The sequence below is a fragment of the Arachis ipaensis genome, chromosome B10, assembly GCF_059453495.1.
Source record: "Arachis ipaensis isolate K30076 ecotype BB chromosome B10, ASM5945349v1, whole genome shotgun sequence".
Classification (NCBI taxonomy): domain Eukaryota; kingdom Viridiplantae; phylum Streptophyta; class Magnoliopsida; order Fabales; family Fabaceae; genus Arachis; species Arachis ipaensis.
Window position 1 is genome coordinate 145,390,425 of NC_142435.1, and position 61,547 is coordinate 145,451,971.

Here is a 61,547-nt window from a genome sequence, read left to right on the forward strand (position 1 = left end):
AAGTCAGATACCATTTTGTCAGCACTAAAATCTTTCGAGTACCAATTTGATATTTACCTCTTTATTTATTTATTATTTGGTGCGGAACTGCGTATATACAGATTGGATCCACATATATTGAATATATTGATGTGATAACTATGATCCGATCCAATATGAATGCGAATCGGATAGAGATAAATACCATGAATTTGCGGATATGATCCAATTCATGAATACCCCTAGTATGAAGTTGAATGTCATTATCCTCTATCCTCTATGTCTTCCTTCATTCCTTCACCCACTGCCCACTATGTCTGAATTTCTCTCAAAATTCAAATCAATGCCATTGTCCACTATAGTTTTTCACTTCCAAAGCTTTTGACTTTAACACTCCAAACTAATCATCTTCTACTAAACCTCATTGTAAGATATTCCATTATCATCAGTATAAAATCATTTTTATATTACTGATGAATAGCAAAGATGAGGATTAGTCTCACATTGGAGACCCCATAGCTTCTGTCTTACTGTTTTCAGTTGTATTTGGCGTATTTTCACCTTAATAAATGAACATATATAACATACTGAAAGTCTAAAAAAGACTAATGTTTTATATAGGATTAAAAATACAAATAATAAAGAGTAAATACCCTATCCGGTTCTTGAGTTTTTTCCTGTGAGTCATAGCGCACCTTAATCATTCTTAAACCTCAACCAGGCCCACACCAATTAAGAAAAATGGACAAATCGACCCTTGTTACCAGATGACAAAAGATCGCCGCTGATATGTCAGGTAACAGTGCTACGTGTCACCTCCAAATGGTTGCAGGGACTAAAAGTCCTCAAAATTCCAACCTTGCACCTTTGTTTCTCCTTGGATAATGCACCCCTTTGTTTCTTTTCTTCAAAGTCTTCCTTCATTCACTCACTCATTTCCAATTTCTTTCACACAAACACCACTAAGCTTCTATTTCTTCATCAATGGCGGACACCATTGAGCTTCTATTCCTTCATTAATGGCGGATTTCACTGCCACCCCTTTCACAACCACTAAACCTCATTCTCCATTCACTTCAAGGATTCACCATTCAAAACCTTCTACCACCATCACAAAAAAATATAAACCTAAAATACCTAATAATCCATAGGAGTTTTAAGCAGGTAAAAATTAGGAACCATTTATATAATATATCACGTCATACGCATAAAAATTCAAATTTTTATTTGTTCAATAACAAAAAATAAATCTAGAAATTGTAAATGAAGAAGAAGCTAATGACTTCGGATTTTCCGATGAGATTGGCGACGATGGAGGTGGCTTCGAAGATGATGGAGGAGGTGTCGACGCCGTTGAGAGAGACGTTGGTGGAGATGTTGAGGCACGACATCATTTCTCTCTTTGTTCTCAACTGCTTCCAGTGAACTGAACAAATGAAGAGATGAACAAGGAGGAAGAAGAAGGGGTAGGGAGGAGGGTTTTTAGTCCCTACAGCCATTTGGAGGTGACACATGACACTGTTACCTAACACGTCAGCAGCAACCTTTTGTCATTGTCATCCGATAACAGGGGTTGATTTGTCCATTTTCCTTAATGGGTGGGGGCTAGTTGAAATTTAAGAATAATTAAAATGCGCTATATCTCACAGAAAAAAGGCCTTTAATTAAAATGCGCTATATCTCACAGAAAAAAGGTCAAGGCCAGATAGGGTATTTACCCAATAATAAACATATATAACCACCGTACTCATTTTTTGCTCGTATCTCTCTCTTTACTTCTGTTCACAAACTAAGAATCACATTGCACCCTTTGCTGTTTTTTATGGTAAAGTTGCTTAGACACATGGAAAGCTCTAAGCCAAACAGAACAGAACAATGTATGATATTGGCTGATTAGATGAAAAGTGAACAAGGTTTACAACTACAAAATCAAACTTCAGTGTGTTTTCACAATGGCATACATAATAATTTTATAAAAGAATGATGTTTCAACTTTCTATTGATAAGTACCAAAAAGAATAAGCATAAATGTGGAGAAGAGAAGGCCTGTAATTATGCATTTCTGTTAAGGTTTAATCCCCAACCAAACAAACAATGGGGAAACAAAAAAGCCCATATATTACAATTCTCCAGCATCAACAACCAAAGAATATTATCACTAAGAATTGCTTCTAAGTACAGTTAATCTATTCCCACTACAAAAGCCAGTTGATTGTAATGTTGCCAAGCCATGTGAACAATGGAAACTGGACCAAAGCAATAAACAGCAAGAGATAGTGGTGTCTGCTTGAATCATAACTTCTCACCTCTGCGAAAAGGACTCTCTTCATTGTTTTCACCAAGAATACTCCCATGCATAAGCAGGTCCACGGCATCAAAAAGTAGTAAGAGTAACCCAATATTATTCTTCCAAGAACGGCCAAACATATACCGGTGAAAGTATAACCAGCATATGCTATAATGTCTAGCAGTGGCGCTTCCCCACTGCCCAATGAAAGTAATGTTACTTTTAGCAGTGAAGCTTGCATAAACCAACCAAGCAATCCCTTGATGAATAACAAGTTCAAAGCTTCTGGACTAAACCTGGACATAAATATTATACAGTACCATTAAGAAACTTTGAGAAAACATGGAGAGAAGCTAGAGAGTGAACAAAAATGAGTTATACAGACTAAACTAAATTCTCAGTGTAACAAATCATAGCACAATCGTGAAAAAATTCTAAATAAAAATCATGAAAATAGAATTCACAATCTCTGTAACATCTAAGAAGCTCAAGACTTCTAATGCTTCCAATTAAGTTCTTACGGAATGTTAGACTGAAACATATTAATAAATTTTCGACTTAGGAAAAACAATTTTAGTACTTCAAACATAACTGGAAGAAGGGAAAAAAAGTCATGACACCTAGAAACTACAACACATTATACACTGATATGCCGAAGTTATTTGCAATGAAGAAAATTTCTAATGTTAAGCACTTTCAATATAACTTAGAGCATCATCTGTTTCATTGCACCACCACATAAGAGGTATTGTACTTCCTTCCCTGCCACATTATACCACACAACACACAGATCCTTTTCACATAATCATTTACCAACACTTTAAAATAGAGCAATTAAATTCATAATACATGGTTGAGACATTAAAGCCTAAAGGAGGGAAGTAGATTGATCATTTAAAATTATCCCTATCTACAATAGCACATTAGGCATTAGCTGATATTTTGGTAAAATTGGTTCTGAAAATGCAACCTCCGGAACTGCTGTCATAGTATAACCACGAAAGTTTAATGTAAAAACAATGCATCTTAAGCTATGCTTGCACTTTTCTTCCCAGGAGTACTATTTATTATGCAACATAGAGAAAATAATTGCAATATAAAAGACATGATATTTTACACAATCAGGTAATATAGCATCATAGTTAACCCAAACTTGATACTAATAGAGCATGCCAATACTGAATACTCTAGCATGAAAATGAAAGCAAGGAAGAGAAGATTCACGTACTTTCCATGAAGACCCAATGAGAGGCCCGCAAGAACAACATAGGTACCGAATGCCATTAATGGAATGTATAGATCTGGCGCGTTTATGTCATAAATTGGTGGTTTATAGGACAGCCTGCCACCAACTGGTTCAGTAATTCTAGTCCAATGACCCTGAACAAGGAAAAGAAAACAACAATATAACCAACAAGTACATGAAATAGGATAATAAAATGGAAACCCAAGGAAAGATGCAGGAGGGAGTGACATTACTGCTTACCCGATGCAGGAATGGAAACAAAACCACCTTCAATTTGTTCTTGACATAATGGTCATTAACTTGAAAGTAGTATTGAGGGTCAGAAAAGTATCGACTTATCTGCCATTTAATAAAATACATAAACATTGAATCCACATCTTTAGAGAGTATCTATAGTTAAAGTAAGCAGAGATAGAAAATCAAGGTATATAATGCTAATTATTTATTTATTTTTGGTTTATCCTTCAAAACTGAAAGTGAGAACATAAGACACATATGAAATAGACTGTAAAAGCAAATAAAAAAGAATCTCAAACTTTCATGAAAGTATGAAACTAAACTGAGAACTCTACACATTAAAGTGCCAATTACACATCGACTCTGAAAATCAACAGATAAGCACTACATACATTAGATCAACCACTTAGAGATGATACATAATCAAATGAATAAGCTTCAACAACATCATGTTTAGCTAAATGTAGTCGACTATATAGATCAACCGCCGCTATTTCTTCCCATCATAATGTTGAAATCATGTCCACAAACATCTAGTAAAATAAATTCTTTGCAAAGAACAATGGTAGAAGAATGAAACTTACATTGCTCTGGACATACTCAGAACTTGACCCTAATATTTTCCCTCCATAAGCACCCAATCCACCTCGAATGAGTCCTGAGCCGGCAACATTGAATGCACTCCCAAAAGGGTTAGGTTGCGAACTCGCCGGAGGCTGCTGTATTCCGGGTTGCGGTCCAACATTATTGTACATTCTTGCTGCAATTATCACAACAAAACAATAAGCACCATAAATCATTTCCACATATTTCATATTGCATAGTAATAAACATTCTTACAAAAACCGATCACAAGGGTTCAAAAAAATAACATTACATGCAACTAATTGATTCGGTTATAGAGAACGATAAGTACGAAGGACTCAACAGAACCAAAGCTCATAAAACCCTAATTCACCAAAAATAAAGAGCGAAATGAACGTAGATTCGAGATCCATCAGAGAAGCAATAGAAATTTACGGATCGCATGTAAATTAGAAAACAACGTAATCTGTCATTCGAAGAGTTGTGAAGAAGGAGGAGGAGGAGGAGGAACCTGGTAGTAGATTGGTGAGAGGGAAAAAATGGCGCCGGAAACAACGAGAAGAAGAAGAAGAAGAAAGAGTGTGAGTTGGGCGAAGCAGATCTGATCTGAGATATGGGAACTGAGAGAGATGAGCCTTCTTTGTAACTGCTACTCACACCATACGCAAATTCAATGTTTTTTCTTTTTCTTTTTTTTTTTCAAATAATATCACAAATTGGTCGGTAACAGTTTTTTTTATTAAATAAATTAGTTTGTAATAAAAAATTCTGATAAATTAATCTTTAACTAGTATTTTTATCCATAATAACATTACAGAAATATAAATTTTTTCAAATTTTATCGATTTTGTTCTGATATTATAGATTATGACACAAAAAATTTATAAAATTAAATTACTTTTACAAAAACATTGTAGGAGACAAAAGTTTTTATCGACTAAAAAGGTCAGAGCCTTTGTAGATTAAAAAAATCAAATAATATGATTTTTAGTTATTATTTTTAGGTGAAAGAATTTAATTTTTTATTAATAATTAATTTTAATATTCATTTCTAGAATTTAAAAGAATTTAACGTATATACTTTTATATTTGATTAGATGTTAAGTCTGTTGCACAAATAGAAATAATTAAATTTTATGCTTGATATTTAAAAATAATTTTTTTCTCTATGTATATAAAAATATAATTAGATATTAGCACCAAAAGTTTATATTGATAGTTATAAAATTAACTTAAAATTATTTTTAAAAAATAATTGAATCTTGATTCTAACTTTTAATCACAATATTAGTATTCTCTCCAAATTATATGTAATAAATATTTGAAGAAAGAGAAATAAAAATATATATTAAAAAGATAAGCAGTAAAATTTTAAAACTAAATAAAAAATATGTATATAATAATAATGTTATTATTTTTATTTGAATTTTATTATTTTGTTAATTTTATTTTATTTTTTAGAATATAAAAATAGATAAAAATAGAGAATGAGAGAGAAAAAAAGAGAAAGAAGAAGAATGAGAGGAGTTTGTTAATTTTGGAAAGAAAAAATTTATTTTAATTGTAATAAAAATATCAAGTGATACATTTTAATTTTTTAAATTATTATTATAAAATATAAATTATAAATTATATATAGAGTGAAGAAAAAGGTAGAGAGAAATAAAAAGAGAGAGAGAGAAAGGTGGATAAGAGAACGTAGAAATGGAGTTTATTAATTTTGAAAAAAAATTTCTTTTAATTTTAATAAGAAAGTATCATGTGACATATTTTGGTTATTAAATTAGTTAGTAATATGTAATATAATATATATATATATAATATAGTTATATTTCAATTTCAATTTTAATATTTTAATTTAATTTGAATACTGTTCATACCCTGACCCAATGCTAAAGGTACAGCTCCCAACGAGAGGCCCAATCCAAAGGATTGACCCTCCCTCTACATCGACCTTCCCTCAAGAAGTCGGTTCTTATCACGACCTGCTCTAAGGAAGTCGGGAGTACAGATTAACTGGCAGATAACACCTATTCGAATAGGTAACTGCCCCTAGAATCTCTCAACCCACTTCCAGGAGTCATATCCCAACTTCCCTAAGAGAAAGAGACGGTTAATCCTCCTTAAAAGGAGGATCTAATCCAACGGTGGTTATTGATTCACCACTATAAATACACTGACATCCCTCAGGTATCTCTAAGTCCCAATACTCTCTAGACCTGCTTACACCCTTGCTAACTTAAGCATCGGAGTATCTTTGCAGGTACCACCCCCATTCTCTCGTGCACATAAGTCGGACGGAGGCCCCAAGGCGTAAACCTGCTCGGAGGTTCCCTTCCTCAGACGATTGGGCCAACCAGCGAGTCCAGCCCATTAATCTCTGGTTACCCAACGTAACATTGGTGCCGTTGTCAGGGAACCGAGAGATCAACCAGTAATGGCGGACAATTCACCAGAAGATGGTCATACGGCGTCCGATTCTGAGCAAGAGAATCTCGACGCTGGAAACAATGATGCGAATATGGCGACCCACCAGGGTGGCGCCGATCAGAACAGAGAAGGTACTTCAGGATTAAAGGACCCAAAGGCAAACTCTTCTAATGGGCGCGAGTCCAGAAAGGACGGACAACCCCATGCAACCAACTTCATGGGGCTATTCCACGGCCACCAAGGGCGTTTGGAACAACTGGAGCAGGAATTGGAACGACAGTGAGAGGCGGAGAGAAACTTAAGGAATGAGATAGCGCAATGAAAAGAGCTAGAAGAAAAGCTCTTAAGGCTGGAATCCGCTCTCAAAAGTCGGAACTCCCACAATGATTGAGAAGATTCCCCCCTGGAGGAGAAGATCCGTTCAGCGAGGACATAATGAGGCCAAAAGTTCCAAGAAACTTCAAAAGCCCTGATATGAACCTCTATGATGGAACCACTGATCCAAAGCATCATCTAAGTAACTTCAAAAGCCGGATGTACCTGGCTGACGCTTCTGATGCTACTCGTTGTAAAGCTTTCCCGACCACCTTGTCGAAAACAGCAATGAAGTGGTTCGACAGCCTCCCTCCAAGATCGGTCACTAGCTTCGAAGACCTCTCGCGGAAGTTCTTAATGCGATTCTCCATCCAGAAGGATAAAGTAAAGCATGCACCGAGCCTCCTAGGGGTAAAACAAGAGGTCAGGGAGTCTTTACGGGACTACATGGAGAGATTCAACAAAGCATGCCTGGAGATTCAAGACCTGCCTACAGAAGCAGTTATCATGGGGCTAGTAAACGGACTCCAAGAAGGCCCCTTCTCCCAGTCCATATCTAAAAGGCACCCCGCCTCCTTGAGCGATGTACAAGAACGAGCTAAAAAGTACATCAACATGGAGAAAAATGCCAGATTACGAGAACCGAGTTGGCAACTTGGGCACCCTAACTCAACAAAAGAGAAAGAAAGAGAGCCCAAGAAAAAAGAGGAAGTCGGTTCTGAAAGGCCTAGGAGATATCACTCTTATACTCCCTTGAGAGTTTCCCTAGTTGACGTCTACAGGGAAATCTGCCATACTGAAAGACTACCTCCCCCTAGACCCATCAAAAACAAAAAAGGAGGAAGTCGTGGCGACTACTGTGAGTACCATAAGCTATATGGTCACTCAAAAAATGATTGTTACGACCTTAAAAATGTGATAGAAAAGTTGGCCAGAGAAGGTCGGCTCGATAAATATCTCATGGAAAGGTCGGACTATCAGGGAAAAAGGAAGCGAGACGACGAGGACCGGAGAGATCCACCCCCACAAACCCCAGAAAGACACATACATACGATCTCCGGGGGGTTCGGGGGAGGTGGCCTCACAAAGTCGGCTCGCAAAAGACATTTGAAGGAAGTCTACCAGGTCGGGAGCCAGGTTCCCGACTTTCCCACTATCTCGTTTATCAAAGAAGATGGACAAGGAGTCATACCTGGACATGACGATCCGGTAGTAATAACCATGATCCTTGCCAATGCCCATCTTCATAGGACTCTGGTGGATCAGGGAAGCTCCGCCGACATCCTCTTCAAACCAGCATTTGACAAGTTGGGGTTGGATGAGAAGGAGTTGAGAGCCTACCCTGACACCCTGTATGAACTGGGGGACGCACCAATAAAACCACTGGGATACATACCCCTTCACACCACTTTTGAAAAAGGGGAAAAATCCAAAACTCTGAGTATCAACTTCATAGTCATCGACCTAGGGTCAGCTTGTAATGCCTTAATAGGCAGAACTACCCTAAACCGGCTCGGAGCAGTGGTATCCACCCCCTCACCTTTGCATGAAATTCCCAACACCAAAGGGAATAGCAACAATCAGGGGAGACCAGAAAATAGCAAGGAAATGCTACAATGAAAGCATAAACCTAAGAGAGAAAGGAAAGGAGGTACACACCATCGAGCTCGAAGGAGTCAGAGCTAAGGAAGAATTGCGACCACAACTAGGGGAAAAACTAAGGAGGTGCAGGTCGGAAAAGAGGAAGGAAAAAACACTAACATAGGAGCCGATTTGAAAGAAGAATTGAAAGAGAGGCTCATAAAACTCCTACGAGAAAATTCCGACCTCTTTGCCTGGAAAGCTTCCGACATGCCCGGGATAGACCCCGAACTCATGTCACACAAACTGTCAGTTTACCCCGGATCGCGACCTGTCCAACAAAGAAGACGGAAGCTCAGACCCAAAAGGGCTCAAGTGGTGGAAGAACAAGTGTAAGCACTCTTAGAAGCCGGATTCATCAAAGAGGTCAAATATTCGGCCTGGCTAGTAAACGTGGTGCTGGTAAAAAAATAAAACGGCAAGTGGAGGATGTGCGTCGATTACACCGACCTGAACAAGGCGTGTCCCAAAGACCCATATCCACTTCCAAGCATTAATACTCTAGTAGAATCCAGCTCAGTGTATCGGTACTTGTCGTTCATGGATGCATACTCGGGATACAATCAAATCCCGATGTACAAGTCAGATAAAGAAAAAACATCATTCATCACACCCAGAGCAAATTACTGCTATGTGGTTATGCCGTTTGGCTTAAAAAATGCGGGTGCCACATACCAAAGGTTGATGAATAAGGTGTTTGCATCTCACCTTGGAGGGCTGATGGAAGTCTATGTAGATGACATGCTAGTAAAAACCAAGGATGAGACCGACCTCTTGGCAGACCTCACACAAGTATTCAACACCATAAGGTTGCATGGGATGAGGTTAAATCCCGCAAAATGCACCTTCACAGTAGAGGCCGAAAAATTTCTAGGGTTTATGCTTACACAAAGAGGAATTGAAGCCAATCCCGACAAGTGTAAAGCAGTCCTAGAAATGAAAAGCCCAACTTACTTAAAAGAGGTCCAATAACTGAACGGACGACTTGCCAACCTCTCCAGGTTTTTGGCAGGATCTGCATTAAGATCCCTACCACTTTTTTCCTTACTAAGAAAAGGATGCAAATTTGAATGGACTCCTGAGTGCGAAGAAGCATTTCAGGAGTTAAAAAGATTTTTAAGCCGACCTCCCATTCTGACCCGACCTAAAGTCGGGGAAGAACTCGTCCTTTATTTGTCCGTAGCGGACAAGGCTGTAGCATCAGCCCTGATACGGGAAGACGAGGTCGGACAGCATCCTGTATACTTCACCAGCAAAGTTCTATAGGGCCCTGAATTAAGGTATCAAAAACTCGAGAAGTTTGCGTACGCCTTAATCGTAGCTTGTCGAAGGTTACGGCCTTACTTTCAAGCTCACACAATAAGGGTCAGAAGAACCAACCCATGAAGCAAATCCTCCAGAAGACGGATATTGCGGGTAGAATGGTTCAATGGGCAATAAAGTTATCCGAGTTCGACTTAAAATATGAGACTCGGACAGTAATAAAAACCCAGTGCCTCACCGACTTCATGGCCGAATATGTAGGAAACCAAGAGGAAGAATCCACCACGTGGGAGTTATACGTGGATGGATCCTCTAACAAAATGGGAAGTGGAGCAGGTATAATACTGGTCAACGAAGGGGAAACCCAAATAGAAGTCTCCCTCAAGTTTGAATTCCCAGCTTCCAACAACCAGGCAGAATATGAAGCCTTGATTGTAGGGCTAAAACTGGCAGAAGAAGTCGGTGCAACAAAAGTAGTAGTATACAGCGACTCTCAGGTGGTGACCTCTCAGATAAGTGGAGAGTACTAGGCTAAAGATCCCAACATGAAAATATACTTGGACAAAACCTTGGAGCACCTTAGGCACTTTACAGAAACCGAGATCAAGCATATAACTCGGGATCTCAACACCAGAGCAGACGCCCTCTCCAAGCTAGCAAGTACCAAACTAGGGGAAAATAATAGAAGCCTGATCCAAGAAACCCTCCAAAAGCCCTCTGTAGTAAAAACAGAGACCAAGCAAGATGTTCTTGAAGTTTTCGGATTAGGCCTCGGGTGGATGAACCCCTTGATTGAATATCTAAAGTTCGACATCCTACCCCAAGAGGAAAAAGAAGCTAAGAAAATCTGGAAGGAAGCACAAAACTACACTCTGGTGAGGAATATCCTTTACAAAAGAGGGATATCAACACCATTGTTGAAGTGCATCCCGACCTCAAGGACGATTGAAGTCTTGGAAGAGGTCCACAATGGTATCTGTGGAAATCATCTCGGAGCAAGGTCCCTGACTAGGAAAATCATCCGAGTCGGGTTCAACTGGCCGACTCTGCAGAAAGATGCCACCGAGTTCGTAAAGAGGTGTCAACCATGCCAAATGCATATGAACTTCCATGTCGCTCCCCCCGAGGAGCTCATAAGTATAATTTCTCTATAGCCTTTTGCTAAATAGGGATTGGACCTGTTAGGACCCTTTCCCCAAGCTCCAGGACAAGTAAAGTACTTAATTGTGGGAGTAGACTACTTCACAAAATGGATAGAAGCAGAGCCATTGGCCACCATTACTGCCCAGAGAAGTCGGAAGTTTCTCTACAAAAATATTATCACAAGGTATGGGGTACCACACTCCATCACCACGGATAATGGCACTCAGTTCACCGACTCAACCTTCAGAAACCTAGTAGCCAGTATGAAGATCAAACACCAGTTCACCTCGGTAGAACATCTACAAGCAAATGGACAAGCCGAGGCAGCCAACAAAGTTATACTGGCAGGACTAAAAAAAAGGTTGCAGGATGCAAAAGGAGCCTGGGCCGAAGAACTCCCCCAAGTACTATGGGCTTATCGGACGACACCTCAGTCTGCCACAGGGGAAACACCCTTCCGACTAGGGCTGGAAGTGAGTCAAGCCAGCTCATGAGCCAACTCGAGCTCGACTCGTTAATAGCTCGATAAGCTGAGCTCGTGAGCGGTGAGCCGAGCTTGAGCTTGGAATTGAGCTCATAAATTAAATGAGTCGAGCTTGAGTTTGGATAAGTTTAGCTCATTAGCTCGTGAGCTAGTTCGATTATATATATATATATATATATATATATATATCATCTATATTTTAATATTGTATATACACATTAAAGTAATAATATATAAATTTATATATATCTTTTGATTTATTCGTTTGTCAATACAAAAAAAATTGTGAGTTCCCAAAATGAATTTTTATCAAGTTCCTAGTTTCTATTTTTAGGAAATAGAAATTATAATTAATTATACGGTCTACTCATTTAGATTTTTATTAAATTAGAAACCAAAAGACAAAGAAACCTAAAGGGATAAAAATCATGAAATATAGTATAGCGGTACAGAATACCTTTATATTCACAATTCACAAATCACAAATCACAATGGTCATTGGTCAATGATAATGAACAGAGAGAACCAGAGAGGAATAGCAAGAGTTTTTTCCAAAAGAAAATCTCTTGACTTGCAGTGAATAGTTGATTTACTTCATTCTCTCAAATAGCAAATTGGTTTGTTCATCGATTTACTTTGAAAAACTCGATTACTTTGAAGTCTGATCTTTTTTTTCTGGGAATCAATTATCAAGTAAGTTATATTTTTTATGTTCTTTCAATTTTTGTTTTTCTCTTTTTGTTGATTTTTTTTAATCTTTGGAGTTCTTTTTCTATTGATTGTTCAACACATTTATTTTTCTACTGACAGTATCATGGAAATTTCTGAACTTGAAAATCAATTGTTAGTGTCTACTTCAAATGAAAACGCAAATAATATACAAAATGAAGAACTACTTTTTCCTATTGATGGAATATCATCACCAGAAATAGAAGTGGAACTTGAAGCAGAAGCATTAGACAACAATGAAGGAGAAAATCAAAGTGGAGAAGATGAAGAGGTAGAAGACAATGAAGATGAGGGTGTTATTCACAAAAATAAAAGGAAGAAAACCTCCTTTGTCTGGCAACATTTTAAAGAAGTAAAATTGTCTAATGGGGTTGTGAAGAATCAATGTGTTCATTGCAAAAGAAAATATGCTATAACTGACTCAAAAGCTACAAGTCAATTGAATAGGCATTTGAAGAACAATTGTCCTGGCTACAGAAAAATGGTGTTGGCAAAACAAAAAAAATTGAACTTCCCTCAAAGCGATTCAGCAGAGCATCCAAATGTCATTGGTCCTATGTTAGTAACTCCTGGTGGAAAGTATGATCATGCAAGACAAAGAGAAGTAACTGCACATTGGTTAATGATGCATGAGCATTCATTCAGCATTGTTGAAGAATTTGGTTTTTCATTGATGATGAAGTGCAATAATACAGCTTATGAGAAGATTGGTAGAAAAACGCTGAAAAGTGATTGTCTCAAAGTATATGAAGCTGAAAAGAAGAAGTTAAAGGCAAGTTTAAAAGATGTGAATAAAATTAGTTTAACTACTGATTTGTGGAAATCACAGAACCAGAAAATTGAGTATATGGTTATCACAGGTCATTACATTGATACAAATTGGATACTGCAAAAACGAGTTCTTAGTTTTGTTCATATTCCTCCACCTTGACGTGGTGTTGATATTGCAGATGCCATTTTCAAATGTCTTATTGAATGGGGTATCGAATCAAAGATTTATTCTATATCTGTAGATAATGCATCCTATAATGACTCATGCTTAAGGACATTGAAGGACATGATTTCAAGGCATAGAAAATTGCTTTGTGGAGAAAAGTTGTTTCATGTGCGATGTTGTGCACACATCTTAAACTTACTTGTTCAAGATGGATTGGGAAATAGCAGGAACAATTGAAAATATACGTGAGAATGTGAAGTTTATCAATCAGTCTGAGGCAAGGTTGCGTACATTCTCCGAGATTGTTCAACAATTGCAACTTCCTGGGAGAAAATTGATTCTTTACTGTCCTACACGATGGAATTCAACTTATCAAATGATATCTACAGCATTGCACTTTAAGGAAGTCTTCCCTCGATTCCAAGATCGTGAGCAAATTATAGATATCTTCCTGACCACGAAGAATGGGATAAAGTTGAAAAAATAGCTGAAGTTCTACAAGTGATCAATTGTGCAACCAATATCATATCTGGAAATGAATATCATACTGCCAACCTTTATCTTGCTGAGGTATTTCGCATTAAATTAATTTTGGATGAAGCTGTTAATAGTGGACCTTTTTTCATCAAGGAAATGGCTGCCAAAATGAAAGTGAAGTTTGATAAATATTGGAGTGAATGTAACCTTCTCATGGCTGTTGCTACTGTTTTAGATCCCATATGCAAATTGACAGGTCTTAAAATGTGCTTTCAGCAGATATATGGGCAAGAAGCTACAAGAAATATGACATTGGTGCATCAAATCTTGACAGAAATGTATCAAGAGTATGTCATTCTATCCAACGAGCAAGAAGGATCAACTTCACTGAGTGCAAGTGGCGAAAGTAGTATCAACTCTACAATGCAAAGTTCAAACTCCTCACAAACTGGGTGGTCAATAATGATAAATTTTGTAAAGGATGAAGAAGCAGTTCCAGCTTTAAAATCTGAGTTAGAGACTTACTTGGATGAACCAAAATATTTTCAAAGAGAACATGATGTAACTAGCTTCAGTGCTTTAGAATGGTGGAAGGTAAATCGTGGAAAATATAGGATATTATCTAGAATGGCAGCTGATGTTCTTGCTATTCCAATCTCAACTGTGGCTTCAGAGTCAACTTTTAGTGCTGGTGGAAGGGTAATTGATACATTTCGACCCTCACTAAGTCCGACTACAGTTGAAGCTTTAATTTGTGGAGGAGATTGGCTTCGAGTTTTTTATGGCCTAAGAAACAAGTCTAAGGTTGAAGATAGCTCTATGGAGATTACATTACCAATTTAAGTTGTCAAATAAATATTCAAAACTTGATAGCTGATAACTATAAGATGTAATGTTTTAAGTTTGTTAAATATATGGATGCATTGTTTTTTGTTTTGTTATATTAAAATTATAATTTTTTATATAGAACTATAGATTATGTTCCAGTTATTTGAGCCAGCTCGTGAGCTTTCCATGAGCTGAGCTTGAGCTTAAGAAATAGGCTCGATTGTTAATGAGCCGAGCCGTGAGCCAAGCTCAATTTTTGTGAGCTGAGCTTGAGCTTTGTCTGGCTCGGCTCAGCTCGGCTCACTTCCAGCCCTACTTTCGACTTGCCTATGGCGTGGAAGCCATGATACCAGTAGAAATCAACGTGCAAAGTCCAAGGGTGATCTTCTACGACGAGGTCAGGAACGTACAGGGGCACAAAGAGGAACTTAAACTGCTCCCTGAAATCCGAGAACAAGCCCAGATAAGAGAAGCGACACTAAAGCAAAGGATGACTACAAGGTACAACAAAAAAGTCATTCGAAGAAGCTTCAACCCAGACGACTTAGTTTTGATCAGAAATGACATTGGAGTCAATAAGTCGGGAGATGAAAAGCTAGCTGCCAATTGGAAAGGACCATACAAAATTAATGAGGTCTTAAGCAAAGGCTACTATAAGGTGACCGACTTAAACGGCACCGAGCTACCTAGATCATGGCATGCTTGTAATATGAAAAGGTACTATAGTTAAGAGCGAACTCTATTCCCTGATGTACTCTTTTTCCAACTTCATATTTTTTTCCCAAAGGGTTTTTCTGAAGGGGGGTTTTTAACGAGGCATCAAAATGGAGGCTAAGGGACTGCAAATTATCAACAAACCCTTAGTAGCAATAAAGTACCTTTGCGAATAAATAAATATCTTTTTCCAAATCTCTTTATAAATTCCTTTTATCTTTTTACCCTTTCTATGAAACGCGCCGACTTAAGCTCGACAAAGCGTGAAAATCCCATGAATCGACCTAGATGGTCGTCAGAATAAAACGGCGAGATACAAGTCGGTGTAAAGAGGTTATAAAAGTAGATCATCAAAAACTCAGAAACTAGTCGACTTACAAGTCGGAAAAATCGAGGACGAATGAAATGCATCGCAAAAATAACCTAAGTTACAGAAACTCCATAAATAAAAAATTGAGTATAAGGAACAACCAAAAGAGATAAGAAAATCCATCAAAAATCAAAGGCACAGACTGTCCCAGGTTCCTACGAGTTCAAAAATGACTTAGAACAAGAGACAGCTAAGCCAAGATAAAAAGATTTTCAAGAAAAAGATTTTCTCAAAGGGTTTTTTGCAAGAATAACACAAACAAAAAAGAATGCACGCAACAAAAAGTGTCCTAAACCCTTATCCAAAAAGGGTATTTTAAATATTTTGTTTACGGCCAAAAAAGGCCGAGAAATGTCAAGTCACCATCACCAAAGAGACAAAAATATAAATATTGTTTAAAAAACAGGGGGGCCACAGGCCGGGCCCCATATAGCCATCATAATTTAGTTGGAAGAAGGCAGACCACCACCAGAAGGAGAAGGGCCATCACCACCAGGACCAGGAAGAGGAGTCGGAACATCATCGGAAGGAGTCGGAGCAGGCTGGTCGGGACCTTCAGAAGGAACCTTCGAGGAACTCGGAGCATCACCCCGAGGAGGAGACTCAATTATCCTTTTCCCTCGAGTCTTCAACTCGAAATCCGTTTCAGGTCGGGGAGGGGAGACAATTACGCCATTCACCACGATCTTGTCAGGGTCCAAGGGAGAAAGATCTAAGTCGGGGGCGATAACTCCGACTTGTTCCTTAAAGATCCTCCATGCCTCCTCTGCCCCCTCAGCAATTGAATCCTCCAAATCCTGAAAAGAATCCCGACACCCAAAAAGCTCCTTCTTCAGGTCTAAGTTCTCCGTAAACAGCCTGATATAATTCTGCTCTACCTTCTCCTTAAGGCCCTCCGCCATGGCACACTGGCCCATCAACTTCTTCTCCCTCTCTCGAATCCGATCCTTCTCCTCTTTCAACTTGGTAACCTCCTCCTTCAACTTCTTTTCCTCATCCTAGTATAGAGAAATTCTCCCCTCAAGCTCCTCAACCTTTAGGACTGAACCCAAAGAACTAAGGAGAGTATGTTAAAAAATATCCAGGAGTCTCGTACACACCCCAGCCGCCCGGATGCTCCCTTGAACTATCACATTCAGATGGTTCCGAACCATAGCATCATCCATATTAATGGATGAATGAGGAAAAATATAGTTTCGGACAAATTGGAGACCATCGAATGTAGCCCCGGAAGAAGAGCCAGAAGTCTTTCGCTTCTTCTTTTCGGGTTCAAGAGAAGATCGGGGTGGAGGAGGAGAAGGAAGAGAAGAAGTAGAGGAAGAGGATACCACAAGGGGACGAGAGAAAGTCCCCAAATTATGAGGAGGATGAGGAGGAAGATTGCCAGTGGTCCTCACCCGAGATCTCTTTTTGGCATCTTGAACTTTTTTATAAGAGGAGGCAGAAGCTTTCTTCACCATTTCTGAAAAAGGAAAAGACAGGAAAACCAAGTTACAAGGAAGTCAGAGCAAAATCAAGCAAATCGGAACCAAATCAGAAGAAACCATATCTACCTAGTTGAGTCTGAATAAAGGTCGGAGACCCCTGGAGGAATTTTTTCGTATCAAGATAAGGGGCTCTCCCCCAAACTTCTCGGAGGAACCCCACAACAGCCTCTTCAACCTCATCTAAATCATCCAAACTATACTTCTCCACAGGAGAAGCCTCTGACCAGTATAAAGGGAAACGGGAAATAAAGTTTTCATCCAGAAAAAAGGGGTGGTGACCATCTACAACTTAAACTTTAAAAAAGAATTTTTTTAAGTCATGAAAGGATTCATCAAAAATATTGAAAACTCTCCGACCTTGAATAGCGCGGAAAGATACCCACTGTTGTTTATTATTTTGCCCACTAAAGGGCTTGGTCATATGAAAAAGATAAAAGAAAATCCTCAAAGAGGTCGAAAAATCTAAGGCCTGACTGATAAGTTGGTAAACCTTCAAAAAATTCCAAGAGTTGGGATGAAGTTGAATATGAGCAACACGGCAATGGTACAGAACAGAAATCTCGAAGACAGAAAAAGGCAAGAACACTCCCAGTCGAGTAAAAAGACTCTCATACATGAAAAAGAAATGAGGGTCCTCCTCAGAAGCCCTCCCAAAACAAATCTGGTCTTCCAGACCCGGGGCAATCAGCTCATATTTCGGCTCGTCCTCATCAAAAGCACAAATCCTATGATGCGTGCGAAGATCAGTGATATAGTCAGTATCTACCAAAGGTTCTTCTCCAAGAACCATAACATCCACCCACTAAGCGAGGAACTCTAGAGAAGACATTTCTCCCTATATAAAAGAGGATAACGAAACCTACAAAGGAAAAAGAAAAAAAAAGGATAAAAAACAAGGTCTCTAAGGGGCCTGGGGTCAGATCCTCAACGAAACAGAGTCACTAAGCCTATAGTCAACACTCCTCTCAAAGGAAAAGCATGCAAACAAAAGCATTTGTAAAACAGAGAGAACAGAGAAAAGAACTAACCTTTGCTTGAAAAAGGGGGGAAGCGGTAGTGGCTCGGAGAAAGGAGGAGTCCCTTCGAACATAGGTCTCTTTTGGATAGAGAATGCAAATACAACAGTTTTCAGAAACGAAACAAAGAAAGAGAGGAAAAATATTTATAAATACATTAGGGGCATAATAGTAAAAACGGAGCCAGTCATTAATGAGATGCGCCGTTACCAATGTAACCGCTCCCCATGTGTAAATACAAAAATCCCTAACAGACGCGACGTTTGATTAGACACGACTGTTGGGGAACTTTGAAACACATCGGTTCCGAAAAATCACGTCGGTTCCTCAACAGGTCGGTTATAAGCCCAAGTCAAAATACTCGAGCCCAACTCTTAAAAAGAAATTGTACTCGAGTAAGGGCACTGTTCATACCCTGGCCCAATGCTAAAGGCCCATGTCCCAACGAGAGGCCCAATCCAAATGATTGACCCTCCCTCTACACCGACCTTCCCTCAAGAAGTCGGTTCTTATCACGACCTACTATAAGGAAGTCGGGAGTACAGATTAACTGGCAGATAACACCTATTCGAATAGGTAACTGCCCCTAGAATCTCTCAACCCACTTCCAGGAGCCATATCCCAATTTTCCTAAGATAAAGGGACAGTTAATCCTCTTTAAAAGAAGGATCTACTCCAACAGTGGTTATTGGTTCACCACTATAAATACACTGACATCCCTCAGGTATCTCGAAGTCCCAATACTCTCTAGACATGCTTACACCTTGCTAACTTAAGCATCGGAGTGTCTTTGCAGGTACCATCCCCCATTCTCTCGTGCACATAAGTCGGACGGAGGCCCCCTAGGCGTAAACCTGCTCGGAGGTTTCCTTCCTCAGACGATTGGGCCAACCAGCGAGTCCAGCCCATTAATCTCCGGTTACCCAACGTAACAAATACAATTAGAAAATATCATGTTATATATTTTAATTGTCAAATTTGTAATTAGTCATTGATAATAATATATATTGATAATGATATATAAGAGAGATAGATTAAGTGAAGGAACGAGAGAAATAAAAAAAAAAAAAGAGAAGAAAGAAGGAAGAATTCTTTGAAGTTGATTTTAGAAGAAAATATTTGATTTTAATTGAAATAAAAAAGTGACAAGTGCTACATTTTGATTATAAAATTAGTAATATATAATAAAATATATAATAAAATATAGATTTTTTAAAATATTAGATAAATTAATTTTAAATAAAATAAAAAACATACTAATTCTTAATATTTTAAGCAAACTAATTATGTGTAAGCAAAAATATGTAGTTACTTTATATTTTTGTTTCCAATATTTGTGTTTTTAAAGGGAGAGACAATTTTTTTTTAAACAAAATTATTATGTATACACTAATATCAATCATTAAAATCGAACAATGTATTAGATAAATTTTGATAATTTTTTTAAAAATTCAATCCAATAATATTGTGGAGTTATTTGGAGGTTCAAAGGTACACTCTAGACTCTACCGTTTAGATCAATGTTAAATTTGAAGTCCACCCATAACCCATTATCTTCTTGATGAACGTAAAGAGTATGCGGGAGGGGTGTTCAAATTCAAACCGATCCAAATTAAACCGTTCATTCAATTTAATTCAAACTGAAAATCGATTAAAACCACATTCATTCGGATTTGATTGGATTCTATTTTTTGCAAATCGCTGGATTGGATCGGATTTCGGATCTAATTTTCATAACCGATCCAATCAAATTCAAACCGCACAATGTACTATAATATTATTATTTTATTATTATATTTACAATTATACTTATAACATGTTCAATTTTTTATACATTTTTATATTATTTATGTATTATTATTATTTAATAAATATTTTATGTTCAAAATGTTATTTATTTATTTATTTTAACTAATCTATAATTTTATTTCTATTGTTATGTTATTGTTGGCTTTTTAAGATATTGTTAAGACTTGTTATGTCATTGTTGATTATTTAAAATTTGATTATTTAAAATTTGATGTTGAGACTTGTTATATATATTTAATTTTTTTAATTTATAAAACTGCAAATCTAATCCAATCCAAACCGCTTGAAATTGGATCGGATCGGATCGGATTTTTTAAAAATAGCATTCAATTCAAATCGCACTACAAGTAAAATTAGTGTGCGAATCGGATGAATTTTTGAATCAAAACCGATCCAAACCGCACCGCAAACACCCCTAGTATGTGGTGCTCTTCAAATTTAATAGACTCGTAAAGTGGTAGAAAATACAACGTTCCTTCAAAGAAAGAAAAAACTATACAAAATTGGGCTCTTATATTGATGAACGGGGATGGTTATTTCCAAAGATGATTTGTTCATATCATCAAAATGTGGCTCTAATTATATAGCAAAGAAAGGAGTTCGATATCTCTATGATAAGTTTAAAATTGAAAATATCATTAGACACAGGATTCTTGTGTATTATTCAACAAATTCTTGGAATTATTAAAGAGGGGAAAGGGAAGAGAAGATGATTTGGAAAGTTGACAGTCCACTAAAATTCATGAAGCTTCACTAAATAGAGTAGACAGTGGTGCTGCTTTATCTTTTTTGGCAATCCAAATCATGCTACTTTCACTATCTATTTTAAATTTATAATAAGATAACAACTAAATAATTTAACAAATAATTACATATTCTTGTGTTTGTATCTGGGTAATTATCCTCAAGCTTCAAGGATTTAAGCAATTTTTGTTGCATTCGGTATTATATTGTGGAAATTACATTTTTTTAAATAATAGTAATATAAAAATATTGAGAAATTCTCCACATACAAACGTTTTTTTATACAAGTCTTTACAAGTGCACCTTCTTCTTCTTCTTGCGCACGTTCTTCTTCTTCTTCCTCTTCTTCTTTTTCTTTTCTTTCGTTTCTTGCCTTCTCTTTCTCCTTCTTCAACCATTACTGCACGTTTTCATTGCACATTTTTCTTCTTCTTACTGCATGTTCTTCTTCCTCTTATTCTTCTTTTTCTTTTCTTTCGTTTCTTGCCTTCTCTTTCTCCTTCTTCAACCATTACTGCACGTTTTCATTGCACATTTTTCTTCTTCTTACTGCATGTTCTTCTTCTTCTTCTTCTTCATTTACGTGCTTTTCTCTTTATTTTCTTTCTTTGCTATTCTCGATTTCCATTGTTTTTTGACATCAAGCTTTGAAATCGTTTTTGAAAAAGAAGAAGCAGCAGAAGATGAGGATGAGAAAGAGAAAGAGTTCTGAATTATGCTTAAGGTGTACTTCAACGAATTTTGGGTGTATTTCTGTAATCCTTTGGGTGTATTTCTATAATCGTTTGGGTGAATTCCTGTAACCGTTTGGGTGTATTTCTGTAATCCTTTGGGTGTATTTCTATATTCGTTTGAGTGTATTTCTGTAATCGTTTAGGTGTATTTCTGAAGTTCCATTATCTTCAAATTTTGCAAGAAACTCGTTTTCATGGAGGAAGAAGAAGAGTCGTTTATAATGCATGGTGAGTAGTGCGCTTTGGAAACAGGAAGTGGTTGAATAACGTGCGTTTATTTACTCTTGAACGTGGGAGTATAATACGTGTTTTTTGTTAGGCTTGTGTCAACTTGTAAGATTTGTAAGCCAAAAAGACTTGTATGTGTAGCAGGCCTCAGAAATATTAGATAAATAAATTATTTTTTGTAACTAAATCTAATAAAATATTTTTAGATATATTTTTTTATTTACAGTATACACGCGTTCAATTTCAATTTCAGCATCTTCTGTATTTTCTTTTAAATTGATTGAATTTGATTATTAGAAATATTTGTACACGTAGTATCACGGATATCGATAATAATAATAATAATAATTTGTATAAAGTTATTAGTTGAGAATTATAAAATGATTTAATATGTTTAATTAAATTATCTGATAACTTTCCATTATCAAATTTATACGAAAGAACCACATGAATTTTTTTAAAAAAATATTAATAATAATAAGTAACGAAAACAAAGTGGACACAAAAAATTGAAAGTAAAAGCAGAGTGCTTTTTCCCTTTAATTCTCTTTAATCCTTTACCAATTAGCGTATAGAGTGTAGTATCTCCATTAGCACCATGAAAGTGTGGCTTGTTTCTACTTTAATTTAATATGTCCTCTCATTTTCACATAACTTCATTAAGAAGCAACTGAATCTGATAAATCCCTCACATATTTTTGTTCTTTCTAGCACACTGAATAAAGATGTATGTGACTAGACCTTTGTCTATGTACAGAAGATCACCAAGTACTCTTGAAGTGGCAACACCAGATGCTCCATATTCCGGTTATTTAGTGATCACCGACGAGGAAGCGGAGGCGGAGGACGCCTGTTGTTGGCGGCTATGCCGGCGGAAGAATGTTAAGAGACTGCCCTTCCCTCAGGACAAGATCTTCAGAGTGAGTCACTCATCAGAGTATCAGCAAACTTCAGACACTAAGGTTTGGTTTGTGCCTGTGCCTAATCACCCTCTTTCTTCCAACCGTTACTATATCATTAGAGCTAGAGGAAGATACAAAGGGTACGTTTTATCATCTTCTTTTCTTCAATCTTCATATGAACCCTTAATAAATCTCATGCTTATAGTTATACCTATATATATAGGGTCTTTCTATCTAGTATCTCTAATTTGGCTACATATGTTTAAAAAATGAAATCATTTGTACAGAAAATTTAAGGACTTTAAGGTAGCGTTTGGTGGAGAGACAGAAACGGAAAGACTGAGACTGAGAGACTGAGACCAAGAGACAGAGATTGAAATAAATCTCAGTATTCTGTTTGGTGTAAAGTGGGAGATAGAAATTGAAACAAGAATGAAACTCTAATTTAAATTTTACAACGAGTAAAATTGAAATTAATTAATTGAAATGAAGATATTTTAGGTATAAAATGTTATTAAAGTTTAAGTCTCCATCTCTAAAAATTTTAGTCCTCTGTGTCCATACGTTTTGGAGGTACTGAAATACTGAAATTTTAGGGATAGAAACAGAAATTTTAGTACCAACCTCTGAACCAATAAAGATGATACTGAGTCTCAGTCTCTCAGTCTCTTTCTCAGTACCTCAAAACAAACACTACCTAAGTTTATAAGAAAATGTTCAGTTATAATTTTATATAATTTTATACAATGGTAAAAATTTAGGTGCAGTCAACTTCACATAAAATTAATAGTTAAGAATTGTTAAATGATTTGACTGATTTGATTAAATTTTTATCTAACGGCCGGAAAATCGACTGCGCTCGAATTTCCACCTTTTTTAAATTATTTGTTCAGCCGAAACTTATAAGAAGAAACAATTATATATCTAAGATGGTTGTAATATATGGTTGAATTTTATTGTGATAATGCTGGGAAAATGTTATGATATTGTAGGAAAGCTTGTAAATGCTCAAGAGAGGGTGACATTATCCGTTGCTGCTTCAGTGATCTCTTGAATGACCAAAAACCAAAGCCTTTCAACTTAAAAGACTTGTATCAAATCTTCAAGATTCATAATCACCACACCGGCGGATTCTTTGCTAAGTCGATCACGCCGGACGGCATACCTCCCACATTCCTAAGAAAGAAAGGTTGGAGACTCCGAATCTCCGGCTCATACCGATCTTGCAGGCTAAGCGAAGCGCTAGGCGTCGACGCTCCCCTCAGAGAACAGCTTCCTGATTTTAACTTTACAGTTTCAAGAAAACGCTCGCCTCCGGTGATAGTTGGAAAATGGTACTGTCCATTTATATTTGTAAGAGAAGGGAAGAGGGTGAAGAAACAAATGAACAAGTCCTTGTTTTATGTGATGACGTTGGAGCAAAAATGGGAAGAGATTTACTCTTGTGGAAGTGATGAAATAAGTGAAGAGGGTAATGTGGTAATTGTGAATGCATATGTGGAAAGAGAGGTTGCTTTAGTTTCAGGAATGGAAGCCACAAAGCATTCAAGAAGTGATTGTAACAGCATGTTTTGGTTTAGAGCGGTTAATCCATATAATAGGAGAAGGGTGAGTGTGGGGTTGAGTTCAGCAATAATTGAGAACATGAGGTGGGTTCAAGAGGCTGGAGGGTGGGTTAATGGGAATGGGAGAGAGAGGGTTGTGAGAGTGAGAGAAGAAGTGAAGAGTGAAAGTGATGAATGGCAAAGGTTTGCTTGTTATGTTTTGGTGGAGAGTTTTTGTCTTAGGACATTAGAAGGGAGGTTAGTCATTAGATATGATTTTAGGCATACACATAAGATCAAATATAAATGGGAATAAACCAACTTAGGCTTAGGCTGGTCGAATCTTCAGCTTACTCATCCATTTAACTAAATATTAGAATTTCAAATTCTGTATAATATACAGCAACCCATTAATCAATGACAAACTTTTAAATGGATTTCAAATTCATGACAAATTACTCCTTAATCTATCGAATTAAAAATAATATTAGATAACAAAAAAATATAAATAGAAATAAGAATGGCCAAAACAATGTTATGTTGTACCCCAATAAAAAAAAACTAAAGATTTTAAATGTATCTTTAATTGGATTCAAATTGTGATTTTTAGTTGAGTATTTAAATGAAAATATTTTCATATAAAAAATAATTAAAATATTAAATAATTTAATATATTTGTTAAAGCGGTTTTATATAACACATTTACATATTAACTCCATATAAACTATCATCTTTTTGAAAAACATGTTTTTATTTGAATAACTATTATTTTTTATTGTTATAAGAATGTTTTTAATAAAGGATTTAAGTGAGGAGATATGTCCCAATCTAAATAAATTACCTAAAACATCCAAACAAGTTCATAACTCTTAAGTGTAGAATAAAATAGAGTGATATTATACATTTAAGTTTTTTTGGTAACTAAATTTAATTAAATTGATTTAAGTCTAACAAAAACCAACTTTATTATTAGCGCGTGTGAACACACTATCTTTTTATATTCTGCGCTTCTTTTTTGCATTCTTCTTCTTTTTCTTTATGTTCTTTCTTCTTCTTTTTTATTCTTTTATTATTTTGCTATTGCTGCATTTGTTTTGTTTTCCTCCTCCTTTTCTTGGTGATTTTTGCAGCATTATGTATGTCTTTTTTTTCTTTATTTGATTTTTTTTTATTCTTGTTATGATAGTAAAACAAAAGAATTATGAGAAGTTGAAAAAAAAAAAGATGATAGTGATAACGAAGAAGAAGGGGAGGATGATTTTGAGTTATGCATAATTTATTAAAAAATAACACTGAAATTTTTTTGCCATGACACAGAAGTTTCTTAATTTTAACACCGAAATATCTTATCTGTGACACTAAGAGGGTGAAATAAAAATGATAAGAATGTGAAAGAAGAAGAGGCGGAGAAAGAGGAGAAGGAAAAGTTTTGAAATATTATTTAGTTGAATGAATGTATGTTTACACTTATGTGAGGTCTAGGATGTATAGGAAAATTTTTTCTACACATGTATGCTATTGCTGTCAGCTTAAGATTTTGACAAATGTCTAAATAAAAGTTAGTTGAAGACAAATATTGCAAAAGGAGCTGACATAAAGAATATTTTGTCTACTACTGGCACGTGATCACTTATGCTAAATTATGTTAATTAGTTTAGTTTAGCGTGAGTAATTAATTTAGAAGATATTGGGCTAGGGGTGTTTGGAATTTTTGATTGTCAGTGTGATTGGTTTTTGCCATAGTGGGAATTGAATTGAAATGGAGGGAGCATATTGAATTGGAATGGAAGCAGCATATATAAGGAGCTATAGCGGCAGATTGGGAAAGGAAAGAAATGAGAGATCTTCCAACCCCGGGTCAGCTCATAGGTTGGGGATTTGGTTTTCTGTGGTCTGGGCTTGTTTGTTGGCCTGGACCCTAACAAAAAAAAAACACGGTAACATTGGTAAAAAAAAATAATGTGACATTATGAGATAAGGGAATGTTACGTGGGTTTGGTTTAGGATTTTGTTGCAGGTTTTGAATGTTGGTGCAAGTGGTTTCACCATCCGCCCAGATCGGAGTGGAATTGGGGGATATCAGCATTGTCGTTGTAGAGGGTTGGGAGAAGGAGACCGGTTTTTTCAGCTGCTGTCCATCTCGTATGCGGCGGAGGAATGGAGGTATGTGTTTCTTGTGAACTCTGTTTGTTCTTTGTGTGCATCGATTTCCATTATGTATCGGCGGAAGGAGAAATATTTTGAAGTTATAAAGTTTTAGAAAAGTTAAAAGATTTAATTTAAAGGATGCATACTGTTAATTTGTGTTGTGTCTTTATTTTTCAGTTTATTTTGAAAATGACGAAAGAGAGGGTTCGTCATTCCCCTCTTCCTCTAGTGTTAAAGCATGTGTTATTTGTGGGTGTATATTGCAAAATTTGTTTTTTTTATACATTCCAAAATAATAGCATGCCATGTCCGAAGATTTACACATAATAACACCATATATATTTGAATGTATCCATATATTATTTGGTTGTGTCATATATTTAACTAATTAAAGCACTTATGTTTCTAATCTGTACATAATGATTAGACTTTGGAAGGATAATTGGTTTTTTATTTGGAACGTATAAAATATGAATGATTAAATTAAATATTCATTAGGAAACTCTTTTATTGTTAATGGATGTGAGGTTTGTATGTGTATCTTGCATAATTGGTTGTCTCATAATATACATATAACATTTAAATAATTAAACCATTTATATTTTTAATCTGGACAAAATAATCAGACTATCAAAGCAGGATTGCTTTTTTATCTGGAGCTTTTAAAATATGAATGATTAAATTAAAATGATGTGCGGCTGAAGGGGTTGGATAATGTTCTGTTGAGTAAGGGGTGGTTTGCTAACAAATGTTGTGGCACGGTTAGTTGAATTTTTCTGTTTGTGAAGTAGCATGCTTGTGTGGTTTCCACTTAAGAATAATGTCAGCATGAGTGTATAGCAGATTGCCAAGACTTTGCAATTGGTTTTTATGTTCTTGCAATTGATTTTAATCAGATGGAATTCACAAAAGAAAATAAGGTTTGCGACACGATGGAAGGAAGGAAGTAAAAGGGATGAGGGGTGTAAGTCTGATGAGGAATTGGATGATGCATGCGGCGGTGACGGCACGAATGTAGTATCGGATGAGTATGTATCCGATTATGCTGATGTGTTCGGGTTGTCAGAACAGGATATAATGAGAAAGGTCTTTCGAAGTGAGGAAAGAGCGTATGATTTTTACAGTAAATTTGGCAGATGTCATGGATTTGGCGTGCGCAAGGGGGATTATGGAAAGGATGAAGAAGGAAATTTGATAAGGAGAAGGTTTTTTTGTAATAGGGCTGGACTGAGAGATGAGAAACACTTGAACAGATTGGATAGAAAAAGGGGATACCGTCCTGAAACAAGGACTAATTGAATGGCAAAGCTGTCGATTTATCTGGATAGGGAAAACTCAGCATGGAAGGTCTGCAAAGTAATCTTGGATCACAATCATGAACTGACACCTCGAGGGATGATGCACATGATTCCGAAATTCCATCGTATATCGGATGCTGCAAAGGCAAACATAGATGGCATGCGTGGGTATGGTGTTTCGACATCAAAGATTTTGGGTTACATGGCTGGGGTTGCTGGATGGTACTCTTTGTTGGGCTTTACAAAAAATGATGCATACAACTACATTGATCACATGAGGTGGGCCAAGGTTGTTAATGGTGACTCAAATGCCGCTATTGTATATCTAGAGGGAAAGGCAGCGGCGGATCCAATGTCAATGGCTAGGTATAATGTTACAAAGGATGGAATGTTGGCGAACATGTTCTGGGCTGACGGACCTTGCAGAGTAGACTATCAGTATTTTAGGGATGTGGTCGCCTTTGACTCAACATACAAGAAGAATAAGTACCAGCGCCCGTTAGTGATATTCTCTGGGTCAAACAATCATAAGCAAACCACGATATTCGGATTTGGATTGGTGCTAGACGAAACAATGTATAGTTATACGTGGATGTTGGAGAATTTGTCAGAGGTGATGTGTAATAAGCACCCTTCTGTTGTGGTAACTGATGGCGATGATGCGATGATTGCGACAGTTAAAAAAGTGTTTCCAGAAGCTACTCAGCGGTTGTGTGCATGGCACTTACAGAAGAATATAATCTCGAATGGAGGCGAGTAGATGTTTCGTGAGATGTTCTATAAATGGCTTTATGCTGACATGAAGGTAGATGACTTCGAGGTTGAATGGGAAGAAGCTTTTGAGGAATTTGGTCTACACGAAAAATGTTGGGCAAACCAGATGTACGAGAAAAGGCACATGTGGTGTAATGCGTACCTTCGTGGCAAGTTTTGTACTGGATATCGCACAACGTCTAGGTGTGAAGGAATAAATTCTCACATAAAGGGATTTTGAACTCAAGACATAGTATTTTGGAATTGGTGCAAAAGGAATGGGAAGGCCCAAGGAAATACCAACCCACATCATAAAGTGACCTCTTATGCTAGTGAATCGTAAATACAAAATTTTTTTTGGCTATATTCCACAAATCTTACCAGGGAAGCCATCCCTGATATGATGAAGCTTCAGAGGGCACGCTTTGATATCCGCACCCATGATAGGACAGCAACATGGCAGACTTGACCCTACAAAAATGCAGTGCTAATTAGGTAGCCGTTGAAAATGACCAACCATTTCTATCACAAGTATTACATTTATCATAAGTTAATGCCTAAAATTAATTATTAAACTGTACATGAATGAAAATTGATTCGGAAGTCGGAACATAAACGTTACTGAAATAAAATCTGTTAAAAAGATTGTATCCTCCACCGTTTAAATATTAAAGGCGGTCCATGCCTACCTAAAAAAGATACACCACTTTAGATTACTCAATGCATATCAGTGATAATCATTCATCCACTTCATCATATAAATCAATGACAAAATCAGGACACCAGTACTATTGGTACCGGTAACCATTTTATCGTTAACAAAGATGTGCATTCACGATGCCGTGGCAAATATTAAAGCTTCGATGACACCTTAATTGCAATAAATCGTTCAATTTTTTAAACCTTTATCTTAATAAGCCATTTAAATTTAATCTTGTACATGATGCATATAAGTACACTATGGTTATGGGACTACATCATTCACATAAGACACACCACATTGTAATTTAAATCGGAAAATTTGTTAAGGCAATGACAATCATAATTACACGGTTTATGAACCATAATCCATACTGGGCATATAAACTGAGATTTCTTCCCACCACTTCTTCTAACTTGTGACTGCCGTAAACTACAAACACCATCCTACATCCTACACACAAAACAAAGCACAAAATTCATATACAACAAAGCACCGAAACACCACATACCTTCCTAAGCAAACCACGCATTAATTACCCTCACCCTTAATCAGCCAACATTTCCTCAATCATTTTGACCTGGTGCCTCAGTTTAGCGTTCTCCTCCTCAAGCATCCGAATTCGCTCAAACATCGACTGTGGCATCTCATCCTTCATCTGTTGTTTCATACGACCGAGCACTCGATAATTATAGTCACAAATGCTCTTTCCACTAGCGTCGACCAATTTCTCCAGCATGGCGAAAGAAACTTCTTGCCTAGCCACCTTTTCCTCTTCAGACTCTGGGCCATATGCCACAAGTTTTAATCCTCTTGCATTGCTTGGAAGGAAAACAATGAATCGAAACATCACACACCCCGCTGATGACTTGCTGTCTTGAGGCACGAAGATTGGAGCTCCAATTGCAAGAGTCGAACAAGCTCGCATGAGCATTAGTTCAAAGTCCTCCATATACAAAAATCCAGGATCCTGGGTCTCCGAGACCACTTCTCCACCTACGAAGAAAAGGTTCCAGTTGAAATTGCACAACGGCCAACAAAAACATTATAACTGTTATGTAAAGAAGAAAAAAAGCACCTGACAATGCGGATGTGCCGCGAGTACCACCACCAATGAAAACACTGCTAGGAGTATGGCCTAAGTATTGCACTTTTTGAAAAGAAGGGCTTGCATATACAAAAGCCTGAGGTAGATGTTGGGAACACCCACCACCTCCAAACGCATCCCCTCCACCTCCATAGAAGCAACCTCCACGGCGCATATATTCTTCCCCGAATCCCTTCCCCCCACCCTTGTTTTCCTTTTTTTTCCCTTTTTTTAATTTTATATTTTTTTACTTAGGAGTAATTTGGTAATAAAAATAAAAAATTTCGTAAAAAGGACGATTTTAAAATTAAGTTAAACTTTCGGGGATCATTTTGTAAAAAAAAAAAAGGTCGGGAACGAAATACATTTTCGACCTCTACGTTAAGGACCAAAATTGTACTTAACCCTTTATAATAATTATATATATTTTTCGTTTAATCTTCTATAATAAAAAATTTATATATTTTTATTAATTATTCTGTTGAGTACACAAGAACATACACTAGTATATTATAATAATAGAGATGCATATTTAAACATTATATGTATCATATGAAATATTAAAATAACATATATAAAATTATTATAAGGTTGTTATATATAAAATACAACAAAAAATAATTAAATAAGAATATTAATACTTTATTTTCAGACAAGTTGCTTAATTGAATTGTTTGGAATATAAAATTATTAGAATATAAGTTTTTAACATTGTAGACATATTTCCAATATTTATATATCTATAGAAACCATTAGATGGTGTAGTGGTTTCAAATTTAAAGTGTAGCGATCGACGTGGAATTGAGTGACAACTAGAAACTGCTATAGGGTGTAGCGGTTTTTAAAGAACATAGATTATAAAGAAACGGCGAGAAGCTATCGCTATTACGCAATTCCACGTAAACTGTTATAGGGTGTACCGATTTACGTTCCAATTTGAAACCACTACATCCTGTAGTAGTTTCTATATATATGTAAATGTTACAAATTCATCTACAGTGTTACAAAATTTTTATTTTCGTAATTTTGAATTTCAACCAATTTAATTAAGTAACTTGCCCTTTAGCTTATCATAAGGATAAATTTAGGGTTAAGTACTGTTTTCGTCTCTAAGGTCTGGGGTGAAAATCAAATTCGTCCCCGACCTTTTTTTGTTATTAAAATCATCCCCAATGTTATAAAATGTTATAAAATCGTCCTTTTGTCCATAAATAAAATTTTTCGGACAATTTTGCCCTTAAACAAAAATAAAAAAAATCCTCCATTGTCACCACTATCCCCTGCATCATCAGTCATCACTACTACCGCCACCAAACTCGTGCTTCTTAGTCAACCCTTCAGAGCCAAGCACCTCACAAGTATCCTCCATTGCGCACAACTTCTACACTCCAAACAAGCCAAGTTCATTCAGCTCCACCCCAGAAAGAACACAACCCTTTTTTTCCCAAAGTGCGCAACAACTAATGAATTCAATTGCAAACACCAACCTAAGATCCTTACAGATTCATGCAATTCCTTAATCAACCTTTTGAGCCAAAATAATTCACAAGGAATCTCCACTACAAGGCATAGTTTTTTTCACTCAATAAGAAGCCCATATTCATTCAGTTCTAACCCAGAAAGAACATATCTCATGCAAAACATGTTAATCCAGAAAGAACATAACTCGTACAAGAACTGAAATGTTATTCCCACTAATTCATCAACAACAACACCACCACATTCAAATTCAAGACAAAAATTTCAAAAATCCAATCTTTTAAACTCAAAAAGAGAGAACGCAGATTTCAGGAACAAATCGAGGTCCACCATGGCGAGTGGTGACCCATGCGCTGCCGCCTTCTTGAACGACTCCGTGCCTTTTCTACATTCTGCTTCACTCGTGGTTTTCGTGCTTGAACTTCTTCTCCATCGGAGCAGCATCATCGCCTCCCTCAGCGGCCACAACACCTACTACCACGATTGGCACACCACCGACGCCACCTTCAGTAAAATTAACAAAAATTTCATATCAAACAACATGAATAGAGATCTGGAAAGAGAGGAAGAGAGGAAGAGCTAGCTACATGAATAGATCTGAAAAGAGATGAGCTCCAGGAAATAGAACAGAGAAACAGAAAAGCAGAATAGGAAGCAGAAAGAGTCGGCACCGAAGGAGAATGTCAGCAACGACGCCCTTTCTCTCCGGCGACGCCTTCTTCTTCCTCTTCTCTTCTTTTTCCTCTTTGTTCTCCACCCTTCCCTCTCTTCTTTTCTTCATGGCTTGCACTCCCTTCTCTCTGCGTTGTTGAAGGAAAAAGAAAGAAAGGGGGGTAAATGATGGATGAAGGGCATTTTTGTCCAAAAATTAGAGAAAGGACGATTTTTTAACGTTTTATGACGTTGATGATGATTTTAATAATAAAAAAAAGTTGGAGACGATTTTGATTTTGGTCTAAGACCTTGGGGATGAAAATAATACTTAACCCATAAATTTATTACTACTATTTTTTTTATTTAAATAATACATACTTTAAGTTACATATAATATAAATGAAGTATTAACGTAATTTTACTTCTAAATTCAAAACCCTAAATAACAAGAAGAGGCACCCAATTCACTATTATACTATAAACCCTAACTCTTGACATCAAAGCACAACTTTTAGTGCTACACTCAACCCCTTAAACCCTAAAACCTTATCACTCGGCACTACACAATAAAGTCTAAATTCGTAAACCTTAAACTGTAAATCTCAAACCCTAAATCTTAAACCGTCGTTACTCAACCCCAAACACTAAACCCTAAACTATCAACTCTAAACATTAACGTATAAACCCAAGAGCACATGCTTATTAATGTTAAATCTTACGTCCAAAATTTTAAACCCACGCCATTTACCTTTTAACACTAACTACTAAAACCAAAACCCTAAATCCTAGACCTTTATTCCTAGATTTAGACTCTAAATCTTAAACTATAATCCTTAACATTACTTTAACCCTAAATATTAAATGATTTACTCTTCTTCATCAACCTTTAATTAAACTTCCAAAACTCAAGCCTAAAATTTAAACACTAAATCATATGCCATAAATAATAAAATATATAGCATAAAGATTAACTGTTAAATCTTAAACTATAAATAATAAATTTTTAACTCTAAATATTCTTAACTCTAAATATTCGGTACATATCATATCCTATTATATACCGTTAATCTTATTTTATTGTCAAATAATTTTAAATTATATACTCTAACCCCTAAATATTAAAGTTTAACCACTTAGACCATATACCCTAAATCATAACATGTATATCCTAACCCTATAAATTATATAAATCCTCAATTCTATACTCTAAATCCTACATTAAACTATAACTCATAAATCTTATACATTTCACTAGTAATAGTAGTAATAGTTGTGGACAATTTACTATAGTTATTATTATTTTTGTTATATTATTCTTACTACTATTATTATTATTATTATCTTCTAACATTATTATGAATTTACTATTACTGTCGATATTATTTTTATTACTTTTAAAAAGTACTGTTAACTTTTTAATTTTATTAATATTTATTGTTATCAAAATAAATAACCATATAGCGTGAAAAAATTATTATTACCAATTACTATTATTATTATTATACATTAACACCATATACTAAAATACTGTAACACTACTCATAAATTATCTTAAAATATGTTTCTTTATTTTTTTTTTTTTGGATTTTAACTTTTCTTTTTTATGTCAGACTTTTTTTTGTATTCTTTCTTGGACTAAGGTCAAGCTCCATTACCTATATGTCTCATAGTCTAAAACAAAAAATGAATACCCAATCAATAATATTCATAAACAAAGCCTTATTTTGGTAAAAAAAAAATGCAGGATGCCCAAATAAACTCAACTGACCCAACCCATAATCTACAAAATTTTATGAAAAACAAAAACAGGCATTTTTAACCAAGGCCCATTCTCATGTCACATTAGCACTAATGAAATCTAATTCAATCAACTTTACAAATTAAGCTAAGGCACATGCATAAGGGAACAATATACTGTAAGTTGTTGAAATTGTTGAGAAATTGTCTTTAATTTTTCTCCCTCTAGACACTTGTCAGTAATATACTTGGACAACACATTAATATATGTGTAAAATTTTTTTTTTCTACACCATAGAATTCAGTTCATCTTACACTTATTGGAATGAATTCTTGCCATAAACAAAACTAATACTAAAATTTTATAATTTTAACATTGAAATTTTGTTACAAAATATAGAAATTTCTTCTTTAATACTGCATTTTTTTGCTTCTTATTCTTCTTTCTTTTAGGAGTATTACTTCTTATATTAGACTTAAGTGAACATATTTGTACTGTATTACAATTTTATTTAGTTAAATGAATGTAGGTTTACACTTATTAGATTGAATTTTTGCCATAAACAAAAATTATACCAAAATTTCTTAATTTTAACACCGAAATTTTGCTACAAAAACATAGATTAATCTCGTCTTTAATGTTACATTTTGTTTATTCTTATTCTTCTTTCTTTTTTTCTTCTGTTGTTCTTACTTATTCTTTTAGGACTATTGCTTCTCATTAAACTTGAATGCACATTTATTGGATTGAAATCTTACACGTGCAACGAAAAAAATAAAAGAAAAAAAAGAACATTGTAATTTGTAACGACAATGATGATGATGATGATGATGATGATGATGATGATGATGATGATGATGATGATGATGATGGAGGTAAAAAAAGAAGGAAAAAAATTCAAATAAAAAAAAAGAAGGAAGAGGAGGAGGTGACAACAGTATAAGTAACGACAACAACGATAACGAAAGAAAAAGATAAAAAAATGCTTAAATATGAAAAAAGTTAAACAATTTGGTTGAATTTAGTTTGATAAATCATTTAATTGTAAAATATTTTTAAATAAAATATATTATGAATTATGATTAATAAAAATATTTTTATTTTTAAAAATTTATAAATGTTTCTAAATTTTTAAATATATTATGAGCATGGACTACTAAATCCTTCCCAAAAGAAAAATGGCCCATTGTGCTGAAATTTGTGAAAGTGGCCATGCGCTCTCTCTTTAGTGTGTTTGTAGGGTTGTCTACTAATACAAGGCGTCAAGGCTGATACTCTCTCTTTAGGGTGTATGTCATTCGGTCTAGTTCGAAGATTTAATTTGGACTCGAACATTTTAAAAATTAATTTGGTGTAATTTTATTGAATTTAAAGTCGATAAAAAAATTTAAAAATAGATTCTCTCATTATTTAGGATCGAATTTGGATCAAGATGAATGCAGTTTTATCCAATTCTATATGCATTCAAAAGAGATAAAAAAAAATATATATGCTTTAAATTAATTTTAATATTATGTTATATTAATTATAAGTTTATTATTTTATTTTTAATCACATTTGTTGAATTAAAAAATATATCAAAGAAATATAAAATTAAAATTTATGGATAAATTCAAGTTCAAATTGGATATTAACTTCTCGATAATAAATATGTTTTTTTCTTCTTTATAAATAAGTGCATTATAATTTTTTGACATAAAATTTACAAAGACCCAGATTTCACTGGTCTAGATCCAATTTTAGTATGACCTGAAAATAATGTAATTTTACCGGGTTTAGAATCGTGTAAAGATCTAAAAAATAGACACGGTTATTATTTAAGGTCAGATCCGGATTAAAACGAACCCATCTTTACCATACCTATGTACACCCTTAGTTAATACATGGTTAGGTGTGAGTGATATTCGCCCTAAAAAAAAATCATAATTTAATAATTAAAATAAAATTTTAAAAAATAGTATTATATTATATAAATACAAATATTAAAATATTTTTTGATGGAGTCTTAATAAAAAGTAGATCTTCTTATTTTTTTAATTATTTAATAAAATGTAATCTTTTATAATTAAATATTTTTTTCATATTTTTTGTCGTATTTAAATAATGTAAAATAAAAGATTATACTTTATCAAATAATTGAAAAAAAAATTGAGATGATCTATTTTTGTCTTAACTCTTAACTTTTGCCATAAAACATATTTTAGATTAATATTAGTGCTACACATACAAGTCATTTTTGTTTACAAGTCTTACAAGTTGGGCCTAACACGCGCATTACTGAACTATCTTCGCGTGTTTCATCTTCATTTCCTTTTTTACGAAAAAGAAGAAGAAGAGACATAGAGAAAGAAGAAGAAGAAGAAGAAGAAGAAGAAGAAGAAGAGGAAGCACGGAGAAAGAAGAAGAAGAAAAAGAGGCACAAAAAAAAACGTAAAAACGGCGTGAATATAAATGACTTGTATGATTTGTATGGAAAAGCGTTCTCTCTTTGCCTTCGATCTCCTTCTGTTTTTTTTCGATTTTCATGATTTTTGAAATCAAGTTTTGAAATTGTTTTGAAGATGATGAAACTTCAGAAATACACCCGAACAATTACAAAAATACACCCAGACGATTACAGAAATACATCTAAAGGATTACAGAAATACACCCAAACAGTTACAGAAATAAACCAAACAATTACAGAAATACACCCAAATGATTTAAGAAATACACCCAAAGGATTTAAGAAATACACCCAATATAGGGAGAGACAGTATATTTCTTCTTGAAATCTTTTAATGTTTTGCTGGTTAAGGATTAGGCACGTGACAGAGACAATCTAGAAAAAAAATCTAGAAAAACAGTAAAACAGTACCTTGAATAATGTTTCTTCGTTTTTCTGGTGATTTTGATGAAGGAGAAAGAGAAAGCGAAAAGAGGAGAAGAAATTTCAATAAAAAAAAGGGAGGAAGAGGTGGTGTTGATGACGATGATAATAAGAGAGAAAAATTACGAAAAAGAAGAAAAAGAGACACGGAGAAAGAAGAGGAAGAGGAAGAGGAAGATGAAGAGGAAGAGGAAGCACGAAAAAAGAAGAAGAAAAAGAGGAAAAAAAAACGTGAAACAGCGTGAATATAAATGACTTGTATGACTTGTATTGAAAATCACTTGTATGTAGAGAATTACTCTTATTTTTATACTATTAAAATTATTTAAATATTAATAAAAATAATAAATTTTATTAATTATATAATATTATTAGTGACACAACAACTCGTAAGACAATTTTGTGAAGCCGATTTTATTTGTAAATTATTTTGAATTTTATTTATTTTGAGAATAAAATTTTCATATATGGGAAAAAAAATTTTCTGCCACCACTAAACTGTTAACTACTTAACTCCGTGAGAATGGCAGTTATTTTATTCTACTTATTCGTTTACTCGTATCAACAAGGTTTAAAGACGGAAAATATGTGCTTTGCTGCCTTTGCAACTTGCAAGGCTTTTCTTGAGAAAATGACAAATAGATTTCTTACTATTTGTCTTGTGGACATTTTCGTCCTTGATTATTGAAAAATATTTTTAAGTCTTTGATCTTCACAAAATTTAGACAGATCAGTCCCTCCGTCCAAATGCCTCTGTCAATCCGTCCAAATATCTTCGTCAGGAACTGATCTATCCAAGTTTTGTGAAGGTCAGGGACTTAAAAGTATTTTTCAATGGTCAAGGACGAAAATGTCTGCGGAACAAAAGGTCAGGGACCTATTTGTCATTTTCTCCTTTTCTTTATTTAAATAAAAAAACCATTATTTACAATTTTATTTAACTATATATTTATATAAAATTAAATTATCTAAATATGTTCAAAATTTTTACACATATTAGTTTACACATCAGCAAAATATAAATAAATCGGTTCCATAGTATTTCCTACCGTTTATTAACATTATTGCTCATTATTAATTTTAAAATATAAGTCTTAGCAAGAAAATGAATGTAAAAAAAAAATTAAATATTAATAAAGATAAGCATCCAAATTTTAAATGCTAATTCATATTTAGAAGGAAAAGAATGTGTTTTTAGAAACTTATAAATTTAAAACAAAAAGTTAATAATTTTCTAAAATTCATTAAGAAATAGTATTTAAAAAATTAATAATCATGTTCCGTATATATAAAACATCGGTCATTAAAATAATAAATTAGTCATTTATATAAAATATATATTAATATATAAAATACATATTAGAAGGAATAAAATAATATATATTTGTACACAAATAAATAATAGTTAATTTAGCTACTTTTTTTTATTTTTTTAGACACATTTTTTAAAATCACAGTGAAGATTTTAATTTAAGAAAAATATTTAACTATCTTGTATTTTAAGAGGATAATAATAAAAATTTTCTAAATTTTTTATGCAAATAATATATTGAAAATATAAAAATATTTATTTTTTAATAAATTTTAATAAATAATTTTTTATAATATTCTTAAAATATACTCTTAAATCACATGTTAACAAGACTTGACATACAAACTCAAAAGTATTCAGAACCAAAATTTTAACATGTATTTATGACGGTTTTTTAATTTGATTATGGAAGTAAAAGTGGTGTTAAACTCGAACATGGGGAATATAGGTGCTTTACGGCCATGTGGTGTAAGTGGAACAACTCGGAGGGTCCGAGTTGCTTTATATATTCCATTTCATAAAAAAATTGATAACAACAAACAACTCGGAGGGTCCGTTTTCTAGTTTCAGAAATTCATATTTGCTCAACCACAAATCGGACCATGCGATTTCTTAAGCAAAATTTTAAAATCAAACAACTCGCATGGTCCGATTTAAGTCTGAATTTTTTCAATTTTTTTAACACAAATCGAACCCTCCGATTTGTGTACTCTGAATTTTTTCCACTTTTTTAAACACAAATCGGAGGGTCCGATTTGTGTACTCCCACAATTTTAAAAAATACCAAAAATTACCATATTAAAATATATCACTTATTTTACTCCCATATCAAAATTTTTTAGCCTATTTATGAATCATTATTAAATATTCTGAAAATAAAATAAAATAAAATAATTTATTCTTTTCAATCAATTTATATTATATATACTAAAATAATTTTATTATAAATAGTTATTAATAACTTATTATAATTTACACCAACAGCACTTAATAATTTTTCTAAATTTTGACATAAGGGTGTCTTTTCTTCAAATTTAAAAAAAAAAACGTGCTTGACTCATTGACTGGTTGCAAACTTGCAATTATACAAAGGTTAACACGTGGAGTTAATTCCTGAAAGTCATTGGCAGTCAAATCATCCATCAACTTCACGTGAAATCGACTTCACATTAGTTTTTACCTGAAGTTTTACCTGTTAAATAGGTTGTATACCAAATACCCAATAAGGCAATAGATATGATTTGACACCTGTACCCCTACAACTTTTTGTATCCTCCAACGTTGACAAATTTTCTACGGCATCATAGTCTTCAAAATTTTCATTTTAACTCGTAGCACCGCAACTTGTCTTGTGTGAACTGAACTCTTCCTTGATCTGAAGTTCCAAACTGAAACAACAAAAACATAAAAATGATTACTCACACTCTCTTCTCTGCTAATAATCCTCTTCCTACTTCACCATTCTTCCACTCTAAAGGTATTTTCTATATCACCAAACTTACTTATCCTTAATTTTTCATCTCCAAAAAAGTAGATTCATCCGAGGACTGCAGGAAGAATAAACCATTTCTAGAAAAACTGATGCATAGGAATATCAAAAGTCATGTTCTTAATTACATTGTTTCAAAAGTCAAACATATTGCACCTCATAATATATATATGTATGTTCATTTTAAGCCAAACATGAGATTTGTTGGAACCTTTTTTTTGTCTTTTTTTTCTTTTCAGCCTTCGGATTATCATACTTATGATTAATTTGTATGAAGTCAAACTGTATTAAAATCAATGTTTAGATTAATTTTGGACCGTTGAGTCTTAGGTCTTCAGATTTGTGATTTTTTTTTAATTTTTTTTAAAATTTGTGCATCTAATTAATTGTTTTGCTTACCTGTTACCTACTTTTTCAGTTGAAAAGCAATGGCTTCTTCAGAGCTTTGCTTTGAAAGCAAAGCCAATTCAGTTGAGAGTTTCAAATGGCTGCAGAGTAAGATCATGTTTGGGTTCTGATAAATCAATCGAAATCCCTCACCAATGGTAGAGTTAGAATTATATTTAGATAAAATCAAGTTTATTCTTGAGTTATAAACATCAAATCAATACGAAATATACCTAATATTATATAATATCCTAAATATATTCGAACAGGTACAATCTAATTGCGGATCTTCCGGTTAAGCCTCCTCCCCCGTTGCATCCCAAGACTTATGAACCAATCAAACCGGAAGACTTGTCACCTCTTTTTCCAGATGAACTAATCAAACAGGAAGTTACCGGTGACAGATTCATCGATATACCGGATGAAGTCCGCGATATCTACAGCCTTTGGCGCCCTACGCCTCTTATCAGGTTGATCTAAACAACATATTGTGAGATATATTTTCAAAATATGTGAAAAGCTATGTTTGAAAAGTTATATCTGTTCATAGAGTTGTGACTTATTCAAAAGTTATGCCTCGTACAACATATGTGTCTTCCTTTCTGTTCAGGTCAATTTGTGATGGGAATAGAAGGTTCTAGAATCTTTAGTGCTATATATTAGAGTCAGTTACTTAGCTGTCATAGTTAGTTACACGGTTAGTTGTTTGCTTAGCTGTCATAGTTCGTTACACAGTTAAATAGTTAGTTAGTTATTGGTGCTCTTCTTACTGTAATCATGGGAATCTTACATGTATTGGCTTGTGGATTTTAGAGCTAAGAGGCTGGAGAAGCTTCTAGAAACACCTGCTAGGATTTACTACAAGTATGAAGGCGTAAGCCCGGCCGGATCGCACAAACCGAACTCTGCTGTTCCACAAGCCTGGTATAATGTGCAAGAAGGTGTCAAGAATGTTGTGACAGAAACTGGTGCTGGACAATGGGGAAGTGCATTAGCCTTCGCTTGCAGTCTATTTGGCCTTGGCTGTGAGGTATGGGGCTTATGCAGATTTGAATTCCAATTTCCTTCAAGAATTTAGCCGATTAATCTTATGAGTTCTCTTCAATTTTAGATTTTCTTGAATATTTACTAACCACTTTTCTCGTTTCAACTATTTGTCTAATTTTTTAGCTAAACCAGAAAGTAATGGTGCATTCTGTACATAATTGTTATCAATGTTACTTTCTTGTTTATCTTCTCTCCTAATATTTTGAGTATCATTAGAACCTTAGATTTTTTAAAGGCGAAAACTCACGTGCAGTTGTTTTCATGTAAAGTTAATAGTTGAGAGTCGTTATAGATAATTTGACTTAATTGACTAAATTGTCATATATAACTTGGTTAGGTGTGGCAAGTGCGCGCATCTTACGATCAAAAACCATACCGGAGACTGATGATGCAAACATGGGGAGCAAAGGTACACCCATCTCCATCAATGATCACTGAGGCAGGTCAAAGCATGCTTCAAAAGGATCCATCAAGCCCAGGGAGTTTAGGCATAGCCATATCAGAAGCCGTGGAAGTTGCAGCGAAAAATGCTGATACAAAGTATTGTTTAGGGAGTGTTCTGAATCATGTTCTGCTCCACCAGAGTGTTATAGGAGAAGAGTGCCTTAAACAAATGGAAGCCATTGGAGAAACCCCTGACATCATCATAGGGTGTACCGGCGGCGGATCCAACTTCGCAGGACTTAGTTTTCCATTCATTCGCGAGAAGCTTAACAAGAAGATCAACCCTGTCATTAGAGCAGTTGAGCCTGCAGCATGTCCTTCATTGACAAAAGGAGTGTATACTTATGATTATGGTGATACGGTGGGGATGACTCCGTTGATGAAAATGCACACACTTGGACACAACTTTGTTCCTGATCCAATTCATGCTGGTATGAAAAGTTAACTAATTCAAATGCAAGAAAAAGAAAAACAAAAGAAAGTGTTGATCGCCTTAACAGTTATGTATTGTGTTACTTGTTGTAGGGGGCTTGCGCTACCATGGGATGGCACCATTGATCTCACATGTTTATGAGTTGGGATTAATGGAAGCAATTTCAATTCCACAAATTGAGTGCTTTCAAGGTAATTTTAATTCTACCAAACATTTTCGTTTTAATTCCAACCATTGTGACAAAGGTTTGGATAAGATCACATAGGATGTTCTTTTGTTATAGGTGCTATACAATTTGCAAGGAGTGAAGGGTTGATACCAGCACCTGAACCAACTCATGCCATAGCTGCAACCATTAGGGAAGCCCTTCATTGCAAAGTGACCGGTGAAGCAAAGGTTATTCTGACAGCAATGTGTGGACATGGGCATTTCGATCTTCCAGCTTATGAGAAGTACTTGCAGGGTAACATGGTTGATCTCTCATTCTCAGAGGAAAAGATGAAGGCTTCATTGGCCAATGTTCCTCATATCACAGCTTAAGAGGCAGTACCAACAGCGATTAACTATTTGGAAGCTTTGATAGTTGAGAGAAGATACAAGTACACACAGATAAATAATTCATGTTTGTTGAGTCTGCAGCGGAATTTTGACTTCTAATAGCTACAAAATAATATGAAATTGAATACTAGTCACAATAATGCACTCGCTATATAATTACTAAAGAGAAAAGGAAATAAAATAAAATAATAATAATAATATGAAAAAGAAGATGTGAATGTAGTTGTTATTGTTGATGATGATTGAATTGAAATTCTACAAACGTTTATATAGTGGTTATATGCTATAATTTCAACGGATAGAAATAAAACTTTTTTATAATAACTCTTAGCCTTCCTTTTCTTTCTCTCTCCCTCACAATTCTCCACCTCGTTCACAATTTGAAATCTACGCAAATTTTGGACGATCAAAGAATGGTATTCGTATTCGGTTGTATCATTTGACAATGACTGCCTAACATGGAACAATATTAAGCAATTTCAAACAGTGTTGGAATTTGCTTCCTGACACCACTTTAGTCAATATGTCAGCGGGATTTTCATCCGTGTGTACTTTTACAAGAGAAATGTCACATTTCTCCATAACATCATGCACGAAGTGATATCTAACATCAATATGCTTGGTATGAGCATGATGAACCTGATTTTTAGCCAAATGAATTGCACTTTGACTATCACAATTCAGATCCACACAATCTTGCTTCAACCCCAAAATCATCTAGAAGACCTCTTAGCCACAATGCTTCTTTCACCCTTTCTGCTACTGCCATGTACTCAGCTTCTGTAGTAGATAGTGCCACTGTAACTTGTAACATCGATCGCCAACTAACTGGAGCACCTTGTATTTTATATACATAACCAGTCGTAGAACGTCTTCTATCTAGATCACCAGCATAATTAGAATCAACAAAGCCGCTGATTTGACATGATTTTCCACTAAAGCATAAACCTGTGTCAATGGTGCCCTTCAAGTATCTTAATATCCACTTGACTGCTTCCCAGTGTGCCTTATCCGGGTTTGCCATGAACCTGCTAACAACACTTACTGCCTGTGAAATATCTGGGCGTGTACATACCATAGCATACATTAGGCTACCGACTGCACTAGCATAAGGTACATTTTTCATGTAAGCCTTATCCTCTGCTATTGTGAGAGATTGTTTACCAGAGAGCCTAAAATGTGGAGCCAACGACGTTACTACCGATTTAGCATTTTTCATTTCAAATCTTTCAATGACGCGCTCAATGTATCCTCTTTGGCTCAAGAACAATTTTTGGCTTGATCTCTCCCTTTTAATTTCCATGCCTAATATTTTTCATGCAGCACCCAAGTCTTTTGTTTCAAATTCTTTACCAAGTTGAACCTTTAACATATCTATCTCTACCTTGCTCTTAGAGGCAATAAGCATGTCATCCACATACAATAGAAGATAGATATAATTACCTCCAAGAAGCTTACGAATGTATACACAACAATCATAATTACTTCTGGAAAAACCTTGTTTTAACATAAAGGAGTCAAATCGCTTATACCATTGCCGAGGAGATTGTTTCAATCCATATAGCGATTTCCTTAAGCGACATACCTGACTTTCTTTACCCTCAACCTTGAAACCCTCAGGTTGATACATGTAGATTTCTTCCTCTAAGTTACCGTGCAAGAATGCAGTCTTCACGTCTAGTTATTCCAACTCAAGATCACCATGAGCGACAAGACTTAAAAGCACTCGTATGGAAGTGTGTTTCACCACTGGAGAAAATATCTCATTGTAATCAACACCTTCTTTCTGTGCAAATCCCTTTGCTACTAACCTAACTTTGAATCTTGTACTATCTGACTTAGTAGGATCTTCTTTTCTTTTATACACCCACTTACAACCAATTGCAGTCTTTTCCACGGGCAATGAGACCACATCCCATGTCTTGTTCTAATGAAGAGATTGCATCTCTTCCTCCATAGCGACCAACTAACTCTCTCTATCTTTGTCTTTGATAGCATGTTTGAAGGTGACCGGCTCATCATCCTCTACTGAGAGTGCATAATCTACCAAGTTTAGCTGCCCATAATATCTCAAAGGCTTGTCTGACCCAAACTTCTGAACAGATTTATAATTCCTCTTTGGCCTAGTAGATGCCAAAGAATCCTGCTGCTGCTGTTGTAATACATGTGCATTTTCTCGTTGAATTTTCTCATGATCAAGTTCATCCTCTGCATCATCTCGAGTAGCATTAGGATGCTCCACCTGAACATTATTAGAGTCTATTTGTTGGTATTTAGACTCTATCTCCACCACTTGAGTATTTGAAGTTTTTCCAACATCAACATCATCTGGCACCACATCTTTAGACAAAGCTACCATAGATCATTCATCAAAAGTAACATCCCTGATAATTACAAACTTAGAATCATTTACACTCCAAAGGGGATAGCCTTGAACCCCTCTTGGATACCCCCAAAAAGATTACCTTCTTAGCTCTATCATCAAGCTTATTATCTTTGACATGATAATAGGCTGTGCATCCAAAGACTCTGAGTTTCTCGTAATCTGCATGTTCCCTTGACCATACCTTATAAGGTGTGTCTCCATCTAGAGAAGAATGTGGGGATCGATTCACTATGTAGCAAGCTGTAGCAACCGATTTCTGCCCACCATTCTCTGCCTAACCCGGAATTAGAGCGCATACACCTTGCCTTCTCAAGTAGCGTACGATTCAGTCATTCGGCGACTCCATTCTGTTGTGGTGTTTCTCTAACTGTCCAGTGTCTTGTAATGCCTTCTCGGTCACAGAACTCCTTGAAAGTCTCATCCGTATACTCTGTGCCATTATCAGATCATAGAGTTTTCAGCTTCCTACCTCTTCGGTTTTCAATCATTGCTCTCCATCGCTTAAAAGTATCGAATACCTCATTCTTATGTTTGAGGAAGTAAATCCAAACATACCTGAAATAATCATCAACAAAAGTAACAAAATACCTGGAACCACCCTTGGAAGTAACTTTAGTCGGGCCCCAAACATCAGTATGCACGTAGTCTAACAACCCTCTGCTTTTATGCTTGCTTGTAGAAAACTTCACCCTATGTGCCTTTCCATACACACAATGCTTACAAAATTCCATTTGTGGTTTCTTCATATTCTTCAGCAAACCTTATCCACAAAACAATGATAGACCTTTCTCTGACATATGTCCAAGCCGCATGTGCCATATTCTCGTGCAATCTGTTTGATCTCTACTTCCACCGATTCCAACTGCTAACTCACCTATAACCGTTGTCCCCAAAAGAGAATAAAGATTACCGTGACGAACTCCTTTCATCACTACCAAAGAACCACGAACAACTTTCAGTACCCCATTTTTCGTAACTATTTTGCAACCATTTTTCTCCAACAAACCTATGGAGATCAGATTTTTTTGCAAGTCTGGAATATGTCTCACATCCTTTAAGGTTCTTACGACACCATCATGCATCTTGATTCTTACAGTACCCAACCCCACAGTTTTACAAGCATGATCATTGCCCATTAAAACTGTGCCACTATTTATGCTTTCATAGGTAGTAAACCACTTTCTATTTGGACACATATGGTGAGAGGCTCCTGAATCAAGAATCCACTTATCGAAGATTTCATAAGATTGTTCTGTCATAGAGTAACAATCTTCCTCATCATTTGAGACGTAGCTTGCTTCTTGCTTTTCTTTTGGGTTGTCGTTGTTCTGTTTCTTGAAAGTTATCTTCTTATTTGTACAATTTGCTTTGAAATGTCCAGCCTCACCATATCTAAAGCATGTTCTCTCCGCGTGAGGTCTAGATTTTGGCCTAGACTTTCCACGCTTATTACCTTTTCCTCTTTCATTAGTCCTTCCTCTAGCCGCGAACAATTCTTGTGCTTGATCATTATACTCTCTTCTATTTGAAGATGACATTACACTTGTAGCAACCTTACGTAGATCATCCGCTAAAAGTGATGCCCTCGTCTCATCCATGGTCAGAGTGTTACCCACCAGCATCAATGTCTGCACCAGATTTTCATAGGACTTCGGTAATGAAAGTAACAATATGAGTGCTTGGTCTTCATCATCAACCTTCACATCTATATCCTTTAAGTTTGATATGATCCTGTTAAACTTATTGATATATTCTCGGATTGAGGTGCCTTCCTCCATCTTGCATGTATACAATTTGGATTTTAAGTAGATCCTGTTAGTTAGAGTCTTCGTCATGAAGTTACTCTCTAACTTTAACCAAACGCCTGCTGCAGTTACTTCTTCATTTACCAAAAAAGCAACATCCCTCTCAAGGCATAAGATTATTGCAGCCCGCGCCTCAAGAACTAATTCTTTCCAATCCTCGTCTTTCATTTTCTCCGACTTTTTCTCTTTTCCTGCCAGTGCCTTGTGTAATTTTTGTGATATAAGCAGATTTTTCATCTGCATCCTCCAATAGGAAAAATTATTTTTCCCATTGAACTTCTCGATTTCATATTTGCCTACTTTGACATTACTACTAGTAGAAGCCATTATATTCAAAATTGAATTTTACCACTCAAATAATGAATAATATAACGTTGGCTCTTGATACCAATTGTTGAGTCTGCAGCAGAATTTTGACTTCTAATAGCTACAAAGTAATATGAAATTGAATACTACTCACAATAATGCACTCGCTATATAATTACTAAAGAGAAAAGGAAATAAAATAAAATAATAATAATAATAATATGAAAAAGAAGATGTGAATGTAGTTGTTATTGTTGATAATGATTGAATTGAAATTCTACAAACGTTTATATAGTGGTTATATGCTATAATTTCAACGGATAGAAATAAAACTTTCCTATAATAACTCTTAGCCTTCCTTTTCTTTCTCTCTCCCTCACAATGTTTTATCTGTATAGAAGATATATATATTTTTTATCTGTGTATTTATGTTTTGTCCTAAATATTAAATGCAATTTGTAGACATTAAGAAATAAAGATTTATTTTCTTACTTATTGCCAATTGATTTATTTATGATGATCTCCAATTAATAATTTTTTAAAATGTTGTGCGCATTAAAAAAAAAAAACTACTAAAACAGTCGTTATATAATTACTAGCGGTTTAACAGGCACTACCGTGCCTGTTCAGCCGCTTTTTTTATGGGATTTAAAGTTAATTATTTTAATAAATTTTTAAATTTTAAATTCGAATAACATAAAAATAATAATATAGAATAATCAATGATAATATAAAAATGTTCAAATTAAAATAATCATATATTACCTATCTATAAACAATAACAATATGAAAATGATTTAATTATAATGAACACATACATCACTTATCTACAAATCTACAAATAACATAATTCATAAAATAATTATTACAATATTATTTTATCTTCTTCTATCTAACTCAAAGTCATCTATAACAATATATAATGCCAAAACAGAGTTTTTGGTGTCCAACTTTATGTTCCAATATTGCCCTTAATGATAGAAGTTCTCCGTACATGCATGCGTCGGTTACTTTAAATAAAAAACTTCCACCGTTAACAACACATATTCTTCTATAATAATTATCTCTTTCTTCCCTTATTCTCTCTCACTTTACGTTGCTATTACTAGAAAAACTTCTTTCATTTTCCATTCATCTTTTCATGCATCTTTCTTACTTCATCTAATATAATTTGTTTTTTGTCATTAAATAAAAGTGTGAAACTATATTTATATGTTTGTTTTGATTAATTACCGTTGACAGGATACCAATGGAAGTGGTCGACCGACTTGGCAAGACTATGCGTGGCGACGAAGACAAAACATGAGCGAAAAACAGAGGCAGCAATACTTCACCAGAAGGCGGCGTGCCAGTTAAGTTATACATCCATTAATAAATTTATGCCGTTAGTATATCATTTAATATGAATTATCTTTTACAATATATTTTCATGCTAATAACAAATTTTTTAAATATTCAGATACTAATAACAATAGTGAAGTTGGTCCAAGTAATAGACTGAATGATCCAAATATAGGTAAGAATCCTGTATATTTATTTAATTAATAATAATTTATTTTTTCTTAAGTTTTGATTCGATAAACCTTCCATAATTGTCCTAAATAATATTGTTATAGATATTATTATAATATCTTAATGTACTTTAAATTAAATATCTATAATAATATATAGAGGGAATATGAGAGTTTAGTGTCCAATTTTCACTTTTCTATCTTAATCTTATTGATAAATCGTGTTTAATATAATTTTCGTCTTAAAATTTGGTCAAAAATATAATTATTAGTTAATTTTTCTTTATTCTTTGTACAGTTACTTTTTTATTCTACACATAACTTCTACCCACGTTGTCTTTTTCTTTGTTCTATGGAGTACATATAGTACTCTCTCTCGATCTTTATTTCACTTAATTAAAAAAAATAATGATAAATATGTGTATGGACTATGGAGAATGGTAAAAAATAATAAAAATAAAAATTAATTTTTTTAAAAAAATAATGAAACAAAAAATAATTTAACATATTGAATATAAAATAAAAAAGTAATTAAAATTATGTGAGAAAAAGAGTTCTATAAATTTAAATTTTATATCTGCTTCAAATTAAAAAAGATTGAAAAAATAAATAAATTTATAAATATTTATAAATCTTTATCTTAATTGTTACATATAAAAATATAAAAATAACATAATAATTTTAGTATCATACTTAAATTAATTTAAATTTTATTATTCTATACATTAAAAAATAAATAACTTATAAAATTTTTATTTTTATTTTTATTTATTAATAATTTATTATTTATTAAAATTTTTATTTTTTATCTCAAATTTATAATTTAAAAGCATAAAAATTAATTTTCTAAAAATATTAAAAAAAAACAATATAAAAATTACAATTTTGTTTTGAAATTAAATGAAATTTTAAAAAAATCTTAAAAATGTTATTAGTTAGAGACATAGAAGTTGACATATTAGATTTAGAGAAAGATTAAGAATGATTACAAATAAGTGTTAAAAATAGGGGAGGTATTCAATATTACAATATTTTTATATTAAATTGTATATCTATAACAATATATAATGCTAATACATGGGAGTTTGGTGTCCAATTTTCTATTTCTTATTTTAACCCTACTAAAAAAATTCAAAAATATTTTACTGTTACTTATTTCACTAACAAATTTCACTAACAGTTACAAAAATTTACGCATAACTTCTATTCAATTTTTTACTCTCACAATCTCTCTTTTTTTATTTTTTTATTTTTTTCTAATTCTCCTTTATCTTATGAACTCTTCTCTGTACGGAATAATTATTTAAATAAGTTTTTGTGACATCTTAAACTAGGTAAAGACGCTGTCAAAAAGTTTATTTTCATGGCCATATATGAAATGAGAAAAAGAATAATTAGAAGCCAACAAGTGTTTAACCAGGAGTGATAAATAATTTTTTGTATAGATCTTATTATATTGAAGTATTCATTTAAATTATATTTTGTTTAGTTTTATGTTAGTTTTTGTTTGTATAGTGTTATTTTGAGTATGTTTGTACTTTAATGGTCTGACTAGCAGTTTATCTTCATTCTAATTATTCTATTAGAATTTTTTTGTAATCATAAAGAATATATCTTTTTTATTTTTTTTTTATAATTTCATCCATTCTACTACTTTTTTTTTTACTTCTCAATACACTTTGTTATATTTCTCTTGCTGTCGTTATTTTTTTACCTTCAATACCATCTATTTCAATTTTCATCACATCAATCGTTACAAATTTCATTTAGTTTTATTGTAGTTACTACATTCACGTATAACTTCCACCTATATTTTTTTTTCTCTTTAATTTACTTACCCAATTAATATTTTCATCATTCTTTTACCTTTTTAATTTGTCCCCAATATTTTACGTACAAAGATAGTGTTCTATCTTTTTCTCTTACCAAGAAAGAACTAATTTTTTTTCATCTTATATGTATTTTTTATTTTTTTAAATATATCTGTACCTATCAATGATGAATTGAAAAAGTCTAATATTTTGTTAAATTTATTTTTTCTTTTTTAAATTACTTCATAATATGGGATAATATTATTTTTTAATTTTTAAATTATTAATTATACAGAGTATTATATTTAAAGTCACATCAACATTAAAATAAAAAAAATACTTATCTAATAAATTTAAAGAGTGAATGATATATTAATAAAGAAATAATAATTTCTTAAAAACAATAGAAAAGCGGCTGAACAGGCACGTTAGTGCCTGTTGAGCCGCTAGTTCTTATAATAATATTATATAGGTCAATAATAGAATGTTTATTGAATCAAAATTTATGAAAAAAGAAATTACTATTAATTAAATAAATATACAGGAGTTCTATCCATATTTATTACCATTTGGTTTATTACTTGAATCAATTTTGCTTTTATTATGAGTATCTAAAATATTTAAAAAATTTATTATTAACATGAAAAGAATGTGTGTTGACAATTTAAGAGTATATTCGGTAGATAAATTACAGATAAATAGTACTAAGAGTACATTAACATAAAGATATTGTAGAAATAATTCAAATTAAGTGACAAATTAAATTATAGAAAAAAATAAAAAAAAATACCAGAATTATCTACTAAAATTTAATAATAAATATATTATTAAACATTGAACATATATATTTTTCTTATAATAATACAGTTATAAAAATTGTTTGGCAGTATAATATTATATTAAAAAATTATTAAACTATTTAATAATCGAGATTATTAATTATATCATGTACATTAAGACAATATAATAATATCTATAATAATATTATTTAGGCCAATAATAAAAGATTTATGGAATCAAAATTTAAGGAAAAATTAAATTATTATTAATTAAGTAAATATAAATATAAACATATAGGATTCCCTCCCATATTTGGACTGTTTGGGAACGACAATAATATATTTTAAATGATTATATTTTACAGTGTATAATTTTTCTTTAGAGATAAATAATTCGTGAATATAAAAATTATATTAAACTGGTAGCATAATAATAATTATATTGAAATAGTAAATTTATCAATTTAAATTTATGTAGTAAAAAAATAATCACTTCTGATATATTTATTTTTTAGAAGGAAAAGTATTAAAAAAATATCGAAATTATCAACTAATTTTTTTTGTTATACAGTGAAAAAATTTAAGCTACAATTATATTATTAAACATATATCTAATATAATCTTTTTTATAATGATACGGCGCGAGAACATTTTAGAACAATAATGGAAGATCTATTGAATCAAAATTTATGAAAAAATAAATTACTATTAATTAAGTAAATATACAGGAGTCCTACCCATATTTATTACCATTCGGTCTATTACTTGATTCAGTTTCACTTTTATTATGAGTATTTAAATATTTAAAAAATTTATTCTTAACATGAAAATAATGTAGGCTGAGAATTTAAGAGTACATTCGGAAGAGTACAGTAACATAGAGATATTGTAGTAATTATTCAAATTAAATGGCGAACTAAATTGTAGAAAAAAAGTTAAAAAAATATAGCAAAATTATCTATTAAGTTTTTTTTTGTTACAGATTAATAACAAATATATATATTATTAAACAGTGAATATATATATATATATTTTTTTTTTCTTATAATAATACAGTTATAAAAATTTTATATTTGTATGATATTATATTTAAAAATTATTAAACTATTTAATAATTGAGATTATGATGATGTAAAGTACATTTAAGATAATATAATAACATTATTTAGGCCAATAATAAAAAATTTATTGAATCAAAATTTAAGAAAAAAATATTATTAATTAAATAAATATAAATATAGAATTCCTACCCATATTTGAATCGTTTGGTATATTACTTGAACCAGCTCCAGTGTTATTGTGAGAGTATCTGTATATGTAAAAAATTCAGTATTAAGAAATAATATAATTTGATAATTTAACGGTACACTCAAGAAATAAATTATACATAATTGGTACGTACTAAGAGTCCAGTAACATAGATATATCGTAAAAAATAATTCATATTAAATAATAAACTAACAATATAAATTTATTAATGAGAAGTATAATTTAGAGTACCTGATATAGAGTATTGTTGAGGAGGTATATTTGTGATATCTTGTAATGGTGTTGCCATGTTAGTTGGTCCACTTGATGTATCGATTTGTTTTCCTCGTCTAATACTTTCTCGGTAACTGGCACGCCTTCTGGCAAGGTGTTGCTGTCTCTGTTCTTCACTCATATTTTGTCTTCGTTGTCTGGCATAGTCTCAACTATAATTAATCAAAGAAACATATAAAAACAGCCATACACTTTTATTTAATGACGAAAAATAAATTACAGTAGATTTTACATTATATTTAGGCGAAGTAAGAAGAATGCAGGAGAAGACAGAGGAGAAATAAAGGAAATTTTTTCTATTATGGAGAGATATGGAGTAACCAGTGAAGTGAGAGACATTAAGAGAAAAAATTGGGAATAATACAATTGACGCAGTAATTGATGTGAGAGGAAGTAACTGATGCAGTAGTGGGGAATTAAGTAGTAGAATTCTGTAACTGATGGGTGATGTGAGAGAAATTAACCTGGAGAAGTTATATTGAGGTGAACGTGGATGGAAATAAAGTAGTAGCTGTAACTGGAGGTAGGTTACTAAAAAGGATAAAAATGGAAAGAAAAATTGGACACCAAACCTCCATGTTTTGGCATTATATATTGTTATAGATATATATATTAATATATATTATTTTATTTATATTTTGTATTCTATACAAATAGTTTTTTTTGTGTCTTAGAAGAAATTAAACACAGCACAAAGGCTAGAAAAAACAGCAATCAGTGCAGTTTTTGAAGGTCACGGTCGTAGTGGGATCTATCAAAGAACAGCCGCTGCCCAACCAAGACACACTCAAAGAGGCAGTCGAAAATCGTCACCCTCTGCATATTGTACCGCGGACAAGAATCTGAAGAAGCCAGGCCAAAACGAGAAAGAAAAAAAGTTGTAGGCAAGTACTCCAAAAGCCAAAGCCAAACAAGAATTTTAATCTTCTGTAGTTTTGAATGCCACAACTAATTCCAATTAACATCATCACTCCAATGAAACCTTCGCTTCAAGAGCCAATAGTAACCGTCCTCGGTAGAATAAGTCTTTAAAAAGAGTTGAATGCCAGAACCATCTAGGATTGATGCTAATACGAGGAGTAATACCAAAAATATAATTCTTAATAATAGGGGTTAAACCCTTTAATTGTCAAGAAGAATTAACACAATATCTTTAAGATGGAGGTATAAGCCAGAAATATGAATATAGGATAAAAAGTCACCAATCTTACTAATAAGACTCCAAGAGTCATGCTAAACTGATTGATTAAGGAGCCAAGATATCAAGAAAATCCTTTTTTTAAATGATTAAGAGCCGCAACAATACTGCGCCAACAGTTAGAGGCATTTTTCGGAATTTTAAAATCCAAATTGTAGTTACGCCCCATATACTTTTCCATCAAAAGTTGAATCTAATACTTATCTTTGTAGTTAAGAATTCGCCAAACCAATTTATCAATCAAAGCCATATTCACACGCAAGGGTGGAGTTAGATGAAATATTAGAGGAGGCCAAAAATATTTATACAATAAAATAAAATTAAAATAAAATTTTAAAAAGAGTTAAACTGAAATTTATATATAATTTAAATATAAAAAATTAAAATTAAGGAGCTATTGCCTCCTTTTTTACTATGTGGTTCCGTCACTGTTCACACAATGAGCATCTTTAAAGTCAATACCTCCATCTTTTTTAGAAATATTTAAAGTTTTTCATTTCACAAGAGAAAGACCTTTTTCATTGCTTTGTCCCTTCCATAATAATTGATGAGTAATGGAGTTGATTTTCTCACCAGCATAAGCAGGAAATAGAGAAACTTGCATCTGATAGATGGAAATAGATGAAATAACAAACTTGATCAAACAAATTCTCTCTGATTTATTTATTAATCTACCCTTCCAACTCGCTAACTGCCTTTGAATCTTTTCAATAACATCTTGAGTCCCTCTTCTAGAGATACGAGTGTGACTCAAATCCACACCAAGATATTTTTTCAGATTTTGAGTGAAACGAATACTAGACATACCAGTAAACATTTGCTTATAAACAGAAGAAGCATTTTTGGAGCAAAGTGCCTTAAATTTTTGAAGGTTTACCTTCATCCCAGAGGTTCTACAAAAAGTGCTGAGAACATTCATCACCAACTCAATTTGAGACTTTCTAACTTTACAGAAGAGAAGCAAATCATCTACAAATATGAGATGTGATATTCTTGGACCATCTCTAGACACAGAAACAGGAATCCAATTCTCTTTAGACACTTTGTGAGTAATCAAGTAAGCTAATCTCTCCATGCATAAAACGAAAAGATAGGGAGACATGGGATCGCTTTGCCTCAAATTCCGGTTGGGATAAAAATTGGGTAATCTATTACCATTCTAGAGGAGAAACAAAAAAGACAAATACACACATTTCATAATAAGATTAATAGTGATAAGAGAAAAATCAAAGCTCTGCAAAAAATATTCTAGAAATCGTCTATCAATCATATCATAAGTCTTCTCTAAATCAATCTTAAATGTTAAGATATCGTTCTTAGATTTTGTCCTTTTAATAAAGTGCAAAATTTTCTGAGCAATAATAATATTATCTGATGTTCCTCTTCGTGAAATAAATTCCTTTACAGAGGGCCAACCACATCTTCAAAAAAAGGATGAAAGCGATTAACAAGCACATTGGTGATAATTTTATAAAGAACATTGCACAAATTTTTTATTTTTTAAAATATTTGACAAAATTGATTTATTAGTTTTTTATTTTTAATATTTTAAAATAATATGATGGAGATAAGTTTATAAATGACTTTTTTTATAAATTTTTAATTTATAAAAAATTAAAGTATTAATATTTGATACAATTTTTAAAATTAATTTTTAACCTTCTAAAAAATTATTTAAACTACTTATAAAAAAATTAGAAAAACGACTCTCCTATATATAATAAATTTCTTTTATCACTTTCATTTTAAAATAAGTATTTTTGTAATTAAGAAATTAAATACAAAATATTTTATTTATAAAATATTTTTAATATAAATTATTATATTTTAAAATTAAAAAAAAACTTAATTAAGTTACTTATTTGAACTGACCCTAAAAAAATATAAATTGTATAAAATTCTGAAAAATAATTAACAAATTCATCTATTCATTTTATTTGGTACCAATTAAGGAGCAATTCATCAAACTTTTTAATTAAGAGATAATCTGCAACAATTTGGGTTTCACTTTAATTGTAAACAGGGACGGATCTAAGTGCAGTGGTGTGGGGGCAAACGCCTTCACTACAATTTGGAATTTTTTTAGTAGTATATGATAATAATATTTATTTACTTTTATTAGATTATTAAATTTGACCCCACAATAATTTTTTACTCAACTTTTGGTACTTAATCGTCAATTTAAAAATTTTATATTAAATATTCGTTAGAGTGATCAATTCTCATATTTAAACGAAATTAATATTCTTTTTTAAAAATCAACTCAAAAGAATATTATTTATCTTCTTTTTAAATTAGCTTTAATTTTTGCGTAGCAACTATATTAATTGAAATAATTTTTTTAACTATGAATATCAATAAGAGTCGGCTTCTAATTGTATTGGGAAGTGAATTTTTAAATAATTGTTTAGTAATATATATGAAAAGAGAGAAATTTTGATGGTAGTGTTAAGAGAAAAATTACTTAATTTTTTAAAAATATAAAACCTAAAAGAATAGAATTTTAAATTATATATTATTATTAGATTACTATTTTAGTGTTTTAATTTGTATATTAGATATTTTGAAGGCTAATCATATTTTACAATAACAAAATATAATTATAACAATAATAATGCTATATGTACATAAAAAATAATTATCTGTATAAAATATATATTAAAATATAAAATACACCTTAAAAATAAGTTAAATAATATATGTATTTATACATAGATATATAGTGGTTAATAGATAATTTAATATTTACTTTTGATATATACATATTATTTTTATTATAAAAATTATTATCATGTTATATAAATTTTGCCCCCACTATCAAAATTTTCTGGATCCGTCACTGATTGTAAACTAGTTTAATGATTCGTGTATTGTACGGGATAGCTGTGTTAAGAGTATTGAGATGCCACGTGACAAGACATGTGTAACATATTAGAGTTTGTTAGAGAAATCAGTTAGAAGAAAACTGAGTCAGTTACATCTAATAAGAAGTAGTTAGAGCTCACTCACTATAAGTACTAATGCACTGTAACAAACTAGTTAGTTCAGCTAATACAACTTATTTTCCATAAAATTCTCCTCCTTCTCTCCATCTCTCTCTCTGTCTCTCGCTTGCTCTCTCTCTCTTCTTTCATTCTTGTTCTTCATCTTCAAGAGTCTGATACCTTCACATGGTATCAGAACTCAACGATCCATGGAGAACACTGCGCCAACACCAAAAGCTCCAACGAGATTCCTCAATAAGAACACATTCGCTGCATTTTCAGCTATTAAACTCAACGAGAACAACTACAAAGCATGAAAGAAGCAAGCACTAGCGTGCATAAAGGTGAACAAGCTTCAAAGTCATCTTGATCCAAGGATGGTACCTGCTAGGTTTAGCTCAGAATCAGACAGATATGAAGGAATCGAAACTCAAAGCTACACAGACTGAGAAGTGCAAGATCAGTGCCTTGTGGCTTGGTTTACAGCAACAATGGAGTCTAACTTTGTCAACTGTATAATTGAGTACGATTACGCATACCAGATCTAGAATGTGTTGAGTGAATATTTTGAATCTAAAATCAAATCGAGGATTAAGCAGCTCAATACTCAGTTAAAGACACTCAAGAAGCATGATTCTTCAGTAACCGAATACATGGCGAAGATCAATCAAGTTGCTGACGCACTTAGTGCACTTGGAGCTCCACTAACCAAAGACGAGTATATTGAAGCTGCACTGGGAGGGCTTGGCGAAGAATACAATGTTTTCATCATCGTGGCAACAGCAAGGATTGAAGAGACGTCAGAAAGCGAGTTTGAATCTCAGTTGCTCGCTCAAGAAGAATTAGTTGACAGATTTAGAAGGACGGAGCTAGGACTAGTTCAGGCAAACATTTCTCAAAGAGAAGATACTCCAGAAATATTTCAAGGAAAAGGGTTCAACAACTACAGAGGAGGTTTTCGAGGCTCAAGAGGCAGAGGCTATTTCAGAGGCACAGGAAGGTCATCATGGTGGCAGGGCAGTAGGCCACAATACCAACTTTGTGGGAAACTTGGCCATATAGTAGTGCAGTGTTTTTATAGGTTTAACCAAGACTTCATGAATCCACAAATGCAGCCCCTCAATGCAGCGCAACCACCTTCAACAGCATTCCACAATGATACAAGCTCTCAAAACTCTCAACAAAGATTCCAAGAAGTGAAGACTCAGCCTCCCGCACCACTCAATCCTCAAGCATTCCTTACACTGCCTTCAGCTCTCCCAGACACAGCTTGGTACCCTGATTCAGGTGCATCTCACGTTTGACAAAAGAAACCTCATCACAGAATCTGATTATGATGGCACTGAACAAGTGTTTGGAGGTAATGGCCAAGGTATGGATATTGAACACATTGGAAGTTCATTCATGCATGTATCTTTATCTAACAGACCTTTCAAATTGCAAAACCTATTACATGTACCTAATATATCAAAAAATTTAGTGAGTGTAGCCAAATTTGCCTTAGACAATGGTGTATTTTTTGAGTTTTGGCCTTATCTATGTAATGTTAAATGTCAGATCTTCAAGAAGATCCTCCTTCAAGGATTGCTTAAAGAAGGACTTTACAAGTTTGAAGGGATCAAAATATGCCCAAGAACAAAGTCTGTACCTGTTAATCCTACTTGTTTCAATGCAAACATTGAAAACTCCAAAAATACATATGTTGAATCTGAAAATAAGTATGTGCAAGCCACTGCCAATGCGAGTTCAGCATTGAATAATAAAGAGAGAGCTTCTACACCCTCTCACCTAGCCAAACTGAATTTTAATTCAACGGCAAATAAAGTTGACATAAGTCCAATTTCAATTTGTGATTCTGCCTCTCAATTGTCTATAAATACCTTAGTAAGTCCTGTTTCAAATGCAGAAGCTCATGTCACTTGTAAAAGGGTCAGTGATACAAGCCAATTATGGCATAGAAAATTAGGACATCCATCTGATAAGGTGGTAACTCTAGTGATGAATCAATATAATGCTTCAAGTTCTAATAATTTAATGTATAAAATTAGCGATGATCCCTCATTATGCAATGCTTGCTGTATTAGTAAAATTCACCAACTACTTCATCTTGAGTCTCATTCTAACTATGCACCTTTAGACCTTATATTTTCTGACATTTGGGGGCCAGCACCCTTATACAGCAGATCAGGTTACAGGTACTATATCTGCTTTATTGATGCAAGTACAAGGTATACTTACACATACCTACTCAAGACTAAAAGCCAAGCATTTGAAGCATTTCAGCAATACAAGTCAGCAATTGAACTCAAGACTGGGCTAAAAATCAAAGCCTAACAAACAGACAACGGTGGAGAATATTTGTCTACACCATTCAAGCAGTTTTTGGTAACAAATGGCATTCAACACAGACTTACATGTCCCTATACCTATAAGCAAAATGGCTTAGTGGAAAAAAAAAACACAGGCATATCACAGAAACCTCACTCACATTGCTAGCCCAAGCTAATCTTCCTTTAAACTTTTGGGATGAATCAACCCTCACTGTCACTTACCTCATTAATAGACTACCCACCCAAACTCTCAACAACAAAACACCTCTTGAAGCCCTCACCAACACAAAACCAGACTACAGTATCCTACAACCCTTTGGATGCACATGCTACCCGCTTCTCAAACCTTACAGTGCACACAAGTTTGATCATAGATCCTAAAAATCCATTTTCATAGGTTATTCCCCCAACCACAAATGTTACAAATGCCTCCTACCAAGTGGAAAAGAAATCATTTCAAGAAATGTCCTCTTCAATTATTATGAATTTCCTTATAACCAACTCTTTAGGAATCAACCAAGCCAATCCCTCCCTCACACTTCACCTTCCACCTTCACCTCTTCCTTGCCAAATCTTCTACCTCAAACCAACTTCAATTCCACTCCTAAACCCAACATTATCCAACCTCCAGCCACTATCTTGCCCAACCAGCCCATCCTATCTTCCTCATCAAGGTCATCACCAAGTCTTCCAGCACAACCTCTCACCTCAGCAACAAGCACTTCTAGTCATTACAACGTCTCAACCATCCATTTAACACCAAAATTTTCAATTCGAGGCAACACCTCCACTCCTACTGCAGTAGCACCCTAAGTGGCACCAACCCCTTACCCCACATCTTCTCCCCAACCACACTATCATGCATTGCATACATTGAATGACACTTCCAATACGCTCAATTATATATCTGAACCATTATCTACTTCATCTTTTTCTTTGTCTATTAATCATGATTCTGATGTCACTGCTGCTAATTCTTTTTTCTTTGAAACTCCCTTAGCTGCAGATGTGCCTGAGCAAGCCCCAACTGAGATAGTTCCTCCTGCACTATCAGCAGCTACTACAAATCACCATCCCATGCAAACAAGGAACAAGTCAGGCATCTTCAAGTCGAAAACTTATGCAGCAGTGCTCAAAGAGGCTGACATTGACCTCTCCCAATGAGTCCCTCAAACAGTTGAACAAGCACTAACCAACGAGCATTGGAAGCGGACAATGGAAGAAGAATATGAGGCCCTCATGAGGAATCACACTTGGACACTAGTGCCAAAGCCACCCCCAAGCACAGCCCCTACCATTGGCAACAAATGGGTCTTTCGAATCAAGAAGCATCCAAATGGTACAATTCAAAAGTACAAAGCACGGCTTGTGGCAAAGAAATTTCATCAAAAAGAGGGAATTAACTTTGATCAGGTGTTTAGCCCGGTGGTCAGAACTCCTACTGTTAGAGTCATATTGAGTTTGGCATTAGCAAAGGAATGGAAGATCCGACAGTTTGACTTCAACAACGCCTTCTTAAATGGCGACCTCGAAGAAACTGTCTTCATGACTCAACCATAAGGCTTCATCTCTACCCACATTCCTCACCATGTTTGCAAGCTCCAAAGATCATTATATGGGCTGAAACAGGCCCCTAGAGCTTGGTTCACCAAACTGAAACTCACTCTCAACAAGTTTGGCTTCGACAACACCAGATCAGACACGTCACTCTTCACCAAATTCACACCAAGCATTTTAAAGGTCATTCCAACCTTGGGAACAAGCTGCTCATCAACAATAGAGAGGGGCTGCAAAAATACAATATGTTTAAAACAAGAAAATACTATAGAATTTCTGCACCTCATAAAAAAATAACAATCAAAGTAAAATACACCCCAAGGACTCCTGATCTACACTCGTTACGACAACAAATCAACTAAAATAACAAGGAAAATCATAAACTGTAAATATACCCAAACTCCCCCCTAAAATACACCCAAACTTCCCTAAAAATACACCCAAAAAGTTCTGATCTACACCCGAGCGTCTGCTATAAATTGCAGATAATTAATCAAAAATAATACATTAGATTCAATCCACAGATTATGTTCACGCATTAATTTCACAGTCTATGTTCGCGAATTATTCAGATAGACAATCATAGACGAATAACTGCATCAAATTCAAATTAATCTTAATTAGCTGAATCTAAATCAAACCTCAGGAACTTCGTTCGATTCAAATTCAAAATCCACTTCACCCTGATTGAGCTGACAATCTGAGGTTGAATCATCCATTATCTTCAAGGTTCGTTCAGATTTTGATTTCAGAAACCAGAAAATCGAAATAAAACAAAGCTAGAGTTACAGTGAGAGAAACTAAGGTGAATGA

At 33.9% G+C, this 61,547-nt stretch overlaps 6 protein-coding genes across 6 annotated transcripts; 4 read left to right on the forward strand and 2 right to left on the reverse strand.

The window, feature by feature from the left end:
• Positions 1–1,947: 1,947 nt before the first annotated feature.
• Positions 1,948–5,047, reverse strand: LOC107624148 (uncharacterized). Its single transcript, XM_088485342.1, has 5 exons — positions 4,846–5,047; positions 4,334–4,509; positions 3,753–3,851; positions 3,495–3,646; positions 1,948–2,562 (listed from the first exon to the last, which is right to left on the reverse strand). The coding sequence occupies exons 2-5, from the start codon at positions 4,502–4,504 to the stop codon at positions 2,175–2,177; spliced, it is 810 nt and encodes a 269-aa protein (XP_088341468.1). The 5' UTR covers positions 4,505–4,509; positions 4,846–5,047; the 3' UTR covers positions 1,948–2,174.
• An 8,437-nt stretch (positions 5,048–13,484) lies between these two features.
• Positions 13,485–14,596, forward strand: LOC148582019 (zinc finger BED domain-containing protein RICESLEEPER 2-like). Its single transcript, XM_088495045.1, has 2 exons — positions 13,485–13,558; positions 13,720–14,596. The coding sequence occupies exons 1-2, from the start codon at positions 13,485–13,487 to the stop codon at positions 14,594–14,596; spliced, it is 951 nt and encodes a 316-aa protein (XP_088351171.1).
• Positions 14,597–22,252: 7,656 nt separating this feature from the next.
• On the forward strand, positions 22,253–24,482 carry LOC107624383 (DUF1262 family protein (DUF1262)). Its single transcript, XM_016326882.3, has 2 exons — positions 22,253–22,725; positions 23,578–24,482. Exons 1-2 carry the CDS (start codon positions 22,409–22,411, stop codon positions 24,443–24,445), a joined length of 1,185 nt encoding a protein of 394 aa, XP_016182368.1. The 5' UTR covers positions 22,253–22,408; the 3' UTR covers positions 24,446–24,482.
• A 644-nt stretch (positions 24,483–25,126) lies between these two features.
• On the forward strand, positions 25,127–29,044 carry LOC107621303 (protein FAR1-RELATED SEQUENCE 5-like). The gene is made up of 2 exons (XM_016323334.3): positions 25,127–26,292; positions 27,174–29,044. Exon 2 carries the CDS (start codon positions 27,577–27,579, stop codon positions 28,333–28,335), a length of 759 nt encoding a protein of 252 aa, XP_016178820.1. The 5' UTR covers positions 25,127–26,292; positions 27,174–27,576; the 3' UTR covers positions 28,336–29,044.
• A 531-nt stretch (positions 29,045–29,575) lies between these two features.
• LOC148582020 (uncharacterized) lies at positions 29,576–30,290 on the reverse strand. The gene is made up of 2 exons (XM_088501390.1): positions 30,107–30,290; positions 29,576–30,024 (listed from the first exon to the last, which is right to left on the reverse strand). Exons 1-2 carry the CDS (start codon positions 30,288–30,290, stop codon positions 29,576–29,578), a joined length of 633 nt encoding a protein of 210 aa, XP_088357516.1.
• A 9,145-nt stretch (positions 30,291–39,435) lies between these two features.
• TSBTYPE2 (tryptophan synthase beta type 2) lies at positions 39,436–42,662 on the forward strand. Its single transcript, XM_016326406.3, has 7 exons — positions 39,436–39,644; positions 40,075–40,201; positions 40,313–40,513; positions 40,857–41,073; positions 41,428–41,965; positions 42,060–42,158; positions 42,251–42,662. Exons 1-7 carry the CDS (start codon positions 39,578–39,580, stop codon positions 42,505–42,507), a joined length of 1,506 nt encoding a protein of 501 aa, XP_016181892.1. The 5' UTR covers positions 39,436–39,577; the 3' UTR covers positions 42,508–42,662.
• The last annotated feature ends 18,885 nt before the right edge of the window (positions 42,663–61,547 follow it).

Excerpts from the sequence above, each read along its gene's own strand:
- LOC107624148 (XM_088485342.1), bottom strand. The coding sequence starts at position 4,504 with ATGTACAATAATGTTGGACCGCAACCCGGAATACAGCAGCCTCCGGCG. Across the intron at positions 3,852-4,333 it reads CTGAGTATGTCCAGAGCAAT|ATAAGTCGATACTTTTCTGA; the intron begins GTAAGTTTCATT and ends ATTAAATGGCAG. Across the intron at positions 3,647-3,752 it reads TGTTTCCATTCCTGCATCGG|GGTCATTGGACTAGAATTAC; the intron begins GTAAGCAGTAAT and ends TTCCTTGTTCAG.
- TSBTYPE2 (XM_016326406.3), top strand. The coding sequence starts at position 39,578 with ATGATTACTCACACTCTCTTCTCTGCTAATAATCCTCTTCCTACTTCA. Across the intron at positions 40,202-40,312 it reads ATCGAAATCCCTCACCAATG|GTACAATCTAATTGCGGATC; the intron begins GTAGAGTTAGAA and ends ATATTCGAACAG. Across the intron at positions 41,966-42,059 it reads TCCTGATCCAATTCATGCTG|GGGGCTTGCGCTACCATGGG; the intron begins GTATGAAAAGTT and ends TACTTGTTGTAG.
- LOC148582020 (XM_088501390.1), bottom strand. The coding sequence starts at position 30,290 with ATGCGCCGTGGAGGTTGCTTCTATGGAGGTGGAGGGGATGCGTTTGGA. Across the intron at positions 30,025-30,106 it reads CGGCACATCCGCATTGTCAG|GTGGAGAAGTGGTCTCGGAG; the intron begins GTGCTTTTTTTC and ends TTTTCTTCGTAG.
- LOC148582019 (XM_088495045.1), top strand. The coding sequence starts at position 13,485 with ATGGATTGGGAAATAGCAGGAACAATTGAAAATATACGTGAGAATGTG. Across the intron at positions 13,559-13,719 it reads ATCAATCAGTCTGAGGCAAG|ATATCTTCCTGACCACGAAG; the intron begins GTTGCGTACATT and ends AGCAAATTATAG.
- LOC107624383 (XM_016326882.3), top strand. The coding sequence starts at position 22,409 with ATGTATGTGACTAGACCTTTGTCTATGTACAGAAGATCACCAAGTACT. Across the intron at positions 22,726-23,577 it reads GCTAGAGGAAGATACAAAGG|GAAAGCTTGTAAATGCTCAA; the intron begins GTACGTTTTATC and ends ATGATATTGTAG.
- LOC107621303 (XM_016323334.3), top strand. The coding sequence starts at position 27,577 with ATGGCAAAGCTGTCGATTTATCTGGATAGGGAAAACTCAGCATGGAAG.